Source organism: Triticum dicoccoides, chromosome 4A (genome assembly GCF_002162155.2).
Source record: "Triticum dicoccoides isolate Atlit2015 ecotype Zavitan chromosome 4A, WEW_v2.0, whole genome shotgun sequence".
Taxonomy (NCBI): domain Eukaryota; kingdom Viridiplantae; phylum Streptophyta; class Magnoliopsida; order Poales; family Poaceae; genus Triticum; species Triticum dicoccoides.
In genome coordinates, this window is record NC_041386.1 from 615107383 (window position 1) to 615178891 (window position 71509).

Here is a 71509-nt window from a genome sequence, read left to right on the forward strand (position 1 = left end):
TAGTTACCCTTGTATAATACAACACATTCAGAATAAATCAGACAACGTCACTACAACGACCAAAAGCATCTTTGACATCCTTATGCCGCAGACTGAAAAAAATGTAACATGTTTTACTTTATCACGCAGTTGCTTGATACAGTATTTTTCTTGACGAAATATCAGTAGTGCACCAAAATGTAAAGGGCAAATATGTCCAGTAGCTACATAGAGGTGTACAATTCAAAAACTTAGAATGTAACATGTGGTGCTTAGTGACAAACAGTGGCCCCTGTAATTAGGCTTGGGTATGATTTAGTGACTTCCTCGGGCAAACACAACTATTGCTGCTTTGGAGCAGCCGAAATCTCATTTTGCAGTTTCAAGAGACAATAAAATGGCCAGCAAGATATAGCGTCACTAGAAGATGAAGCATTTGTAATTATTACTATTTTCTTATAATAAAAGTACATGATGAATCTGATAACTACTCCCTCCGTTCCTAAATATTTGTCTTTTTAGAGATTTCAAATGGACTACCACATACGTATGTATATAGACATATTTTAGAGTGTAGATTCACCTATTTTGCTCCGTATGTAGTCACTTATTGAAATCTTAAGAAAGACAAATATTTAGGAACGGAGGGAGTAGTTGTTTATTTCCATGGCATATATATTTGAAGTTTTTAACTAAGATTGATGAAGCAAGGATATCGCAGAATTGCAAAACATCTGGTTGCATCACATATATATAGATCAGCTAGTAACTTACCTTGAGCTATACATCAGCACTGGCTACAGCTCCAGAGACAGCAAACTAAGTTGCGCGCCAAAGACATGATAACCACTGGCTTCATTTCCTTAAAGAAGAAATGCTAGCTACTCCAAGATTTAACTTCCAAGAATGGCATTCCTGAATTGGTAAACGGTGGAAACACGTTAGTTCCATGAAAAAAGGTCCTATCAGGCATATACGTTGCGGCACCTTCCATTTAAGCAATAAATTAACTAGTACAGAAGCAAGACAAACAAACAATGTAGGACAACGTAACACGTGAGCAATGTTACTGATGATGGCATAGATCAAGATTCACATGCATAAGTGCAGGAGTTGATCATTCAATTATCCCTTAGGTGAGTAGCATTACTCAGCACATACACCTCTAATCTGGACCTAATTACCAGGCCAGTTAATTGTACTAAAAAAATCAGAATCCAATACTTGGACAACTCATGTGTACTCAAAGCAATCTGAAACAAATACCAGGGCAATTCATGTAGTCAAAACAATCAGAATCCAATACCAGGCCAGTTCATGTACTCGAAACAATCTGAATCCAATACCAGGCCAATTAATGTGCTCAAAACAATATGAAACCAAATATCCAATACCAGGCTAATCTGAGTCCAAGCAGAGCCAGACATCAAATTCATACTTATTGACGAACCCCTCCTCATATATACGAGAGGAAGAAGAGTGCATACATGGAACACATGGACAAGATGACCAAAACTTGTTTACTTTTCTGCAGACCGGGGACAGCATCGTGGGCACGCAGACTCACATCCGCCAACACAACATATCTACTATTCCCTCTGATTCATATTAGATGTCGCTCAAAAGGATGTATCTAGCACTAGAATACATCTAGATGCATCCATGTGAGCCACAAGTAATATGGATTGAAGGGGGTACCAAAGTATCTAAGACCACTAATGAAAGAACCACTGACAGAAGCAGAAGAAATGAACGGCCGATCGACCGGAGCAATCCCTGCAGATCAGAGCTTAAAGGGGACGAAGCCACCCACCGAGATGACGAGGAGGAGGAGCACGTGAGCACAGGGCAGCAGGTAGGAGGCGAAGGCGAGGAGGCGGCCCTCGCGGCTGTGGCGCAGGCAGAGCGCGGTCAGCAGCTCCACCGGCACGGCGACGAGGAGGACGACCCCGAGAATGGCGTAGTAGGCTGCAGCGCAGCGGCCAAAGACGGGTCCTGCGGGCGGCAGGTGGAACAGGGCGGTCAGGGCCAGGACAAGGGTGGTGGAGCCCAGCACCCACAGCGCAAACGCCAGCTGTGCTACCTCCGGCGGCGAGGCAAACGGAAGCAGGGAGCGCAGCATGTGGCTTATGTTGGTGAGGTCTTCTATGTCGGTCATGTCGAAGCCGTTGACTCCGGACTGGGAGGACACGGCCGCCATGGATGGATGGGTCGATGTTGAGCCTCGCTGAGTCGCTGTGTGCAGGGTGGGAGATCTGAGGGAGGAAGACAAACTTACCAAAACACATCAGGGGCGCACCTACGCATGGCTGGATTATTCCATTCCATGGCTACATAGATACGTACGAGAGCGAGAGAGAGAGATTGCACGTGCCTTGGCCGGTGTGCTCCGCTGCCTGCGTCCCTCTGGTCGGCCGCAGCAATGGAGAGGGATGAGTGAGACCGCGAGAGGAAGAAAGATTTATAATGAGCGGCCCCTGTGCTTTTGGGGACACACAAGGCTGTGGCGCAGGCAAGTCGCGCTTTGAATTCGGGCGCAGGGCCGCTAAGGGATGGTGAGAGGAAGAAAGATTTATAATGAGCGGAGCGGCCCATCCGCTTTTTCCTCCCCCCTCGTGCCTTTCGCCGTTTTGCGTCCCCCTGTGATATTTGCGCTTTGAATGCCGGCGCACGGAGTTTATCCTGGCGGGGGGTCGAAATCGTGGGGCCCGCGCAGGCAAGTCGTCCATCCGCTTCAATGGCAATGAAAAGCACAAAGTGCAGAGTGCCTGGCTCTTCTGAACTACACTCCTAGTTTATCTCTCGAATTTCATGATCTGAACTACTGGATGCAGCTATGAGGCATTGACAAAGCCACATACTCTTTGAGACAACTTCACCGCGCGACCCCAATCGGACGTCCGTTTTGTTTTGTTTTTCTCCCTTTGGGTAGAGATTTGGGGTCGTGTCCGGGCCTGTCCTGAGATGCGGTGGCCGTGCGCCCAGCACGCGGACGCATCCTTTTGCCCCATCCTGTCCGTCAGGGCCAAGAAATGCCCAAATTTGCATTAAAACTAGTTTCGAACCCAAATATTTGTCTGAAAATTAAAATAGTTTTACAACTCAATTGAAATTGTTTTTAATAAAATAGTTTTACAACCAAATCGAAATTGTCTGGACTGAACATAAAATGGATAAATACATCTATTGGTTGCCAACGTGATCCCACACGTGCTCAACCAAGTCATTTTGAAGATTCACATGAGTGTGCCAATCACGCATCTCACGGTGGAATTGGGCAAACTGTTCAAATGTGGCCGGGTCTTGGTGCAGGGGCTCAATATTTTCACCTTGGTAATCAAATCCTTGGTCGAAGATACTCTCATCACGCTCGTCCTCGACGATCATGTTGTGCATGATCACACAAGCAGTCATCACCTCCCAAAGCTTCCCTTCATCCCATGACAGTGCAAGGTTTCGAACGATACCCCACCGGGATTGAAGCACACCAAAAGCACGTTCCACATCCTTTCTAACACTCTCTTGCATTTGGGCAAATATCTTTCTCTTCTCACCTTGGAGTTTCGAGATTGTCTTCACAAAAGTTGACCACTGAGGATATATATACCATCTGCTAGATAGTATCCCTTGTTGTAATAGTGGCCGTTGATCTCAAAGTTGACAGGTGGGGAGTGGCCTTCTGCAAGCCTCGCGAAGACTGGAGAACGCTGCAGCACGTTGATATCATTGTGAGAACCTGCCATGCCGAAGAAAGAATGACATATCCAAAGATCTTTCGATGCCACCGCTTCTAATATGACAGTGCACCCGTTAACATGCCCCTTGTACTGGCCCTGCCAAGCAAATGGATAGTTCTTCCACTCCCAGTGCATACAATCTATGCTGCCAAGCATACCTGGAAATCCTCTAGCTGCGTTGGTCGCCAACAATCTCTCTGTATCAGCGGCAGTTGGCTGCCTCAAGTACTCTGGCCCAAAGACCTCGATCACAGCCTGGTAAAACTTGTACATTGACATCAGACATGTTGTCTCACTCATACGCACATACTCATCCACCAGATCGCCTGGAATTCCATATGCAAGCATGCGGATGGCCGCGGTGCATTTCTGGTAGGAGGAGAATCCAAGCTTGCCAAGGGCATCCGTCTTGCACTCGAAATATGGGTCATGAGCAACCACTCCCTCTCGGATACGATTGAACACATGCTTTGCCATACGAAAACGGCGACGAAATTTATCCGACCTGAAGAGCGGGGTGTTGGCAAAGTAATCTGCATAGAGCAGGGCGTGGCCTCTCTCCCTGTTGCGGTTCAGGTTGGGAGCACGGCCAGGGACTGACCCCCTGTACCGAGGAAGCTGCCATTGAATATGGTCGTGAACGACCAGTGCAGCCACCACAAGATCGTCATCATCCGACGACGAATCGTCCGATGAACAAAGGAAGTGATGGAAGAAAAACTCATCTCCACTGTCCATACCTTTGTTGGCAAAAGGTCGAACACCTTGCGCTCGTGGTGGCGAAGAGGCCGCGATGATCACCTCGACGCAGCAGGGTGGTTGCCGGCCGGCTACAGTCCGCTCTGGAGCTCTCGTCGAAATCTGCCTCGGCCGCCGTGGTACGTCGCCGGCAGTCGTGTCCGCTCTGCCACCGGCAAGGACGGCCACGGCCAAACCTCCTCCGATCGACGACCAAAACTACGGCGGAAGCGCAGGCGTGGTGGCGGCCATGTCGAGACGTGGTTTCGTATGAACGGCGGGGGGGCTGCGCAGTGACGAGGCGGCCAGAGAATAGCGGCGGCGCCGGCGGCGGGGCGGGGCGGGGAGAGAGGGTGAAGCGTTGGGAGCGGAGGAACTGCTAGTGTCCCCGACAGGCGGGCCAGGGAAGGACAAGCGCGCGCGTCCCGCCCGTCCGCGTGGTGTCCTTTTCACCCCAAAACCGGCGCAAGTTTGAGCCATGAATGGGTCGAAAGCGGACACAAAGCGGACAAAAGTTCGTTTGCTCCCGCGCGCTGGGCCGCTTTTTTTATCCCTTTTACCCCAAACGGACGGGGCCGGACAGGACAGGGTCGCGCGGTGGAGTTGGCCTCATGTGTGCCGTCTGTTCCTATATCAGTGAGTACCTGACGGGCACGCATCCTTTTCACAAGTTTGACCACTGCCTCGTCGAGAGGGAAGAACCGCGTGGGTATCGGCCATCTGTGGGAAGCTGCCTCCCTCCACTGCTCCCTAGCTGCCCGTTGCTCTTTCCACTGCAACCCCCCTACCATGCATCATTCATCCACCTCAAATACCCACAGGAGTTTAACCCCTGTACATTTCAAATTACAGAAACACATCTAGTCAAAATTATCATACAGTGCAAAAGTCAGTGAAACAAATAAATAACCTTATCTCATACCTCGTATGTACAACTCAGAAATCTTAGGCCTTCATTGCAAACCCTAATAACTGGCGTTTTGCACGCACATTAAGCCGCATCAAATCCTTCATTGGAAACTCTAATTCCGCATGCCCCCTAAAATTTCAAAGTAAAATCAAAAACAAGAAATACAGCAAAGAAATCGAGGAAAGAACATATCTTCATCGCTTTTTTGGAGCCAAAACTAAGCTCTGATGTGACTCTCCACTCGCCATCCATGTCGCATCCGGTGCCAGAGCCGCCGCCGCCGCCTTGGTTGACAGAGCCGCCGCCGCCTTGGTTGACAGAGCCGCCGTTGGTTTGATAGAAGCCGCCGTTGACAGAGCCGCCGGCTTGGTTGAAGCCGTTGTTCCCAACGCCTCTCCATGGCGCACGACCGCGTCGTCTCTCCATGGTGCACGACAGCCGGCCGGCCGCGTCGCCTTCGCAGCTAGGGATTTGAAGAAGGGGATTGGGATACAGAGAGAATGGTCATGGGTTAAATCTCGATAAACTGAGGGGGGTAACTGTAAAGATACAAATGCATACACATCTGTGGCAGCCCATCTGTCCACTTTGCATGCGTTTTGTAGCTAAACGAATCCGCATCAGAGTTAATGTATGACTTTTATGGATTTTTTTGTTTGTGTATGGATTCGTTACCACCGCGGAAGTTTATGTACCCCAGGTGTAATTAACTCAATAAAGAATATGGACAAGAAAAAGAGAGGATGGACAGCTTACCCCTTGTGGCCGTAGTCGTGTTGGTATGCAGCACAGCACACCACTGCAGCGAACAGAGAAGGATCAGAGGAGGTGGGCCGCGCTTTAGGAACGGTAGATGAAAATGGATCCTCTAACTTCCCTCCTTCACTTCCATATGATTAAGGCTAAAATAATTTAAATTAATTTACAAATTACAAATCTACTTTATACATTTAAAAAAATTACATACAAACAAAATTGTGGTGCAATAAAATTAATTTCAAATTTATTTATATCAACAGTAACTGTGTACAATACCTACTTAGATAGGTAATACATTGTTCGTTATAGTACCCTTGATTTTCCTTCTTTCTTTTACACTAGTTTGCACTATAGTTTACGTGACTTTATTCCTTCAGGATCCACTTCGGCGGTGGAAATGGATAGGGGGGCGCCGAATGGTGGTTTATGTAGGGGAGCACTTTGTGCAGACTGGAGTCGGCCGGTCGGGAGGTCAACCATGCAGGACTGCCCACCATGCACACAAGTTTGCAGAAAAGCCATCCAGGACTTTGATATGTACGCACAAGTCCAGGACCTCGACCTGTGACCCTTGGATCTCATATCGAACGGCTTGTGGGAGCTTGTATTTGCAATTATTCGATCACTGTAAGGGCGCATCGTTCCGACCAGTGCGCATCCATGGAAAACCAGTTCAGTGAACATATAAAGCCTGCTACGCTACCCGCCATCCCGAGCCTCCCGCGTGCGCTATGCCCGTTGGGCCGCTCGATCTATTTCCTGTAGCTGCGTTTTGGCTGCTGGCAGCAGGCCCGCCGTCAGTTTTTTTTTTTACCTTAATCGCTGCTTCAAGAGTCGATGGCCTTACATTTTGCATCGAAAGAACGAGGCGGTTTCAATTGGACGGTGAAGACAGATGAAAATATCAGAGGAAAAAATCTCCTCTCTCTCCCTCGTCTCTTCCCATCCCCCTCTTCCCCATGCCGCCGCCGCCACTTTCCCCTCGCTCTCAGCCGCCTCGTCTCCTCCACCTCCGCCTGCACCACCTCCTCCTCCCCTGCCTCCACACCCAGCAAGCACGACCCGACCACGAGGAGGCCTTGGTCCCCCAGCCAATCGCCGCTCGCCTCTTCCTCTCCTCTAACTGTCGCCTCTTTCTCTCCTCTTCCTTGTTCTCAGATCGGGGGAAGGTCGTCACCATGGAAGGCGGGATGGGTGGAGGAGTAAGGGAGGCTGCCGATGGGGGGAGGAGCAGTGAGGCTGGAGGTCGTCACGGATGGCCTCCACCAACGGCAGGTCCGTCCACCCCCTGCGCCATCTCCTGCTCTACCTCCACCAATGGTGGTTCTCCTTCCTTTTCAGATTCGAGCACATGTTGTCTCTTGCTATGCCTGTTTTTGGCTTTGGAGGTCGGCATGGGTGTCTATCTTCGTGTTTTGCTCCACTCCCTTGCCTGCCCCTTTCCCTCTCTCCTGTCCAATACCTATCCCCCTCTCTCTTTAATTGATCTGGTCAGTTCTTGCAGGAGTATGACACTGGTGCTCGGCTACAACTAGCATCAAAAGGAGTAGCATCAATTAGTATAGACTTTCCATTTTACGCAAATATTGTTAAGGTAAATATTTTATCTCCTATGACATATGCATGTAGCACTTTAATTTTACACAGTTCAGAGTATTTGAATCAAATGGTGCTAAAAGGAATCTTCCTTTGTAGTGGTTCTGTGTCTAAGAAAGTCGCAGGGAAGAGGCTCTGGGAGAGGGGTTTGATTTCCCTTTTCGAGTTCTGCAGAACGAATGCACGAATTCCTACTGCAGGTATGACTTCATTCCTCGTCTTTCTCAGTCACTAATAACTTAAGAAACTACTTAATGTTGAAAGCTACCAATTTTGTGAAAAGAGTAGAGATAGAGAGAGATGTGAATCAATAAGCATGGACAAAAAAAGAGCGAAGCTCCATGTTCTGAAATAGAGGCAGAGCAGCAGCTACCCCTCGAGAGATTGCGTTGATTGATTCCCACCGTATATACAACTGAACAACTAATTTTTTCTCGATACACTGAAATTAAGCTCATAAAATTTCCTTTTATCATGTGCTTTTCCTGCTGCAGATCGCGTTTTGTTTTTGTGTATGGTTGCTGCAGTAGCCATTGAATAATGATTCTGTCCATGAATAGTCCCACACTTTTTAAAATTTTATCTTGTCATTATGAAGGTTTGTGTATTTTGTTTGCACTTATGAAGGTTTGTATATTTTTTTCATCGGCGATGTTGCATATACATTCGAGGAAATTGATGATATGGTCCAGAGAGACAATTTAATCATATTCCACTCTGGTCCTTTCAGAATAATTTGCTTTGGGAAAGCAGGTCGGCCTGCTTCACCCACGAGATCCCAGAGGTAACTCAATTCCTGCTTAGGTCGTGGTTTGTAGCATCCGCTCTACATTCGTTGTTCTTGCTCTTGGAGGACCTCTGAGATAAGTATCTATTTCTGCAGGACAAACTACGCCACAGACGAATCTGGTTTGACAACCATGAACACCGAAGAAATCCATCAGCCCGGGTTGCCAGGTTCTCAACCATTGACCAACAATTAATTATGGGCTCTTGCTCTGGTCAGCTGTTATCATTGTACAATCCTCACCTTATTACATATCAAAGAATTATAAAAAAAAACAAGGTGAGTCATTATTCGACGTTGAATCTTTGTGTGCATATCTTCCATAGTGTTATACATCCATACTGTGAATATGCAGGACAAAAAAAAAGACCCTTACATCTCAGGCCATTTCCATTGCAGCTCTGTCGCTAGATCACTTTGTGCCGCTTCCATTTTATTTCTTTCTAGGAGGATAGTGTGCTTTTTCAGTTTGTTCACCACAAGGAGGGTGTTCACCAGGGAATAACAAAAACATTTTGTAGCCACTTTGTAACACAATTTGCTTAGTAGGAACCTTCTAGCCTAATTTTGTCACTGTACTGCACTTTCACTCAGTTTTAATTGTACTGCTCCATTTTTTAATTGTTGAGGCAAAAAAGAATAACCTTATGTGATGTATGTTTCTTTGACTGCAGTTTGCTAAATGTCATGTTTAAAGTTTCTAATTTTCTATTTCATATATTCATATAAACAGGCAATGGCTTCATCTCAGAAGATTGCATGCTATATATATACTAAAGGCGCAAGGGTCATGGTTGATGGATATAGGGACTGCTACAACCCACAGGTATTACATTTTAGATGGAGTATATGATTATTTTCTTCACATTTTGTATGAATGTTGGACGTATCCAACTCCATTTTCTACAAACTAAAATCTTTGACTGCACCCTTTATTGAGAATTCAGATTCTATAGTTGCTTAGAAAAAGCATATGCATCACTAATTCATTATTATATAGATAGACTGCAGGAACACAAGGAGGGCATTATTTGTTACAACAAACAAGAATTACCACACCAACAATGTGCCTTTTTCTTGATGACAAGCACTTTAACCAACATTTTCTCACAACCAGTTAAAGGAAGGACCTCGCCTTCTCTTCTCCCCTCCTCCTCTCCAATCTAGGCTGCCCATATGCGTCCTCGTTGATTACTCATGCCCTGTTGTTTCTATCACTCAGAAAATCTGGGCAGAGGAAGGGGAAAGAGATGGTGAGAAGAGCAAGGTCTTATCAGAGATAGAAATAGAATGCTTGGAGGTGTACTGCAAGAAGGTGGACGATGCCAATCGGACTAGGGTCCAGCTGCACCAGTCTGTGGCCACTAAAGAAGCTGATGTTGCATTGCTAATGGCTACTCTAGGGGAGCACAAGCTGTATCTCAAGGTATGCATACTAATGATCATCATGATGATTCGCTAATTTGGTTGGTTGTCTATTGACTTCATGAGTGGTTGCTTGGTTCCCTCGAGATGATGGCATTTGGCTGTTGTTGGTAACATGCATGATCCAAGTTGTGGATTGCTGATAAATAGAACTTGGCGATGCCTGTTTTTCTTTCAAAAGTAGCTACTGGCTTATACTAGATCTCTAGGCAATACCGCCTTACTTTAATCTTTTTACTAGGATGCTTATGTTAATTTCTCAGCGCTTGCGCAGAAAGACAAGAGCTACGTGTCGCTTAAGGAACAACTTGCTGCTGTCGTTCTTGTGCTCGATGACCTGACATGCAAGACAGAAGAAAGGATCAAGCAGTATTATGATATTTGACCACAGATTGAGAAGATATGCTCTGAGTTAAGTGAGCATAATGATATTGCAGCTGACACCATTTTGTTATGTGTATTTTTGCTGCTTCCCTTCCCCATGTATGAGGTGAGTACTAATTTCACTTCCTTTTCCCTCCTATGATTAATCCTCTTTGTAACCCCAATAAGGTTCTTATTTACTGTCTATATGTATTTACAATGTTTGATTACGACCCCAATGTTTGGTTAATCTCTATACATTATATCGTGTTAGATTTTTAGTTGTATTGACCAAGCCACTATTTTTTGGCCTTTCTAGGTTATTTTAATTGATGTCGCTATTTGAATGGATTCTGAATGTGTAGTGAGAGAAATAAAATATTGGTGTCGCTCGTAGAGAACAGAGGTGTTCTAGAGAAAAAACGGGCAATGCTCCATCGGCTATCCGATTGTATATACAATTGCTCCCAGTACATTTCAGTTCATACAATCAATGAATCTACTTTCTTCTGTGTAATGGTAGGGTACACTTTTATATTTTCTCTTCTGCTCTCAGTTAGGTTCTATTTCGAACTACTAAAACTTGTATGTCATTTTCATTTAGATTTGGTTATTATTTGCATTAGATGGTACATTTAATATGAGAATGGTGTTAAATACTGCGGCGATCTATGTTCTATTGAGTTTTCACCAGTCCTCAATGCTTAATGTTGATCCATTTGCAGCTTCACAAATATTAGGTATAATAATGTTATTTTGATGAATGAATAACAAGGTAGTCCAATAGAATTGTAACTTTAGAGCCCTGCAAATTGGCTGTGCAAATTATGATGCTGGTTTATAGAACTAATTTGTGGTGTGCCTGTATTTTGTCTTTAGTTGTAGGTTTCTCGGAAGCTTTATTATGGGCTGTGTTACTTGCCAAACAAGTTCTAAGCACAAGTCAGATCCTTTCATGGCTTCCCTTATAAGATGATATACAAGGAATCTTATTGCTTAGTGTAATTAGACAAGTGCTTGGATTATTCTGTAGTGAAAATAATGTGATTTTCCATCTTCTTTTTGTTCTTAGATCAGCTCACCTTAGGCCTTAGCCATACAAAGTAATTTGTGAAGATATATGTTCCTTAACTTGATCCCACCTTCCCTGATTAAACATATGTCATTACTCGATTTGATTATTGTATTGGTGTCTCAGTTCGCCGGAATCGCTTGATGTTTCCTTTGAATTTAAAAGAGATTCCAGCCATAAGATTCTTAGGTTCATTGAATCTGCGGCCGCGTCATGGCAAGACGGCCACAAGGCTGTTGTTGCTTCCAGGCGCACAAAGGCCACCGATCGGACCAGCGCGAAGAAACCCGTTCCGATCGCCGCCGCAAGCCTCGCCTCAGCAACAGATCAACCTTTGCACCTACATCCACTTCAACGGGCCGTCTGTCAAAGCAGGTCCATTTTACCCTCCTTCATGCGGATGAATCTGATCAAGTTTATTTCAAATTCCAATCTAGAGTAGTTACAATTTTTGCCTCTGCCTGATTGCTTCTTCTAGCAGAGTTGCATTTCTCTGATTTTCACAGCATCAAATAACTACCTACGAATTGCGTATGCGATTCATCATCGTTCATTTACCTTGTACCCTATGTGAATTATATTCTAAAGTACAAGTTGACAACAACCTACTAGCTGTACATACTTTTCTAGCTGGTACACAGTAAAAAGAAAGGGCATGATTAAACCAAATAACAACATGGCATTTCCTTGCAGAAAATGCATGGTGTTATCTGCATCAATGGTGATAGCGGATCTTCTGAATCACTTCCTCAGCTTAACAATGCAAGCTCACTCCAGCAACACAGGTAATACAAACCAGCTGTTATCAACATCAGTGACGACAGTAATGATGGCGGGTCTTCTGAATCGCCTCCTCGGCTTAACAATGTAATCTCACTCCAGCGACAAAGCAAATGCAAACCAGCTGTTATCAACATCGGTGATGGTAGTGGTAAGTGCAACATGCTAATTTTCCCATTTTAACCCCCTACTTATATTCACCTTTTAGGCATCTTACTGTCCATAATTACACAGGCCCTTCACATCATCGCAAGAAAGCCAGCAAAGACAAGCAAAAGAAGCACACATTCGATGGTACAGGACCATCTACCTGTGCCACTGTAATACCATTATGCCTTATTTAATTTGTCTTCCTATAGATGCTAATCTTTCAAAAACCTCCTACTAATTATAAACATCAGCACCTGCAATTAAGCCCATAATCCGTACGCTCAAACAATGTTTTCATTTGATCTTCTAATACCAGTACTTATGCTTACACCAGCCATTTTAAAAACCATTCATAGGGGACCCGGCTGGAAGCTTTGATGATCATTGCACATTGAACATATAAACCGCTCTAGACTACCCGCCAAACCGAGGCATCTGCGTCGTGAAATCATCCTTGTTCACTCGATCTGCCTCGCTGGAGCTTTTTTACCGCGCTGGCAGAGATCCCACCGCTTGTTTTTTTCACGTTATCATTTCTTACTCATCTGGATGATGGGTGGGCCACATCTCTCACGGGTCCGGCTTGGCGGGGTAGGTACTGTGGGTGCGTCGCTTGTGCCTGGGTGAAGAAAAACAATTACAGACCAACGAGGCGTCGTGGGGCTGCCAGGCGGGTGGGTGGATTGGCGCTGGTATACCCTCACCGTCCTTCCATGCACCCAGTTTTAGAGAGAATCAGCACAGATTTGGGGATTCTCCTTATAACAATGAAAGAAAGCATCAGATTTTAAGATTGAGGCAATATTTCTGTTCAGTTAGGACTTAGTATTGTGTTCTGATGGCTAGAGAACAGAGAACAATTCTCCTTCGCTTCCTGATAGCTGAAACTGGTTCGCACGATTAACTTGTTGTAGATATTATATTTGTTCTTCACAAAAGAGATTGCCGTGGACTATGTGATGCACATGGCTGATTGACTGAATATTTTGTTAAGGGTGAAAATACTGCAGGGCCTTCTTCTGAAGAATACTATAGCATCAGCAACAATTTCTTTTTGTTTTCTACTAGCAACACCGACCAAACACCTGCACCTCTTAATCCCAGGTTTTCTTGTTACTTGACCAAAACTACAAGCAGAGCAATTTTAAGGTCATGTTGTTCTCTTTGCAGATAGGTACACATCACATATAATTTGGTTACTCTGATAATTGTATGTCTTTCAAGAGATTTATACACACACAAGCAGATACAAAATCATAGACTACAGTTGCTGATAGTATATTCTTCCTTATATCATTTAACAGCTCCAAAGACAACAATGTCAATCATGTTTTATCACAGGTAACATATATTGCTGATCGGTCTTAGCGATACAACAACAGTCTGAATATGATCTCCAGCAAACAAACCACTATTATTGGAGCCTGGACGATGATATCGAAGGAATTTCTGCTCTGAGCAATGCAGGCTACGAAGAATAGCAGTTATGAATAGCTGCCTCAAAGAAGTCGTTCTAAACATCCAGCGATACATCTGTCTAATGTATCTCTGCCTATCTACATGCCTTGCTCATAACATTGTTAATGATTAGAAAACATGTATCATCAGCAACCATCTATCTATCATCAATCCATACTTACTTCCATATGTTTCATTCAGTGTCTACATATTTTGATGCACACACTTTAAATAGTTGGCTTGCTCTCGGCAACAATAATATGTTAGAGCATACTCTCGCACTGATTAGCTTTCATTCGGCCTTTGCGCCATTGGCGCAACGGGTCATCTAGTTCCATTAAACCAAGCAACCATCACCTGCACAAACTCGGGCGCCCTTCCGCGTGCATTCCAATTGAGAGCTTAACATCTACAACTATGTTGGGCAAATCCGGTCTTTCAAAAGCCCGCGGACAGGCTCGTCGTGTTTGCGGACACCAACCGATCACACTTCAAATAATGCAATTCATATCCGGACATCTCAATTATCATATCTTAAATTCATACAAACTCATATAACTATATCGATGCACACATATCGTTTGGCTACTACTCCCTCCGTTCCTAAATACTTGTCTTTCTAGGCATTTCAATAAGTGACTACATACGGAGCAAAATGAGTGAATCTACACTCTAAAATATGTCTACATACATCCGTATGTAGTAGTCATTTGAAATGTCTAAAAAGACAAGTATTTAGGAACGGAGGGAGTACATCACTACTAACAAGACATGCCATCAGACTACCAAAATTTTGGCATGTTTGGCTATGGTGCAGATCGTCCATGCCCGCCCTTGCCCTTCCCAGTGCCCTTGGCGTCCTTCTCGCGGAAGTACCAGTCGAAGACGTGGTAGGGATCAAGCTGGATCTGCTCGTCGCCGGACCTGTCCTCCATCAATGGTAGTCTGGCCATGGCACGGAACGCCCGATTCTGCTCTCGGGCGAGGGCACGCGTGCTCCTCCGCTGACGTTTCTTCACAATGCGGACGTAGGTGGTTTTGTCCTCTGTGACCGCCTCCGTCGCTGTCATTTCCTCCGTGATACGATCCTTAGCGGCCCTTATCTTCTCCTTCCCACAGCGGGCCGCCGTTCCTGATGGGACTCATAGTATGCCCGACCGGTCACATCGGGCCGTCCATTCCTGATGGGACTCATAGTTTGCCCGCCGGTGATGGGGAAGGAGAGATTTTCTGACTGCTAGGACCACGATGATCCAACCCCAGAGGACCCGAGCGCCCGTTGAGCCGATGCTATGGAGTCGCGCCGGACAGATCCATTCGTTGGCTGGGCACCGTCCTTCCGGGAGCGGTGGAGTGCAATGTGGACCACCATTGCCTCCTCCAACCCAAATGGGATGACACCCTAGTCAACGGATCCGGACTGGTCGGAGTCAGATCCGCTGCTCGCCATGCCGGAGACGACCAAAAATCGCCGAAGGTGAGCTCGGATGGTTGAGGAAGTGGAGGGGGAGGAGTGTGAAGTGGTTAGGGTTTGGTCCGGCGAGCAGATAGGGACGAATATATGTGGGGTCAAGTGGGCCGGGTCCGACGTGGCAGGCATGTCCGGGCGCCCCATATCCATGGATCCGCCTCATATTTGGGCTGGATAAGGGAGGTGCCGGTCAGCGCGGACGTTTAAGGCGCCCGTTTGGGTCAGATTTTCGTGACTGGCCAATAACCGGGCGGACTACCCGAGCGTTTGAGGAGTGTTTGGTACCCAGTTGTAGATGCTTTTTAGCCGCCTGAAAGGAAACTTCTACATCAACAAATCGCCCAACCGCCTGCCAGTGTTTCAGAACCGCCCATCTCAACATCAACGGCCCAAACGTATGCCCTCTCTTTTGCGAAGTGAATATGCATGTCCGCCTTCCCCATCAAAATCGGCAATTGCGTACGGCCGTCGGCCGGAGAGACGCGCGATGCAGTGCGTGCAGCCATCTAATTCGACACGCTTTTCTGACATATTAGGGGATTTTTATCCATAAATTATATTTCTTGCGGTCAAAGAAGGGCAACAACCGCCTTAATTACGAGGTGCTTACTACCCATTAGGGCGTGCCGTCCCCCTGGCGCGCCCTGGTGCCTAGTGGGCCCCTTGAGCACCGTCTCGTGTTGATTCTTCTTCCGAAAATTCACATATATTTCAAAAAATCTTTGTAAATTTTATCGCGTTTGGACTTCGTTGATATGGATATTCTGGGGAATAAAAAACATGCAACAAACAGGAACTGGCAGTAAGCACTGGATCAATGTGTTAGTCTAATAAATCATATAAATTGTTGCCAAAAGTATGTCAAAGTTATATAATATCGGCATGGAACAATAAAAAATTATAAATACCACGGAGACATATCAAGGGCAGAAATATAATTGACTGCAAGTGAGTTTATAAGGTAAAAAGAAAATCTGATAGCACCATTGACACGTACAAGACATGTTTGGTTACTAAAGAATTCAAACGGAGGTATGATATTGATAATGAGGACACGTTAAGTTCGGTAGTAAATGTTGCTACTATTAGATGGATCCTTTCAGTTGCAGTATCTAGAAACTGGTGCATAAGACAACTAGATGTGAAAAATGCATTTTTGCTTGGTGTTCTGGAAGAGAAAGTGTTTATGAGAAAACCTCCTGGCTATGAGAATTCAAATGCATCACATCATATTTGCAAACTTGATAAGGCATTGTATGGACTAAAACAAGAACCTAAAGCTTGGTACTTGATACGTTCGCAATGTATCTATAATTTTTTGTTCTTCCATGCTATTATAGTATCAACCTCGTATGTTTATTATGCAATTATATATCATTTTTTAGAACTACCTATTAAGTTAGTGCCAAGTACTAGTTACAGTTTTTGATTTTCCACAAAATCAATACCAAACGAAGTCCAAATGCCACGAAACCTTTTGATGATTTTTTTCTGGACATAAGAGACACTAGAAGGTTCGGGAGGAGACCAGAAGGTGAAGGAGTGGGCCACGAGCCACCGGGGCGCGGTCGACGCGCCGTGGTGCCTCGTCGGCCACTCGTTCCTCTGTTTGACCTAATTCCAGCTCTATAAATTCTTTAAAATCAAAAAATCAACAAAGAGCCACCCAAAATACCTTTTCCACCGCTGCAAGTTCCTGTTCTCGCGAGATGCCATCTGGAGGCCTTTTCCGGCACTCTGCCGTAGGGGGATTCGATCATGGAGGGCTTCTACATCAACCTTGCTGCCCCTCCGATGATATGTGAGTAGTTTACCACAGACCTACGGGTCAATAGTTAGTAGCTAGATGGCTTCTCCTCTCTGTTTGATCTTCAATACAATGTTCTCCTCGAAGTTCTTCTAGATCTATTCGATGTATCCTTTTTTGTGGTGTGTTTGTTGGGATGCGATGAATTGTGGGTTTATGATCAGATTATCCGAGAATATTATTTGAGTCTTTTCTGAACTCTTTTATCCATGGTTGTTATAGCTTTGTATTTCTCTCCGATCTATCTGTTTGGTCTGGCCAACTAGATTGATTGATTTTGCAATGGGAGAGGTGATTTGTGATGGGTTCGAACTTGCGGTGCTCAATCCCAGTGATAGAAGGGGACATGGCACATATTTGTATCATTACTGTTAAGCATAAACAATGGGGTTTATTCATATTAATTGGATTTACTTTGTCTACATCATGTCATCTTGCTTAAGGCGTTACTCCGTTCTTTATGAATTTTACTCTAGATGTATGCTAGATAGCGGTCGATGTGTGGAGCAATAGTAATAGATGCAGACAGGAGTCGGTGTATTTGTACCGGACGTGATGCATATATACATGATTATTGTGTTGGATATTGTCATAATTATTCGCTTTTCTATCCATTGTCCAATAGTAATTTATTTACCCACCGTATGCTATGTTCAAGAGAGAAGTCTCTAGTGAAAACTATTGCCCCGTGGTCTTATCTTTATCATATATTAAAATCCAAAAATTGCTAAAATTTTATTTAGTTTATTTTATTTTGTGTTTTTGTTAATCTATCTGGCACATTCCAACAATTTTGTCTGGTTATAGAAAAGACAATTGTTTTTTGGTTATAAAATCGGCATGAGACTAATATTTGGTATGCATACATACTGCGACACCAATATTTCTTGATAGCTACATATAATTCAGTACAAAGACATCGCACTCACACACTTTTATAATAGACCTGAATCCTTTTTTGCAAAATATAAAAGAGCCCATATACGTTCAGCAATATGAAGATACCTAAAATCTTGTTTGCCGGCCTGCATCGACTTGGTTTAATTAGCAGAGATAGACCCACCAGCCCTCTGCACGTCACGATGGGAAGCGATGAAACACTCCCAACACGCGCCCTTTTGGGCTGGCCTATGTGCGGTGCGGGGCAAGGTGCCCCTTTTTTCGCATTCATTTTCTTTGTTTTTGTCTTTCCTTCTTTAAATCAAGTTAGAAATTAAAAAATTGTTCATGATTTCAAAAAAAATTCACAAAATTATAAAAACTGGAATTAACATGTTCATAAATTTAATTTTTTTTGAAATTTCTAAGAAATGTTCATTAATTTGAAAAATGTTCGTAAATTAAAAACAATGTTCATGAATTTTAAGCTATGCTTACATATTCAAAAATGTGCATGAATTTCTAAAATTAAACATTCTTTTAATTTTGATGAAGACTTTTGAAATTTGATGAACAATTTTTGAATCGATGGACTTTTTTCAATTTGATGAACTAATTTTAAATTGATGAACATTTTTTAATATATGATGAACGCTTGATGATAAATTTTGAATTTGTGGAACACATTCTGAATTAGATTAACAGTTTTTGAAATTGGTTAACATTTTTTGAATTCAATGAGTAAATTTTTAATTTGATTAAATATTTTTGTAATTGATGAACATTTTCTGAATTAGATAAATTTGCTTTTGAATTTGGATGAACAAAAAATGTTCATGATTTAAAATAATGTTCCCAACTTTGGTAAATGTTGCAGTGGTAAAAAATTTAAAAGAGAAAGAACAAAATAAGAAAAACCAAAATGAAAAATAAAATAATAAATAAAAGTAAAACAATAACAGAAACAACTATTGATTAAGTGCTCTACCATTTGAGCTACAGCACCATTTCATATCCATAACACTAATCAAGGTAAGTAATAGGAGTAACATATTATATTAACTGAGCTAGCTAGTTTTGGGAGGTCTAATCCGCCGATGTGGTGGTTGGATACAGTTCCGAGTTATTTTTTCTTTATTAGCAGACGATGTAAGTGTGACTTAAGTTAATAAAGCTAGCCATGAATGCCTTTTCCTAAAAAAACAGATTATATCAACTGTATTCATCAAGAAATCATGAGTTGTTCAGATAGTGAATTGTGCTAGCTTCGTGTTTTTTTCTTGACAAGGCTGATGTTCTAAAGGAATAGCAAACTAATTAAGACGTTTGTCACATTTGGGCAACAATCTAACTAACAAATATGAACCTACGCCCAGCGGAAGACTGTACAAGCCAGCAGTAGCAGTTTTGGAAGCCTGAACTAAACTTACAATGATATATACCATTCATGAATGGCTCTAATTAAGATTTGCCATCTTGAATGCCGGACTTCTCATAGAAATGATATACATTTACGGCTCAAAATATGCACACCAGGCAATTCCTTGATGTTCGTGTCGCGAAGACAATCAATCTAAACCATTTCTCGTGTCTTGGGTGTTGCATTAATCAATACATTTACCATCTACACCACGAATCATCATCGCGCCTTCTTTTACAGGGAAGATGATTATTTGCATCCATGTCTATCAAGTCATTCATCCAACAGCTGCACAGCACATCAGGGCGTGCATTAGCAATTCAGTGTTGTTAGTCCCAAATAGCAGCAGCAATGTGGGCCCAGGCAGTGCCGGAGTCAGAAGATGGAGAGGTTGACGACAGAGTAGGTGGAGCATTAGAGGATGCGGCTAGCGGGTGGGTGCACCAAAGGCTCAGGGCATGGTGGACATCCAAGATGAAGCAGTTGCTAAAGTACAATGTCACTGGCACTGAACCATAAATATGAGCTCTATTTTCGAGGATTTCAATGATATTTATCTTGTTCTATCATGTTCACAACTCCTCCGCATCCCCACTTTCCTAAAAGCTTATCATGCTCACAAGTATTTGAAAATTGATTAAGTACTAAAAATATTAAACAAGTATTTGAAAAAAATGTTCAATAATTATTAAAATGTTGTAAAAGTATTTGAATTTTTTTTGAAAAATCATTGGGACAATGTTGAATGTGTATACAAAAAATGTTGATCATTTGTTACAAAAAGTATTTTTGACATGTACGAAAATGTAGAGTGAAAACGAAAACAAACATAAGAGAACACAAAAGAAAAACAAAAAATGGAGAAGAAAAAAGAAAACCAAACAAAAAATGGAGAAAAAAGAAACGAAAAAGAATGAAAAAACGGAGAAGAAAAAAGAAATGAAACAAAAGAAAACAAAAAAAGAAAAAGAAAAAATGGAGAAGACCGGCTCGGTCACCTCTAGTAGATCTTGATCCTACTACTAACCAATAACATAAGTGGGCGGAGTGGTTAGCTGCGCTCCAGGGTTCGATTCCATGCTCCGTTTATTCCCGAATTTTTGAATCTACACGCGCTAAATGGGCCGGCCCGACACTTTACATCGACGCTAGATATCCTTGTGGACTCGCTTAATGCGATAAATAGTCCCTGCAAAGAAATGCGCCCCCAAAAAAAAATCCCCGGTGCGTCCATTTGGACCGGCCCATGTGCTGTGCAGGGCAGGGTGCCCCACTTTTATCATAATTTGTTTTTTTTTGCGTCTTTGAATAAAATTCGGAATTTCAAAAATTGTTCATGATTTCAAAAATATGTTCACAAAATTATTGAAAACATAATTTTAGAAATGTTCAAAAATTCGAATTGGTTTACCAAATTAAAAAAATGTTCACTAATTTGAAAAATTGTTCATGAATTCAAAAGAATGTTCATGAATTTTAAAGAAAATGCTTACCTATTCAAAAAGTGTGCACGAATTTCTAAAAATGAACATTATTTGACAACGGGACATGAAGCAGTTGCAAAAGTACATTATTATTTTGCATCTTGGATGTGCACTCCCCCATATTTTTTCCTCATCTTTTTGTTCATTATTATTCCGCATCCCAGTTGTCTGATTGTCTCCTGTGACCACATGATAGCCCTACATGTCAGCTTGGCGGGTCCTGCATGTCACTTGCAGGAGGTTGATTCGTGGATTCCATATTCGTAATACACCTAAGATAAAATTAACACATGGACATGACATATACACGTGGATCTACACATGGACACGTCACGTAGGCGAAATTGGTGAGGTGTTCGATCAGTCGTTTTGAAGCATTGTGAATTAGTAGTCATGACCATTTAAATTGCTCGTAATCGGCTTGGCGGGTACCACATGTCAGGTCTGAGGCAATGTTGAGGTGGCTTGACACATGGACACGCCACATCAGCAAAACTGCTGATGTGTCTGACCAATCATTTTGAAGCATTGTGAATCAGTAGTCATGACCATTTAAATCGGTCAAGATAGACTAAAATGAGAGGTGTAGATCAGTGTTGTCTATGTTATGACCATTTTAGATAAGAAAATTACGATCTTCTTGACGAAAATGGTCATGACGATTTAGAGTTTGGACCCCCTCCCCCTCCCCCCCCAAACGGCTTACGACCATCTGCCGCACAATGGTCATAGATTTATGACCAATTCACCCACGGTCACTACGAAAAGGTCACAATTAAGCATATTTCTTGTAGTTCGGGGAACGCCTCCTCCTCTCCTCTCTCTGGCAGTTGTGCAAAAGAGGGGTTGATTGCTTTTTCTTTTTAGATCTAAGGGCGTGTATGCAAATGTTATGCCACGTCAGCTCCTTACAATTTGGTCCCACTTGTCAGAAAGTGATCAAATGAGCCAAATCACCCGATTAGTGCGATTTGCAAAATGTTTACCGAATCCGCGGTGATTTTTGCAAAAAGTTAGTGACCTGGTGATTTTCCGCAGATGAAGCCCCAAATGTGGTGGTTTTTTGCAATTCACTCCCACCTTCCTAAAAGCTTATCATAGTTTCCAAAAATTGTTATCCCCTCCGTCCTCACCACATCCCCAAAAGAAAAGTTCACCAACAAAGAAAGGGAAGCAGAAAGTGTTCCGCTGCAACAGAGGGCCGAGTGCAACCCAATCCTAGTTTATCTCTTGAATGTGAAGAACTCAACTACTATGAAACAATGCCACTCCCCCATATGTCAAATCTACCAATGTTGCCCTCATCTAAAAGTACATCCAATCATCGAATGAATTAGTATGCTCTGATGCAAAGAACAGGTTTCTCACGGAACAATTCATAACGAACATCGGCGTGTACTACTACAGCAGAGTCAAATTTTGAACCGTAATCATAATCATGGGAGAAGGAAAGGCAGAGAGCATATATTCCACCGGTACAGAGTGCCATGTGCACTCCAATCCTACTGAATGTGAAGAAATAAACCATTAAACATTTGAGACTGCCATAATCGTGGGAGAAGGGAAGGCAGAGCCAGAGAGCAAACCTCATATTTACATACCAACTGTGATGTCACACCCTCTGAAGAACTCGAATTCGATGTAGAGCTGCGGGGAGGTGTGCCAGCTTGAGTACTCCTTGAGCCACTGCTGGAGCGCCTCGTCAGCGAGCACATTGAGCGTTTCGAAGGGCACAACAAGCAACCACAGAACCTGCACCACCATGTGGGAGAAGCCACACTGCGGGTAGCCGACCAGAAACGTTGAGCGCTGCTTTGGCAAGACGTCAATGCAGACCACTTGGAAATTGTGGCCGCGGTAAACAAGAAAGCAGAGTACACCTTTTGCTGTTCGTATTATGTGAGACACCTGCAGAGGAGGACACTGCAATTCAGAATATAAGGTTTGTGTAATCAATGGCCAACTGCTAATGACAACTCAGAATGTAATCACCAAATTTATCAACAGGGTGTGGGTGTCAGCATTTTAACTTTAGGAACATAGTTACTCTTGTGTATAATATAGCAGTCAGAATAAACGGACAACGACACTACAGTTACCAAAAGCATTCTTGACATCCTTGTCCCGCAGGCCACAGAGTGAGAGCATAACACGCAGTAGCTTGATGTTTTTCTTGATGAAATATCAGCAGTACAACAAAATATAAGGGGCACGCATGTCTAGTAGATAGACAGAGGCGTACAGTTCAAAAACTTGGGCAGTAGCATGTGGTGCTTAGTGACAAAAGGTGACCGCTGCAATTAGGCCTGGGGAAGAGATTCAGTGACTTGTCAGACAAGCGCAACTATTCCTGCTTCCATCTCATATCCTCAGGGACCACTATTTTTGCTTGGAGCAACCCGAACTCATTTTGCAATTTCAAGAGACAAGAGCAGCAAGATCTAGCATCACAAGAGTATGAAACATTTGTAATTATACTGTTTTCTTGTAATAAAAGCACATGATGAATCTGATAGCTAGTCAACTATTTCCATAGCATTTTTTTTTTGATAAAAAGGGATTTCCCCCCGCCCCTTTTCTATAGCATATATATTTAAACTAAGTTTAATGTAGCAAGGATATCACAAAATATTGGCCAATAACATACCTTGAGCTATACATCAGCACTTGTTATGCAGAGGCCGGGGGTCATCCTCCTTTTCTAAAAAAAAAAACATCAGCACTTGTTACAGCTCCAGAGACAATAAATTAAGTTGTGCGCCAAAGATATGATATCCACTGGCTTCATTTCCTTGAGTTAGAAATGCTACAAGATTTAACTTCCAAGAATAGAAATTCCTGAATTAGCAAAACAATGAGAGCACGTTAATCCACAAAAATGCCCTATGAGTTCCCTACTCCCCCATATTCATCAACAGACTTAGCACTCAAGTCCCAACAGTTTTGGCTGAGTTCTTGGGCATGGACTACTCAAGAAACCCACATCAAGTCCCATCCCAACACACAGACTATGGGTCGAGTAGTTTATTTGACAAATAAATTGTGGAGCAACAAACTTAACTCTCTGTTGGCTTTTAACTTGATAAAACATCTCATCTTGACCCTGTTCCATCATGTTCATAATTCTTTCCGTCTCCTCTTTACTAATAGTCTACCACAGATTCTCAAACAATATTTCCAGTTTCCCTATCTAGTTTGAGCCGGCCGGTTGTGGCATCTTGTCTTGGCTAGTGGGTGTTTCTAGCCTTTTTTTGGCTCTGTGTGAGCTTTATGTGCTTTTTATTACTTTTGGAGACTTTGGAGACCATGTAACTTCTTTTTTGGTTAATAAGATGGCTGTATGCATCGTTCTGATGCAAAGGCCGGGGAATCCCCCTTTTCGAAAAAGAAAAAAAAATACATACCGAGAGTGATGTCGCCCCGCAGAAGAACTCACCGTCAATGCAATGCTGCGGCCAGGTGGGCCAGCTGGAGTACTCATTGAACCCCTGCCGGAGCGCCTCGGCCTCACTCACGAGCACGTCGAGCGAGCACAGGAACTGCACCACCGTGTGGAAGAAGCCGCGCTGCGGGAAGCCGACCTGACACATCGAGCGAGCACACGAACTGCACCACCGTGTGGAAGAAGCCGCGCTGCGGGAAGCCGACCTGACACATCGAGCGAGCACACGAACTGCACCACCGTGTGGAAGAAGCCGCGCTGCGGGAAGCCGACCTTACACGTCGAGTGCTGCTTTGGCAAGACGTCGGTGCTGATCATCTGGAAATTGTGACTGCGCTGAGCAAAAATGCAGAGCAAATCTTTCAGAAAAAAAACAGAGCATGTCTTGCTCTGCATATTCTGTGAGACATCCGCAGAAGAAGACAATGAAGATTCAGAATATAAGTGTATGATTTAGTGACTTCCTCAGGCAAACACAACTATTCCTGCTTTGGAGCAGCCCAACACTCATATTGCAGTTTCAAGAGACAATAAAATAGCCAGCAAGATATAGCGTTACTAGAATATGAAACATTGTAACTGTACTATTTTATTGTATAAAAGCACATGATGAATCTGATAACTAGTCATTTATTTCCATAGTATATACTCCCTCTGCCCCATAATATAAGAACGTTTTTGACACTAAAACGTTCTTATATTATGGGACGGAGGGAGTATATTTTAACAAAGATTGATGAAGCAAGGATATCACAAATTATGAAAATTTTGGCTACATCATATATAAATATTGGCCAGTAACATACCTTGAGCATTAAATCAGCACTGGCTACAGCCCCATAGATAACAAATTACGGTGTGCGACAAAGAGATCGTAAGTTCGTAACCACTGGCTTCATTTCCTTGAGGTACAAGACTAACTTCCAAGAATAGCAACCCTGAATTTGTAAACAATGAAAGCATGTTAATTCCATGTAAACTGCCACGCCTGCCATTTAAGCAATAAATAAACTGTCATACAAAATTAATAGAAACAGAGCATAACACATGAGCAGCTTTACTAACGATGGCATAGGTCAAAATTCACATGCATAAGAGCATGAATTGCTCGTTCTGTTATCCTTTAGATGCACGGTGTTACCCAGCATATGAACCTGAGATCTGGATCTAATTAGTATTAGACAAATCTGAATCCGATACCAGGCTATTGTGTAGTCTTTCACCGTTCTTCGAATAATTAATAATTCCCAGCTTCGATCAAAGACCGGCACACTCATTCAATTGCAAAACTGAAACACAAAAAAGCGAAACGTATGTACTTAAAACGAAGCTGTCTGATGAGAAGTCAGCCTAATTTGTGCCCAATAATTCTACTTCCCATTCAAACATTAACAAGCATCCATACAAAAGTTGCAGTGTTTATTAAGACTGAGGGCCTGCTTGGATTGGGGAATTTATTGTGTGCTCCTCAATATTTAAGTCATTTCACAGAAAACCTGCTCAATTCAAGCAGAGTCGGGCATATGAAATTCATCTTGACGACCCCCTCCTCATATGCGAGTGAGAAGAGTGCATACATGTAACAACACATGGACACATGAAAAAAAAATATTTACTTGTGTGCAGGTCGAGGACAACACCGTGACATACAGACTCACATTCCCTAACACAACGTACTTGGAAAGTATCTAGAAACAGACTATCTAGTGCATGCATATGTACCCAGAACAATAAGAAAGCAGATAACCACTGACAGCACGGACAAATTTTGACAGAATACAAATGAACCGCCGATCAACCAGACCAATCGACTTACCCTGCAGCACGTAGATCAGAGCTTAAAGGGGACGAATCCACCGACGGAGATGACGACGAGGAAGAGCAGCACGTAGATCAAAGCTTAAAGGGGACGAATCCACCGGCAGAGATGACGACGAGGAGCAGCAGGTAGTTCAGAGCTTAAAGGGGACGAATCCACCGACGGAGATGACGACGAGGAGCAGCAGGTAAGCGCAGGGGACGAGAACCCTGGCAAAATGATGGATCCGGCGCCCGTGGCTGCAGCGGGGCAGGCAGAAGGCGATCCCCAGCTCCACCGGCACGGCGACGAAGAGGACGAAGGCAAGGACGGTATAGTATGCGGCCTTGTAGTGGGCGAAGACAGGTCCGGCGGCCGGCTGGTGGAGCACGGTGGTGAGGGCCAGCACAAGGGTGAGGGAGCCCAGCCCCCACAGCGCGCGCCCCAGCTGCTCTACCGCCGGCGGCGAGGCGAACGGCACCACCCACTGCAGCATGTGGGTTATGCTCTCTAGGTCGGTCATGTCGGCGGCGGCGGAGGCGGCGACGCCGCTGCCTTGGGATAAGACCGAGATTGAAGTTGAAGTTGAACTCATGGAGGATGGAATCGATCTACAGTTTTGTTTGTGGGATACTGAGCTGTGGTGTGGACGCATTTGACCGTCCTGATGGCATCTGCCTCCACGTGTCCGATCTCAGCGCCCGACGGCCTCCGCCCAGGCTCGACGACTCTTTTTTCTGTTTTCATAAAAAAAAAAAAACAGGCGCGCCTGATTTTTCATCCTTGGCAGTGAGGAGCTAGAATCATGGGCTCATCCTTGGCGCTGAAACATGACATCTTAAGCTTCTGTCTCTAAAGCTGACCAGAACCTCTAACTAAGAAAGTGCTGCATGACTGTATCACCATATGAGTTCGTGACCGAAACTGCTCTGCATATGATGATTTTCTCGTCCGACTAGTACGACCAGAGACCAAATCATCTCTAAATGCTATGACCCACAAACTAGCATCAAGTCCCATCAGTTTTGGCTGAGTTCTTGGGCATGGACTACTCAAGAAAACCAACATCAAGTCCCAACTCCCAACACATAGACTATGTGCTGAGTAGTTTATTTCACAAGTAAATTGTGAAACAATGGGCTTAACTCTCTGTTGGCTTATAACTTGATAAGCCATTTCATGCTTTTAGGTTCCTTTCCATCTCGACCTGTCCCATCATGTTGAGAATTCTTTCCATCTCGACCTTACTGACGATAGTCGATCGTAGTTTCTCAAACAATGTTTCCATTTTTTCTTTTCAAAAAAGAAGAGAAAGAACATAGCCTTCAACGACAAAGGAAAGCAGAATGCAACAGGGTGCCTGACTCTGACTGCACTCCACTCCTAGTTTATCACTTGACTTTCAAGATCTGGACTAATTTACCAGTTGCAGTTATGACACATCCAAACTGACACATACCCTTTAAGCCGCAAGCAACACTGATGTGTCCTTCCTTAAACCTGATAAAATCTTATGCCTGAAACAGCTACGTGTTTCCATTTGCCAAATCTACCATTATTGTCCTCAGAAATTCAGAACATGCCAGAGTAATAATTATATTCCGATGCCCAGATACTAGACAAAACAGATTTCTCATAGAACAGTTCATACTCCACGTGTACAGTGTACTGTAACAGAGAGTCAAAATTTTGAACCATACTCCTGGGAGAAGGAAACCAAAGTGCATACATACCGACAGTGATGTCACATCCGCTGAAGAACTCGCCATCAATGTAGTGCTGCCGGAGGGTGGGCCGGCCGGAGCGCCTCACTGGAGAGCATGTTGAGTGAGCGCAGGATCTGCAACACCGTGTGGAAGAAGCTGCGCGACCGACTGCTGCTTCGGCAAGACGTTGGTGCTGACCACGTGGAGCAAAAATGCAGAGCACACCTTTCCAAAAAAAAAGAACAGAATACGTCTTGCTCTGCATATTTTGGGAGACGTCTGCAGAAGAAGGCACTGACGATTCAGAATATAAGGGTTGTCTATTCACTATTCAGAGGACGACTGCTAATGACAGTTCAGAATGTAACCAACAGATTTAACAACAGGGTGCCACCATTTACCTTTAGGAAAAAAAATCAGTTTATCAATCCTTGAAATCCTTATGCCACGAAAAATCAGCCTACATCATAAAAACTGTGCAGTAACATACCTTGAGCAGTACATCAGCACTAGCTACAGCACCAGCGATAACAAATTAAGTTGCGCGCCAAAGAAATCATACCACTGGCTTCATTTCCTTGAATTAGAATTGATAGAAGACTAACTTCCAAGGATAGCATTCCTGGACTGGTAAACAATGGAAGCACGTTAATTCCATGAAAAAGGCCCTATCAGGCATATACATTGCCACAACTTCCATTTAAGCAATAAATTAACTGTCATACAAGAGCAAGACAAACAGACAGTAGACTGTAGCGTAACACATGAGCAACGTTACTGATGATGGCATAGGTCCAAACTCACATGCATAAGGGCAGAAACTGCGTGGTCTGTTTATCCCTTAGATGAGTAGCATTACTCAGCACATATAACTGAGATCTGCATCTAATTACCAGGCCAATTAATGTGTACTCAAACGATCTGAATCCAATAACAGGCTATTTTCTAATTGTCCACAGTTCTGCTAATAATTAATAACCAGCTTCTATTTTCTAATTTACCAGGCCAATTAATGTCTACTTCTACTCATTCGATTTGCCAAGTCAAAACACCAAAAGGCAAAATGTATGTACTCAGAGATAATGAAAAGTCCACCTAACATGTGCCCAGTTCGTTTTATTTCCCAGTCAAACACTAATAAACAAGCATACAGCAGATTCGGGAACTTTTTAGTTATCCCCAGTATTTAGCTCAGTTCACACAAAATACACTCAATTCAAGCAGAGCCAGGCATAAAATCCATCTTGACAGACACCTCCTCGTATGAGAGGAAGAAGAATGCATACATGGAACACATGGACAACATGACCAGAACTTTTTGTTTTGTTTTCAGACCGAGGACAGCGCTGCCGCATACATACTTATATTCGCTAACACATCTTCCAGTATCTTGAGACAAAACCTACATACTCCATACGTATAACACATATCTTCCAGGATCTAGAACAAAACATACATGCTCCATATGTATAACACATGTCCTCAGTATCTAGAGACAAAAACCTATATACTGCGTATGTATAACACATATCCTCCAGTATCTAGAGATAAAACCTATATACTGCATATGTATAACACATATCCTCCAATATCTAGAGACAAAACCTATGTACTGCATATCTGCCCAGAAATAACCAACCAAATAATCACTGACACCACCGAGAAACTTCCACCAAATACAAAATTAACCTCCGAATCAACCGGACCAATCAACAGAATACATCCAGGCATCTGTGCAGCTAGTAGTTTTGACCTTGCATAAGATCAGAGCTTAAAGGGGACGGCGAAACCACCAACCGAGATGACGACGAGGAGCAGCACGAATGCGCAGGGCAATAGCCCTGTGGCAAAGCTGAGGAGCCGGCCCCTGTTGTTGCAGCGTGGCAAGAAAAAGGCGGTCCCCAGCTCCACCGGCACAACGACAAGGAGGACGGTCGCGAGAATGGTGTAATAGGCTTCCCTGTAGTGCCCGAAGACGGGCCCTGCAGCTGGCAGGTGGAGCACAGTGGTCAAGGACAAAACAAGGGTGAGGGAGCCCAGCCCCCACAGCGAACGCACGAGCTGCGCTACCGATGGCGGGGAAGCAAACGGTAGAACTGACTGCAGAATGTTGCTTATGGTGGATCGACCGATCTCCAGGTCGGGCATGGCGTTGTCCTCGACGCCGTTGCCCTCAGGTTGGGACAGTGCGGCCCCCATGGATGAATCGATCTCGAGTCTCGTTGAGTTGTTCTGTCTGGGCAGGAAGATCTGAGAAGGAAGAGAACAGGGGATGTACATACAGTCAGCAGCAGCCAAATAAGCTTACCTGATAGTCGGACGAGACTTGCCTGCTCCCCTCCCGTGTGCCCATCCGTGCTCCCATATACGTGGATTGATTTGATTGGAACAAAATAAGACCCGGCCCCACCCCTTTAAAATCAGGGGGGGAGATGATTAGATTAGAAAGAAAAAAGAAAAAAAGACAGCCGTTGGATGAGGTGGGAGCACGGATGGGAGCACGGGAAGGGAGCAGGCAAGCCGGATCCCTGATAGTCTTGTGCAATCCAAATACTACATGCGGAAATAATTTTATATGAAGTAGTATAACTTACTGCAAGTCTAACTAGCAATGTTTAGAGGAAACTATACCGATGTATAGCTAGCAACAAACTCAGAGTGTTATCTTGGTGTGAAATATGTACAGATGGGCTAAATACCAGGAAGCAGGCAAAAATTGCACCCAGTCTAAAGCAGCAGCTAAAATGTTTCTGGCTGGATATAAATCATCTCAGATCTACCATGAAAGGATTCCAACTAGAACAGGTAAACAGTTATTTCTAGACAGGCAAGAAATGTGTACAACAATCAGTTTTCTGAAAACAAAAACCTCCTATGAATATGACTATGATGCGTCATACGAATGGACACAACACTGCTAGTTATTGCATATGGCTTTGAACTAGGATGGGAAATCCCCGAAATGGTCTTCCCCAACAGTAGGAGTAGAGCGATAGATGCAGAGAAGAAAAGAACAGGAAATGGGTATTAACGATAATCCAATTTAGGCAGCTATACCACAGTTGTGCAGCGTGAACAGTTACTCACGGTAATTTAATTCGAGGCAGCTATTCGACAGTCCAGTCAACCACAGATACGAAGCATGGACAGATATTCAAAATCAACAGCGTATGAAGCATATGCGTCACAGCAAAAAAATTATGTAAAAAGGGGATTTTATAGGGGATGCTCCGCGGGAAAATGGAGACTAGCAGACTGAAATGAAAATGCAACGGGGACACCGGAGGATGGCGACAGGGATTTGACCTCTGGGCTCTGGGGGATGGCGACGGGGGGATCGGAGGATGGCGCCGGACCCGAGACGCGATTGGAGGATGGCGACGGAGATTTGACCGAGGGATAGCGGGACTATAGGCCAATATTTTAACATTCACTTTATTTCATAATAAATATAGTGCACTGCGTTTTTTGAAATTTAAGTTTGATCATAATTTTAACCAACGTGATGGCTAAGGCTGGAACAAAAATTATACCATTTAATTCGTATTAGAAAGAAGTTTTTAATGATATAATTTTTCTATTGAATTCGTATTCGAAAGAAGTTTCTAATGACACAAATTTAGTCGCCCATGTTGGTTTAATTTATAGTCAAACTTAAATCTCGAAAAACACGGACGCACTATATTATAAAATAGAGAAAGTAACACATAGCCGATAACTGATTTTAACTTGTTAAACTTAACAAGTTTTTTTTTCAGGAGCTAACGAGTTTTGCGAGCACCCCGTTAATATAACACAACACCTATTTTATGCTAAATGGCAATATTTCTTAGCATCTCAATCCATCTATTCCATTTAATCCGTCCAACCTAACTCATGAGAGACAAATAACTAGTGCTGAAATTTAGTCTATTTTTGGACCAACCCAATAACAATTTTAAGATTCCTAATAGATCCTAGAGACCCACTTAGCCCATTCATGCAAGATAAGAGATGGATTAAAGTTTATTAGTCTCATACTGCTCACCTAGTAAGAGTTATACCTTGTTATAAGGAAGGTTGTTTCTTCACATGTATAAGGATGAGAATAAGACAGACATTCATGTGCGCTCCTCCGCCGCCGCCCACCTGGTCAAGACGCGTCGCGGGTTGCGGAAATGAGCCGAGCCGCTCTTCAGATAGGCACATCAGAACTTCGTCTGCCTCTCGCCACCAAGTTCCAAACTTTGAGCTGCTGCTATGTTCGTCCACATCCCGGCTTGCGGCGTGCACCGCAGGTCGGGATAGTAGGCCTTCAAAATCCCGCCACTTCGAGTTATATACCGGAGAAGGGCGATAAGGTTTTTGAAGAGCGCTATGCGGGACTATTGACTTCTTCATCACGAAAGCCACGGGCGTCGACGACTTCTTCCTCGGCATCGACAACCTCTTCGACGACATGACCGGCGACGACGTCAACGCCAACCCCAATGTTACTGCCACGGCTCAGTACCTCTTCGTGTTCTTTTCTGATTGAGATTCTACCACGGTTTCTTGTTCTAGATATGTTTTGTTCAACTTCACTACTTCAGATGCTATTTGCATACTCTATGTGGGATTGCATGACTTGTCTTATCTCTACTATGATAGTCATGTTTTATCTACTATTTTTATTATTAAAATCATATGGTAAATTGCTCATGAGCCTCCATATGTTCTAGATATGATCATATTTTCAACAATAAAAAAAATCTTATTATAGGCAATTTACCCCGAATGGTTTTGCTGCTTCCATGAGACCTCCTATGTTTGAGGGCGTGCACTATAAGACGCGTGAGAGCCGTTCTATGGTTTCAAACCATTAGCTACTATGACGCCACCCTTCGTAAACCTGAAGGAGTTCTTGATCCTCAACAGGAACAAGCTTTTCAGAAAACGGATACCTTGTTTAAGGCTGTTCTCGTGAGTGTTCTTGGTGAGAACATAGTTGCTGGCTATGCGTCAAATGATAATGGCAAGGATACATGAGATGCACTCGAGGCCAAGTTTGGGGTCTCAGATGCCGGCACTAAGTTGTATATCATGGAACAATTCTATGACTACATGATGACTGATGAGCGCTTCATGGTTGAGCAAGCGGACGAGATAGTCATTTGTTAAAGAACTTGAACACTTCAATTGTATGTTACCGGACAAGTTTTTTGCCGGAGGCATCATCACTAAGCTTCCTCCCTCATGGAGGAACTTTACTACCTTCCTCCCTCATGGAGGAACTTTGCTACCTTTCTGAAGCATGAGAGGCAGGAGTTTTCTGTTCCGGATCTCATTGGGTACTCTTGATGTGAAAAAAAAGGCGAGACCATCATCATTCTTCAGTTCAGGGACATTACAGATATTTCAGCACACAACTCATCTCATAATCTCATACCACAATCTTAGAAAAGAACTCGATGGCTGATTCTGTCGGAAGCTGATTCTGGATAATATAATCAAAAGGTAAAAAGATCATCAAAAAGCTGTTGAGGAAGATCATCAAAAACCTTACCCAGGGTTGCCCTCCATGTCACAGGAAACCATCGTGCAAGCGATTGACCACACATTGCACAAAATTTATCATAGACATTAGACAAAGTGCATTGTACATTTGTAACTCACTGCTTCATAATTTGAATCATCTACAACTTAGCAACTGTATCTCCACTTTTCTGCCGTGGGCTGAAAGAGTGCGTACGATCGACAAGGGCTAGAGCATATATAATGGTTTACTGTATGATGTCGCCCGTCATTCGCTAAGAGCACATTGCTTTCTCCAGCGTCTCCTGCAGTTCCCCACTCTTGTATGCCTCTGCAAAACATACAGCAGCGTAAGCGTTAGAAACTCGGTTCATTCAAGCACTGATTTCAAACACAAACAAGTATACAAGAAACATTAACACTAATCATGGGTATAATGAAGAAGCAGTGATACTAATCCTTCTCGATAACCATAATTTCGATACAAAAAGATCTCACATTTTCGTCAACAAGGTGATCCTTTTGACACCGCAATGTTGTACATTTCTCATCTGTACTTGATAAAACTAAAAAAGTGCTTCCAGTTCATGAGCCTACAACACATACAGTTCATGAGCCTACAATACATAATCTGCTGCTCCTTGACTAGAATGGTGTGGCAGCAATTTAAGCTAAGTGATTGGAATTTTGCACCAGTCCTGGAAATTGGTGTTCCCAAAGGCTGGCATTATTCCATGTCACTGACACTGAAGCATAAATAATAACAATGGATCTGAGCTCGAAGCTGTACTAGGAAGTGTCTGGTCAGAATGTTACTTGAACTTGGAACGGGAGCAGAACAAATGAGATCGCTCATGCTGCAATGTTGGCCGGTTTGATGTTGGCAGCCGCGAAAAGAAGGTTACCAACTTACATTATGATGGTCCTTCCTGATAATGTTGAAATCACAGATGGGATAAACGCATAGTACAGAGGGAATCTTACAGCAAGAAACAAAGCAATATTCCAGGGGGGAAAAAGCAATTTTTCCATCTTAAGAGTTGAGATTTTGTGATTACTATTTCAACTGCTACTAGTACTTCGGAGTTTAGACTTTAGAGCATGGAAAGAAACACTATGAATGATTGAAGTCGCTATATTTGTTTGGGGGATTTGGAGCAAGTCACATCACCAGATGTGATCCGTACTGTCTGACAACCATCACCAGACTTTAACAGTCCCAACAGTCCCAGCACATCCTGGGATGAAATGAACTTACTAGGCGGTTTCAGACTAGAAAAGAAAAAAGTATGCCTATCTGAAGTGCTGCAAATAGTGGGCATGAAACTATTGATGATGGTAATGATGGTGAGCAGGTGGGGGAGCAAGCATCTTTTGTTACTCATAATAAATATGGATTGTTTGTCATCAAGTTAACTTGTAGAAAAGGAACACTGAACCCGTCCTGGAAAACTTGTGGAAGCTACAAAACAGCTTCTTAGTTTACAACAAAGCTGTTGATCAGAACTCAGCTAGTCTGAGTATTGATGTACCATGATAATTTCTGATCCAAGAAATTGGCACCATCTAATATGGGAAAACTTGTGGAAGCTACAAAACAGCTTCTTAGTTTACAACAAAGCTGTTGATCAGAACTCAGCTAGTCTGAGTATTGATGTACCATGATAATTTCTGATCCAAGAAATTGGCACCATCTAATATGGGAAAACTTGTGGAAGCTACAAAACAGCTTCTTAGTTTACAACAAAGCTGTTGATCAGAACTCAGCTAGTCTGAGTACTGATGTACCATGATAATTTCTGATCCAAGAAATTGGCACCATCTAATATGGGAAAACTTGTGGAAGCTACAAAACAGCTTCTTAGTTTACAACAAAGCTGTTGGGTTAATTTGATAAATGCCACTCCAAATTTGGCGATTCCGAGAAATGCCACTGCAATTTGCAAACTTTGAAAAATGCCATTTCATGCCATTTCTTTCGAAGTCTGTAGTGGCGTTTTTCAAAGTTTGCAAAAATTGCAGTGGCATTCTTCAAAGTTTGGAAATTGCAGTGGCATTTTTATGAATCACCATAATTGGAGTGGCATTTATCTAATTAACCCCTCTAATATTGGCAAGAGCCATGGCATTCTCAATATATTTTTCTCTCTAAAGTTGACTACAAACTCTACTAGGCAAGTGCCACATCATCATACGTGTCCCCTACTCTCCAAAGTCCCAGCAGTTTGGCTAAGTTAGAGCATGGAACCCTGAGGCAGACTACTGAATAAACCAGTCCATAGACCAAGTGTGACACTAATCTTTCTTGATAATCATAATTTCGATGCAAAAAATCTCACATTTTCTTCAACACCGAATTCAGATGTTCTAGATTATATAAAGGTAGAGATCTGCAAGCTGATCTTTTTCAAGCTTGAATGCCACACATTCATAGCATGGAATGGTCTAATAAAGCTTTCGAGTAGGTGACTCAGCAATGCATAGTCTGCTGCTTGATTGGAATGGCTTACCACAAATTTAAGCCATGTGGCTGGAATTTTGCACCAGTCTGGAAATTGGTGTTCCCAAAGGCTGGCACTATTCCATGTATTTGACACCGAAGCATAAATAAAAATAATGGTTGAGCTTTCATGTATACTAGGAAGTATCCGGCCATGAATGCTAATCGAGCTTGAAACAGGAGCAGAACAAATGAGATCCTCGCCTGCTGCAATGTTGGCCGGTTTGATGTTGGCAACCGCGAAAAGAAGGGTACCAACTTACATTATGATGGTCCTTCCTGATAATGTTGCCGCCATAGATAGATAATGTCATAGCACAGAGGGGGATCTTACAGTAAGAAAGAAAGCAATGCTCCTATTTTGTAGCACAGAGGGGATCTTACAGCAAGAAACAAAGCATTGTTCCCATTTTGAGATTTGAGATTTCGGGCTCTATTTCAATTGCTTCTACTTCAGAGGTTTCGGGCAACGCTGGGAATGATCAAAGTCACGAGACAAAATTACGATTATAGGAAGCCATATTTATTCGCAGGACTTGCAGCAAGCCACATCGCTTCCGTACTGTCTGACACTATCACCAGACTTTAACACTACCACAGTCCAACTCATCCTGGCATGAAATGGACTTGTTATGCAAGATTTCTGCCTAGAAAAGAAAACTTTGCACCTACCCAAGGTGGTGCAAATAGTGGGGATACAACTATTTTTGATTATGATAATGATGGTGAGCATGTCTGGGAGCACACCATGGATTCTAATTAGCAACAGGAATATCCATGCGTCTTTTGTTGCTCATACAGTAAAGATGGATTGTTTGTCATCAAGTTAAGTCATAGGAAAGGAATACTAAACCCATGCTGAAAAACTTCAGGGAGGTACAAAGCTGGTTCTTAGTTTACAACAAAGCTGCTGATCAGAACTCAGCTAGTCTTGATAATTCTGATCCCATAGGTTGGCATAATCAAATTCTGATATTGGCACCAAGCCATGTCAACTCGATCTTTGTTTTCTCTCTAAAGCTAACTGCAGACTATAACTAAGCAAGTGCAACATCACCATGCGTGTTCCTACTCTCCCAAGTCCCAACAGTTTGGCTAAGTTATAGAGCATCGAATCCCTGAGGCATTCCCGCACACATAAGCACTGCATCAGGTAGACTACGGAAGAAAGCAGTGCGGCTACTTCGTCCGTCACATTTCTACACTAATATGGAGATTACAAAGAAACAGAGGGACGAGTGCAATCCAATCCTAGTTTATCTCTTGAATGTGAAGAACCCAACTACTCCTATTTAAAACTGACACTGCCCCAAAACTCTTTCAGTTACAAGAAGCAGCATGAATGTAGTGTGCCTTGAACATGAGCAAATTATATGCCTGAAACAGCTACACAGACATAGAGTTTTCCACATGCCAGATCTACCACTATCGCCCTCAACTGAAAGTATTTCAGGTTAATGACGCATTGCTACGCCCCGATACTAGAGAGAAGAAAATAGGTTCGTCACAGAACAATTCACACCATAACATCAGGCGTGTAGTAGCACAGCAATAATTCTCAAATTTTGAACTCGCCGTCGATGTAGAGCTGCGGGAGAAGGAAAAGGCAGAGGGCTCATATGTATACATACCGAGGGTGATGTCGCATCCGCCGAAGAACTCGCCGTCGATGTAGAGCTGCGGGAAGGTGGGCCAGCTGGAGTAGTCCTTGAGCCCCTGGCGGAGGGCGTCGTTAGCAAGCACGTCGAGCGTCTCGAAGGGCACGTCGAGGGAGCGCAGGATCTGCACCACGGTGTGGGAGAAGCCGCACTGCGGGAAGTCCTTGGTCCCCTTCATGAACAGCACCACCTTGTGCGCCGACACCACCTTGTCCAGCGTCTCCTTCATGCCCGCCGGGGGCCCCTCGGCCGCCGCCAGGCGCCGCACCGACCGGAGCCGCAGGGCCGGGGGAGGAGGGGCCGTCCGGGGGAGCGCCACGGAGAACCGAGCGGGTTGAGGTCGCGCGGAGAGGGGGAGCGGGAGGGCTGCGCCGGCGAGCGCCGTGGCGGAGGGGGCGGCGGCGGCCATCGCGGCGGGCGGCGGGTGGCGTGTGGAGGTCGAGCGCCGGCGGCGACGGATGCAGAGGACGGATGAGTCGTGGCTGTGGTTGACTGGATGGCAGAACCGTCATTTGCTTCTTCCTCGCGACCTTTTGTGGCCCGCCGAGATTCGAGAAGGCCGGCGAAGGTTTCTTGGGCCTGCCAGACAGGAGTATGAGAAACAACCACAACTGAGCTCGTGGTCCCATTAACTGCAACTTTCAAAATTTTGACCAAAAACTACCGTATTTTCTACTTTTGTGCCTAAAAACTATCAAAAACGATTGATGACCGTTTTAGACGATTTAAACATGTTTATGACAACCGGACCATTAGGTTGACGTGGCAGGAAAGTCAACTATGTTAGGTTTGACCATCAGATTGGCCGTTATGATAGGTGGGGCCATATTCATCATCAACCCTCTTCTCCCTGCAAATGTTTTCTCTCTGGGACATCTAGTCAAGCATCTTGGATGCCTGCCGGAGCTTTGGTTGGATGAGTTGTGAGGGTTGCAGAGGCGCCCAGCCCTACCATCGCCGTCCGCCACCATGCCGGTGCTTGGCATCGCAGGTGCGAGCTGGGGTGCAAGCAAGCAGGACCAGCCGGGAGCTCAGTCTCGCAGGAGCAACCGAGCAAGGCGGGATGTGTCCAGCTCTATCCTCTGCTGCTGTACCGCATGAACCTATCCAGTCGCCGGGGATGGGTGAGATGGCCTAGTCCTGAGTGGTGTGTCTGACGTGGGCCAGAGATGGCGGTGCACGATGCGGCCATAGTTTTAAGCGCAGACGAGGAGCGAACGAGCTACAACACTGGACGCCTCCCTCGTGGTGCAGCTCGAGCATCAACAATGACAACCACGCGCCACTTGACCCGACACCAACGCAGTTCGGCGGCTGGAGGGGAAGACGCTGATGACAACCTTCACCTCGTCGCCCGTGTTCTCCTATGCGCCGGCAACGCCTCTCTACCGCGTAGGCCGCTGCTGAGCCCTATGTCGTGTAGGACAACGTGGTCGACCACCATGGCCGGAGGCTCCACGCCTCTAGCTTCTTGAGATATCCCCGCATGGTGATGGCGCCGGAGGCCATGGCCTTCACGCCCGAGGACGCTTTTTGGGCTCGACCTGCAGCTCAGCTTGTAGCTCAATGAGCGAGAGTTGCATAATGTACTGCTTCCCTACTCCGGCTGCGCCACCCCGGTCAAGCGAGATACCCCGGAACTCCCATGCTTCCCATCCACAAGATGTGTTCGAGAAAATGCGAAATAGAGCAGGAGGAACAAGGAGAAGGTAGATGTTGATGTGTGGGCCCCACCTATCATAACAACAAATATAACGGTCAAAATAAACAGAGTTGACTTTGCGGCATGTCAGCCCTGACAAGTGGGCCCCATATGTCATAAACGCGTTTAAAATCTCTAAAACGGTCATCAATCGTTTTTGGTAGTTTTTAGGCACAAAATTAGAAAAAAAAAGTGGTAGTTTTTGTTCAAAATTTTGAAAGGTGTAGTTCAGTAGGACGACGACCCCAATTGTGGTGGTTTTTTGTCAAATACTACAGTTTTGCCCTGGTTTGTTCTTCTATAAGTGGACTAGCGGGTGGAAGCGCGGTGACACGCTGCGCCAGTCGGGAAGCATGTGTGTGCACCTCTTTGTTGCTTGTGTTTGCATGAGAGAAAAAAAATACACGGTGTGTTTTAAAGGGAACTAGCAGAGTGATACTTTTTGTTGCGGATTCATGCAAGCCATTGTTTTCTTTTTGTGTGGTACATATAGGTCCTTCTTGCCATTTTGGCTGTTTTTAGTATGTCTAGCTTATTGTCTTGTGTTTAGTTTAGACTGATTTGGTGGCCATGTTGCTCCAATAACTGTGACATGCTTGCCTTGCACGTTAGACCGAAAGATTATGGACACTGGCGAGAGGAATTCAAGAGAGAGAAGGGTGGCGCCGATTGGGACCGAGGAGGGAACTGAGAGTAGTTAGAAAGTTTTTTGCGTGGGTTGAGGCTTCTCCAACGTAATTCCCGAGAAGCGGGCGGTGACCCTCCACACATTGCTGGTCTCCATGTTGGCGTCGCAGCACCACATAACATTGACGCCCCACTGCCTTCCTCCCTCACGTGCGCGTGGCAACGATGACAAGGTCTACCAATATGGGAATCAAGCAGCGCTAATTCTTTTTTTAGGGGAAATGACACTATTTTTTTAAACAACGATAAAAGATTTGTCTTATCGATTAATTAAGCAGAAAAGATTGCCCGGTTAATTTATCTTACCAATCGTGCTATTGACTATCATGTATGTTCTCTAAACCTATGTTACTTATTCATGTTTTTGTTTCCAAGATATCTTTCATAGACACTATTCATTTACAAATTAGAGCAATCACTTGCCTAATTCTATTTCCCGAGACAATCGCAATATTACATTTTTATCATTGTCTAATATACGGGTTAGTTCATGCAAGTTTAATTTCTATAGTTTATATTTAAAAAGAATTACATGATAACGGGTTTCTTGAGTTCGCTCTTCTGCATTTCCACATCATGTTTGATTATTTCGGGTGAGAATTTTTTTTTTTGAGGCGAGGATGATAAATTAATAATAAAAACTTAGCACGTTTTAGAAAACACTGGGCCGCCAGAAAAAGCGCACCGAGCAATGTGAGCCCGGAAGCCCGTGTCGAGCGCGGCCCACGGGTCGTACCGTGACGTAGAAGTAACGGGAGCCGCTCGCATCTCCCATTTCCTCTTCGTGGGCGCCGCCTCCTCCTCCTCCCCCATTCTCCTCCTAAAGCCCTAACTAAACCCATCCCCCCTCCTCGCGCCGCCGCCGCCGCAATGGCCGCCGCCGCAGTGCTCCGGGGCGGCTCCCGCCGCGTCCTCGCCTACCCGGCCCTCCGCGCCGCCGTGATCTCCGGCCCCGCCGCGCTCCCCGACGTGCCCGCGGCCGCCGGGCCCCAGCCGCCGCCGCCCTCGCCGCTGGCCGCTGGCCTATGGGCGAGGTCCATGGCCACCTTCACCCGCACGTGAGCACCCCCTTCCCTCAGATCCGCTCTTCCTTCCCCGCCCCCCTTCCGTTTCCCGTGTCCTAGTTCGGAATTTGAGTGGTCTCCCGGCTGAATCTGTGCCGCAGGAAGCCCCACGTCAACGTCGGCACCATCGGCCACGTCGACCACGGCAAGACCACGCTCACCGCCGCCATCACCAAGGTCAGTCAGATCAGTCCCGCTCTGGCTCGAAGCAGTGCGAGCTGGTCCGAATTTGAGTGGCTCCCCGTGTGTAGGCGTGATCTGAATTCTGAACCGAGTCTTGTGGCAGGTGCTGGCGGAGGCTGGGAGCGCCAAGGCGGTGGCGTTCGACGAGATCGACAAGGCTCCCGAGGAGAAAGCCAGAGGAATCACCATCTCCACGGTCCGGCCTTAGCGCTTGCTGCTGACATTTTTGGCATACTATTGTTCTGTGTTCATTTCCATTTGCAGATCAAGTGCTGATTCTATGAGCATTTGTGTTTTGCACAGGCTCATGTCGAGTATGAGACCGCTAAGAGGCACTATGCTCACGTGGACTGTCCAGGGCACGCCGATTATGTCAAGGTAACTGCTATGGGTTGAGGGATCTAGAGAAATTTTACTTTATAAAGCGTAAAGGAATGCCCTGTATGCTGAATTCAGAATCTGGGTGACTGACCTTCATGAACTTCCAGCATAATCCCTCGTATCTGAATGAACACTTATGACATCTGAACTTTGCATTCTAGAGCTTTCATATTCCTAAACTGTCTGTCACACACTTCTCTGATGCTTGTGTGCTTTTAATTTGCTGTGGATTACTTAGAACATGATCACTGGTGCTGCTCAAATGGATGGTGGTATTCTTGTTGTGTCAGCTCCTGATGGCCCCATGCCACAAACTAAGGAGCATATTCTTCTAGCTCGACAGGTTCAAAATTCTCAGTATTCTCCGCGGCAGTTTGTCTCTTCAGCATGTTCGCTTTGCAGTTCTGAGCAGATGGACATTTCTCCCTTCTGTTTTTCTAGGTTGGTGTGCCATCACTTGTTTGTTTCTTAAACAAAGTTGATGCTGTTGAAGATGAAGAGCTACTAGAACTTGTGGAGATGGAGCTTCGAGGTATTCTAGCATTTTTCAGCTGTCCATGTTGTTTTTGGTTGCTTGGTTATATTCCTGCTGTAATGGAAATTTGTTGTCTCCCTTCTATCTGCAGAGCTCCTCAGTTTCTACAAGTTCCCAGGCGATGATATTCCTATCATCCGTGGATCTGCCTTGTCAGCCTTGAATGGAACAAATGAGGAGATTGGAAAGAATGCTATTTTGAAACTGATGGATGCCGTCGATTCTTACATCCCCGATCCTGTGAGGGTGCTTGATAAGTCTTTCTTGATGCCAATTGAAGGCATTTTCTCAATCCAGGTGATTATATTTTCAGATTGCTGCACTAACCACTGTGATATACAGTTATTTGTGTTACATTTTCATTGCGATGTTTGATTGTTAGAAAGCCTAGCAAACTATTATGTACAAGAATTAAGACATCTCCATCGTTTGGTAGTAAGCAATGTGATGTTAGGATACTTATGACGGTTGCACAGCAATCTATTCCCTATGTTCTATGATATTATCTCTTGTGCCATAGACGATTTATTCGCAAGGTGGCATTTGCACTAAATTATGCATGATCAGACTATCGTAATTTTCCTTCTCTAGTATACTTTTATCCCGGCTATTCTATTTTCCTTCTTAATCAGGGAATCTTTGATTGTTATTCTGTTTAACTTAATCAGGCCCTGCAGCACTAGACCATGAAACTCTGAAACACAAATCTCAGGCAATATTTCTGTGTACTCAATTTTCAAACTTAAAAGTTGTCCCTCCGCACTCCGCAGTCATTATTTCTGAATTATCTATCAGTATAGTCAGGAATATCAGCATCCTTGAGAAGTTAAAAGTCATCAGCTCCATAAATCATAACGACAAATTCATACATTTGTCTTGCCTAATCTTATCATTGTCAGCTAATTATGATAGCGATTAATTTGTTTCAATTTGCAGGGTCGTGGTACTGTTGTGACTGGACGTATTGAACAGGGGGTAATTAAAACTGGTGAGGATGTTGAGGTCATAGGTTTGACGGAGGTGAGTTAAAGCCTGATAATGTCCCTGACCCATGGCTGGCCCATAATCATTTTTTTTGCATGAATTTGGCTATCTTATGCAACTGTTGAGTATTGAAAAATAATCAGCTATGTATTATAATGCTTAATCCTAGTGAAGTTGTACATGAGATTATTACTTTTAGTTGTAATATATCTTTTCTCCTATGTCTGCTATGCACACATGAGCCTAGATGCAACACTAAGCAAAGACTGGTGGCACTAGTTTCCTAGTTGTCCTCACAAGTTTATTACCCATTACATTGCTACCTTGATGTATCATGATGGAACATATTCTTGGTCACAGAGTGGTCCTGTGAAGACTACAGTTACTGGTGTTGAGATGTTCAAAAAGATGATGGATCATGGAGAGGTAATGATTATGAAAGTAGGCCGTGCATTGTTCTTCATTGATGATGGGTCTCATGCTGACAACTCTTTGTTTGTAGGCTGGTGACAATGTTGGTCTTCTTCTCCGTGGTCTTAAGCGTGGTGATGTCGAGCGTGGCCAGGTCAGTAAGCCTGATTCTTAGTTGAACATGTAGATGTTGGATCTAAATATACTTCTGCTCTTAGCCATAGAGGTCTTTGGGCAAACAGATGGAGTACCAAGTAATTGCCTCTGTTGTCACCAAATAATATTTGTTATGCACATTGCCTTTTCAAATTTCTTTTTTGCTGCCGCATACCTATCTCTATCTGGTGCCTTTTTCAGTGTTACTTGCTGCTTCTTTTTATCGATTTTCACCTGCTAACATTTGCTACTATTTCAGGTGGTTTGCAAACCCGGTACTGTGAAGACCTACAAAAAGTTTGAGGCGGAAATTTACGTCCTTACCAAGGATGAAGGTGGTCGCCACACTGCATTCTTCTCGAATTACAGCCCACAATTCTACTTCAGGACAGCTGATATCTGTGGGAAAATCGAGTTGCCTCCGGACGTGAAGATGGTTATGCCTGGTGACAACGTAACCGCAATCTTTGAGTTGATGTTGCCTGTTCCGCTCGAACCAGGTACGATTGCATTTTGTTCTTTGAACTTTTCTGCATCTGATACGCTTTAGTAGTATCCGAAGACTTCATCTCTCTGTTTTGTGCTATCCAGGTCTAAGATTCGCGCTGAGGGAAGGAGGGAGGACCGTCGGCGCCGGAGTTGTCGCCAAAGTCATGAGCTAATAACAATAATATGTTCCAGACCTTTCTCTTTTTTTGGCGTAGTGAATTTTAGCGAACAAATGAATGTTGATATGAAGGATTTGTCCGACCGGAAACACGAGATAAACGAGAGTCGAGAGCAAGGGGACTGGCATGGATGCATCTTGTGTGGATGCATTCAGCCAACCAACTTCCTACGGATAATGGTTTGTTACCATTCCGAAGAATTGCTATTTTTTCTTCTCATGTTGGGTAGTTTGCTGTATCATACCGCAGCTTGTTACCTAGACACGCTTCTCTGGCATATATTAGCTCGGTGATTCAATAAGACCGTCTTGTTTCCTGATGCTTTTTTAGTCGATCTACTACAAGAATTCTTGATGTTTTGTGGAGTTTGAGAAGTTTTGATTTGTACCATTGGAAGGAGGTGACACGTGTTTGTTGTTCTTTGCTGTGTTGTGTGCTGTGTAGTCCCATTATTCGATTGAAACATTGGGATTGTGTGCTGTTTAGTCCCATTATTTGGTTGAAACATTGTGTGCTGTTTTCAGAAACGCTGGCTAGCTTCATTCACCCGGGATCTCCTTTTAGTGTCGATGTCATAGCAGTACAAGCATGGGCTGCGTTCACCCCATAACTCAATATTCAACCCCTTAGCTCACTCCATGACAACCCTTATGTAGTTGGTCACCTTGTCTTCCTCTTTAAACCTGGGCAGCGTCAGCAACTTCAAAGGCTCATTCGGTTTGGAGGAAATCAAACCGTATTTAGGAGTAGTATAGAAATTTGATGGGATAACACTTGCCGTCCTAAGAAATTTGACTTGTCTTGTTCCTATGCCCAAAATGAGTTTTGAGTGGATGCGTAGTTTCCTCCAAAAAAACTGGAAATGAGTAGTGTTCCTATGAAATTCCTGTACAAATTTCCTACAAACCGAATGCACATATACGACATTTTTCTTTGAAATTCTTATTCTTATGTTTTTCTTATGAAAATCCTCCAAACCGAATGAGGCCCAAGTCCATGCTTCAAATCCTTGTATGGTTCCCAGACAACGTTAGTCTTCTTGGCACCGTCCTCAAGCATTTTGTCAGAAAGCAATATAAGTTAAGGTTAAACTCCACCAAACGCATGCTTGAAAGCGTAGCAACAATTGCAGTTACACATCTTTTCCATTAAATTTTCTGCGACAAGCTCAATTCTTACATTTGATGTAAGTTTAGGCCTTGTGCGGAGCCTTGGAAGAATTTGCGTGAACTAAATCCTACATAATGTAACACACATGAATATGCTTTGAGGATCCGTATGAAATTATAATCCTCTCCGCAAAACTCAAATGGAGTATCGTAATTAACTTCCATTTGCATTGCACCATCATTCATATGCAAGCCACGCGTTCCCTAAATCCAATTATAATGCAGGGAGGACTAAATCATCCTGTATGCACTACTTCTAGTATGTGTGATAGATTAAAGTTTGTGAGTGATTGAAAATCAAATCAACTTAATGGTACTCCCTCCGTTCCAAAATATAGTGCTTCCTCTATTCCCGTGCTTCAACTTTGATCATAAATTTAACCAACGAGACCGACTGCGACGGAAGCAAAAGTTATACCAGTGAATTCGTATTCAAAAGAAGTTTAGGCGAGGAGGTTGATGCGCGAGAGCTGGCGGGGAGGTGCCGCCACCGCGTCGAGGCTACGCCGGCGCGGTCCGCCTCCTCCAGGCCGAGGAGCTCAAGGATGTCGAGGAGGAGGTGGCCGGGGAGCGCGCTGATCCTCTCGTCCTCGTGGTCTTGGCCTACTTCGAGCTTGGGAACGCCGGTCGAATACTACTATGTCGCAGCCTTGGCACCGTCGCGAGGAGTGAGCTCCTCTCTTTAAGCCGAGCAGAGCAGAGAGGGAAAGTTGCGGTTGCCTTGCTTTCACAGCCACTACGTGTCGACTAGACACAGGGCAGCTACCACTACTGGTAATGGTCCGCCAACATTTATTTTTTTTCGTAAAAACTAATTCAAACTGTTTTATTTAAATAATTGTGAAAACCAGTTCAGTAATGGAGAAATTTATCTATGAAAATATTTAAAAAATACCGTCATATCGATTCCGCATCGTCCTCTTTCGGGCCCAATTCGCGGACGACCGTGGTCGGCATGGCCGTGCGCCGCCCCCTCTATCTCCTCCCAATAGCCGAGCGTAATAGTTTGACACAGCCAGTTAGGACCCACCTTTTGCCGGGTTTATGTGGTGGGGCCTAGGGATGGCAATGGGGACCCATAGAACATCCCCGTACCCATCTATTCCCCATCACCCCATCCCCATCCCCGTTTGCATGACCGGGGATGAAATTTTCCCATACCCATGCCCCACTGGGGAGCGGGGCCCCATTAGGGTCCCCATCCCCATAAACAAATAATCATATATATAATATGATAAAATACAATCAACATTTATTAAAGTGAAATAACAAATAAAAATGCACTAATAATGGTACATGGCGACAAGATGTTGTATGCACCATGGTTGAACACATAACAAGCCATAATGGGCATGTTTCCAACACAAATATCATAGAAATATTGAATAGCGTGAGCACACGCTTGAAGAGAGTATCAATGCAAACACCACATTTAATAAGGACGAAATTTGTCTGACTCGCTTGACATAATTTATTGACTACAAAATTTGTCTGACTCGCTTGACATAATTTATTGACTCCAACATAAGGTTCCATGTGGCCATAACTAACTTAAGGTAAACATGATCGTGCGCAAAAGTATTGCAGAGGTAGCAAGCTAACAGCTACAGCCTTGGTATGTGTTCGGCATCATTGTTTGTTGAAGTTGAGCTGACTTGTAGGAAGTACAGAAGGAACCCCCTCTATAGTGTGATGCGCTGCAGAAACACATACGACAACCATAAAAAAATGCTTGATGAATAGATAAAAATCTTTGAAGTATGAAAATGGTGCCATGTACAATCTTAGATTGACTCACCTCTAAACCTTCTTGTACATCATCAAGGCAACTCCAGAAACTAGCAGCCTCGGTCTTCTCATCATCTACATGTGACATGTCCAAAAAAACAGAAACATAAATTTAATCATAAAACTAGAAAATAGAAATGGTTAAAGGATCAAATGATAGAGAAATGTGCAAACCTTTAGCTTTGTTTCTCTCCCAGTTTTGTGAACACATTAAAGCCTCTAGCAAATCAGGGGTCAGACGACTGCGGTGCTCACTAAGTACTCTTCCACTTCTACTGAAAGCTGACTCGGAAGCTACTGTAGTTACTGGGATGGCAAATATATCACGCGCAATAGCCCTCAAAGTTGGGTAGCGTGAACCAGCAACATTCCACCATCCCAACACATCAAAATTCTCTTGATTAGCTGGCACATACTCATCATCCAAGTAGCGGTCTAACTCTGTTCTGGATAAACTGGTTGCAGGCCTCTTTCTAGCTACTCGTGCACTGAAGATGGACATCACTTCGTTAGCTTCCATTGCAGAAATGGACACAGACTGGGCTTCTGTATTCTCTTGCTCACTCTCCATTTGATATTCAAGCATCAGGCTAGACACTAACTCACGGATCTCATGAACTTTACTCTCACAATCAATAATGGACTCGTCACCAAGGAGCATTTCAAAGCACACATGCAGCATATCAATCTTAAACCGTGGATCAAGGAGTGTAGCAATACCCATGAGGCCTTGGATATCAGACCAGTACTTGTCAAATTTTGCACTCATAGCATCTGACATAGCTTCTATAATTTCATTCCCACACTTCGACCACTTCCTTATATTCATTTTAATTTCACAGATCTTAGGAAAGTAAATATTAGCAGTCACATACTGAGTCCCAGAAAATATTTCAGTAATGTCAGCAAACAACTTAAGCCTATCACAGACTTCTCCACAAAATATCCAATCATCATCACTAGGAGCACAAGTAAAGGTCTTTTCCCGCTGCCTCAAGCGATTAAATACACTCTTGTAGCGTAAAGCAACACTGAGCATAAAGTACGTAGAGTTCCATCGTGTTTTCACATCAAGGGATAATTTTTTACTTTGGTCTACTTTCAGCATCTTGGCAACCTCTTGAAAATTCTCTATTCTCTTAGGTGTGCTAGTCCAGAATGCAACACTATCACGGATTTTCTCAATCGATTCTTCTAACACATCCAAACCATCCTTGACTATCAGGTTAAGAATATGCGCACAACAACGCATATGTAAAAGCTTGCCACCTAACATAAGCTTACTTGGACCTATCAGATTCTCTAAAATGGGAATGCAAGCATCATTTGTTGTGGCATTATCAACAGTCAATGTAGATACCTTATCTTCCAGATACCATTCGACCAGTGCATCATGAAGTATCTCGGCAATTACACGAGCTGTATGTGGTGCTGGAACATAAATAAATCTGCATATAAAAATGCAAAAGCTTGTTATTAGAGACTATGTTATACAACGGTGGTGCAGTTTGCATAAAAAAATAACACAAAATATATGACCAAAAATACCTCATAATATAGCTCTGAAGCTTCCAGGATTCATCAACGAAATGTGCTGTGATAGCCATGTAGCCTCTTTTCTGATGTTCAGACGTCCACATATCTGTAGTGATAGCCACCCTGCTTTTATTTTTCTCCATGTAGTTGATAGCCCTCTTCTTTTCAATTTTATAGCTATCTAAGATGTCACTCCTAATAGTATTTCTTCTCACCATCTTAAATAATGGCTGGAGTGCAGAAACAAATTTTCTAAACCCAATGTGATCAACAATTGACAGAGGATAGTCATGGAGAAGAATCATGGAACCAAGAGCCTTTCTAGCAACATCCTGGTCAAAAGTATAGTTCTCTACAGCAACTTTCCCACCTTGTACATTCGAACTATACCTCAAAGAAGTTTGCTTCTTGGTGTCCGCAGGCCTCTTGCGATATGGACATATCTTTAAATGGTCAAGGAGATGCTTCGTTCCATTTCTTGTTTCCCCTCCAAGCTTCTTTGAGCACCAGTTACACTTGGCCTTCATCATGTTCTTCACTTTTACTTTCTTAAACTCCTTCCAAACAGGAGATGTCAACTTCCTCCTAGGACGAATGACTACTTCGTCTGCTTCATTTTCTTCCTCTTGTGCTTCATCTTCTTCGCTGTCTTCCTCTATGACAACTGAATCTGTATTCATGGGCTCAGCCTGTGATACTGGTACCTCATCAGCTTCATGTTGAGGGGATGTCAGAGTAGGAGCGGTGACTAGGCTGCTGCTTCCAGCGGTGGAATCCAATGGATCAAGGATCTACAAGATGAAAGAAGTTTAAAACATATGATTTTGTTCATCAGTATAGTACAGTACTGCTACCCCATGTTGAAAATGCTACTTATCTCCCACTACGTGGAAAGAATAAAGGGATATGCATTGATTTGCACACACTAAATTATTATCACGTTAAATGCAAGAATATATATGGTATTGAGTAATATATGTAGTTACCAATTACATAATGATCATGAAAAAAATGATACTACATTTATCATAGGCATGCGTACAAATCAATTCATGTAAATAGACTGTTGTGGTAGTAAAGAAGTGTGAAAAATCATAATCAATCATTATGTGATTATGATTTCTGAAACTACTGACTAATTATTCAGTGCTAGCACGGCACAATTCAGAACTGACTCTCCCCCAAAAATTAGTGGATGATGATTGATGAACAATACTAAAATCAATCTAAAAGTTTGCAAGCCAAGGGTCGACGAAAAACAACTAAATCTTAAAAATTGTGGATGACGACCAGTACTAAATCAATCTAAAATTTCAGCTTCATGACCGAATCTAAAAAGTCTGGACGCCGATCAGTACTACAAGATACTACATGTGAGACATACATGAAAAACAATCTTCACAAATTCCAATCTCCATCATGTATGGGCCAATCTCCATCAGCAGAAGATGTCCACGCTGGAGCATGAGGGCCAATCAACTAGAAGGACGGTGGGCAGGGAGCACGGCTAGGCGTGGCTAAGGACGGCGGGGCACGGCGGCCGGCGAGGAAGGCACCTGCGCCGTCGTCGGACTCTATGGCGGGGAGTGGCTCAGGGGGACGGCGCACCTACGCCGCCGCCGCCGCCGGCGGCCTCTGCTAGGTCGAAGCTGTCGGCTTCTCCTATCCCCTTCTTTTTTCTAGTCGCTCGAAGAGGATAAACACGATTACACAAGAGAGAGAGAGAGAGCACTGTGGAGATGGATGGCTGTAGTAGACGAGGTGATGGCCGTCCGGCTGCTGGTGCCTGGGTCGTGGCTGATGAATTTGATGCATCAGCGTTACCTAGGAACCTTGAGCTACGGCGTTGTGCTTCTCCTGTTGCTGCAGATCTAGTAGGACGTGTTGACTTCATCATGGCGGCGGCTGAGGTGAGCACGATAAGATGAGAGCTAGGGTTATTAATTTTTTAGGGTTGACTTCATCCTGTATATATAGACATATATATGGTCCTACATGCCATATGTAAAATGCGGGTCCCCGTTGGGTAGCGGGTCTGGGGACTAGCATACCATCCCCATCCCCGTTGTACCCTATGGGGAATAAATAAGTTCGGTAAATATCCCCATGGGGAAGATTTTCACCCATCCCCTACCCCTAATGGATGAAATCCCCATGGGTTTGGCGGGTATGGGGCCCCATTGCCGTCCCTAGTGGGGCCTACCACATACCTGTTCACATTGTGTGCACCTCTTATTTGCCGCTTATTGCAGCAAATTGTTTTTTTAGCGGCTTTGCGGCAATTAGCGAGTGAAAATTTTTCGGCCCAATTACCGCTAGTTCGGTTCCGGTTCGGTTTTAGGAGTGTTCTATAACCCTTTTTTGTATTCCTTTTTTTTTGCGTTTTATAGACCATTTTCTTGGGAACTGTTAAAAAATCTATTCATGAAATTCAGGAAAACGACATGTTTTCAAAAAATGTTCACATGTTTCAAGAAATGTTCATAATTTTTATTTTCTTACATATCTAAAAAAATCAGAAATTATAAAATGTACAGGATCGTCATAGAAAATGTTCACACTTAAAAAAACATCGATAACTGTGACATAATACTTCCAAAAAAGTTGGTTATTTTTCCAAAAACCAGAAAAATTAAATTAACTATCCATTAATGCAACTTTTGTTAATTTTAGAAAGTACATATAAATTATACTTGATCTGAGTAGCTTCGACAAAGACAAGAGAATTTTTAAGCGCATGCCAAGCGAGACAAGCCCACTTTGATCGTACTGGACCCATGTCTTCACTATTGGTTGAATAAGTTAATTGAAAATGCATAAGGTCGTTTCCTAGTAATGTTATTTAAGATTTTAAAATTAGATCAGTGTCCATAAATATGTTAATTTTTTGTAGAAAAAAACTACAATACCATTTTGTTAGTTGACACCTGTAGCTAGGCCATATACCCTGCTGGCGTTGACCACACCAAGAGAATTTTCTATGCTATTTTGGGTTTTCTAGACCATTTTTTGGGGAATGTTTTAGTTTTTTTCTTGAAATTCAAAAGAATGGCATGTTTTGAAAAATATTCAACTATTTCCAGAAATGTTCAGAATCCTTTCGAAAGTTTAAATATTTCAAAAGATGTTTAGATTTTTTTAAAAATGTACGACCATTCTAGAAAATGTTCATGTTTTAACAAAAAAAATCATATTTTCAAAAACATCAATAACTTTGAAATAATAGTTACAAACAAGCTATTTATTTTTCGAAAAACTACAACATTAAATTAACTATTCAGCAATGCCACTTTCTGTTAATTTTGGAAGTTATATACTTATTCTGTTAATTCCTGGCGATTTGAGAACGATAGTTTGAGTAGCTTTGAGAAAGGCAAGAGAATTTTCAAGGGCATGCCATGCTAGACAAGCATCCACTTTGATCTTAGTTGGCCCGTATTTGCATTATGGCTATTTAAGTTGATTAAACATGCATAAGACCGTTTCCTAGTAATGCTATTTAACATTTAAAAAATGGATTATTGTCCATAAATAAGTTATTTTTTGTAGACAAAAAAATACAAAACCATATTTTTGGTTGCACATCTATCTAGGTCATATAGCCAGTTGGCGCTGACTACACCAATAGTGGGACTCTAGGAAACTAGCTTTTGGGTCGTGAGTTGCAATGGGGGCAGAAATATTTTAGTGGTTCAACATCAAACATGTCTGACGTATACGTTACACTCATCATATTCTAGATTTTTGATAAGATTTAATTTGATTTAAGTATGGATAGGGGAAGACAAGTAAAGTTCTAATTTAGTTGAGGTTTTGGTAAGATTTGATTTGGTTTGGGTATTAGTAGGGTAAGACAATTTTTTTTGATTAAGTTGAGATTTTGGTAAGAAATAGTTTATTTTATCTGATTGCGTTAACACATGACATGGTTTTGGAAAGTACCGATTTTTTATTATTTCAAGTTATTCCACAGATTTTTTTGTGTTGCATTTGTTGAGATTACCAAAAAACCCAAAAGAAAACCAAAGTGGAGGGGAGGTGTGAGGAGTAAAAAACCGACGGAGAAGGTGGAGACACGACCAACTTCCCTTTAATAGTAGAGATAGTGAGGTTAATTACGCCTGGTCATGCTTGGTAGAATGAAATTCAATAGGAAGTTATAGATCACACTGAAAAAGTGGGGCTTGTTTTTATAAAATCTCTTTTTGAGAGAGTTTTTTATTGCGGAAATTGAATGAGTTCTATTAAACCTTTTTTGCATGGGAGTTCTATTAAACCTTGAAAAATAAATGTTGCCTAAGAATACTTTTTAAAATGAGGTTTGACAAGAGAATAAAAAACCAAAACTTTTCACTCTATTTCACTTTTTAAAAGGCGTAGAACCTCGTAAGCAAATAATCGCGACATATATTCCACCGTAACACTTCCCCGTTACCATTGACATTGACTGTGAATGTTTTTAACTGACAATATCGATCCGTTGATCATCCGTGCCTGGCGCAAATTGAAGAGCACATATACCTATGTAGGACAGATGGATACACACCTTATCTCGATCGTGTCGATCTCCGTCGAAATGAATCTGTTCCTACCCTGCACGTACGAACGTGTCCATAGAGAACGTATCTAGTGCACCGGTGCTCCGGTGCACTGAACGGATTAGCAAATTTTAAATTGTTTTAAAAAATCTGAAAAATCTAGCACATTGGCATAACATCAATGTACGTTGTCATAAAATTCGAAACATTGTTTGAGATGCAAAAATGACAAATTTATATCGATAATGGGCCAAATCTAAACCCAACTTGTGTTATGTACTATCCAGTGTCAAATTTTCCAGTTTTGTATCTCAAGCTATGTTTTGAATTTTGATACGAAATTTTGTAACGACATACATTGATGTTATGCCAATGTGTTAGTTTTTCTCTCAGAATTTTTGGAAAATTTAAAAGTATGCTAAGAAAGTTCGGTGCACCGGTAGGACCAAATGGCCTGGTGCACCAGCTACGTCCTTGTGTCCATATCCTCTCCAGCGGCGTTGAAACATTTGCTCCTCCGGGGTCAAATGAAAAGGCCCAGCGCAAGAGGAGTGCTCCTTTCAGCGCACATTTCTTTAATCTTTTTTCTATTATTTTTACTTATATTTCTAAAATGCAAAATTATAATTATAAATTTTAAAAAGCTTCAGCGGGCATTTAAAAATTGTTTATACATTCGTGTAATTGAAAAATGTTGTTAGAATTAAATACTGCAGGTGACATTTTAAATATGGTCATGTATTTCAGGAAAATGCTCGTGAAATAAAAAAGTAAATTATACAATGAATGTTTTTCACGCAACTCAAATAAAATGTTTCGTACCATTCGATGAAATGTACGTGCCATTTTAAGAAAATGTTCACACGTTTCAGAATAACTTTCAGATATTACAAAAAAAATATGAAAGAAATTGTTTGCGTAATTCAAGAAAAATGTATTTTAACATTCAAATAAATGTGCTTGACATTTTAAAAAAAAGTTTACGTGTTTCAAAAATATGTTTGTGATATTTTAAATATAACATTTAGAAAATATAAAAATATTTTCACTTAGTTTAAAAAAAGTTTCATGCCAGTAAAATCATATTCAACGTGTATTCAGAAAATGTTTAACATGTATTGAAAGAATGTTAAAAAACATGTACATCATGGATTTGAAAAATGTTCAAAATGTAAAAAATGTTGCACATGTATAAGAAATACTAGGAAACATGCCCGTGCGTTGCAACGGGAGAAAAGAAACATCACTGCAAATTAAAATCTCATTATCCACAATATTCTTTGACATGCAGAAGTTGAAAAGCTTATGAAAGCAATAAAATAATTGATTGGCTGCAAATTATAGTTTGCCCCAAAAATTAAAGAAACAACTAAGTATGAAGAACCATATGTTTATATAACAAAGAAAATAGGTAAACACCAGTGTTGGGATCTACCTAAACGATAAAAGAATAAGCATTTACATACTCTAATTTTTTTAAGGAAATGCTTGAAAGACACATGCCTTGCTACCCATATGCCCGAAAATTCTGTATGTTGTGGTAATGGGAGGGGAAACTCGGAGACCTAAACAACTATAGAAGGGCAAACCAGTTTCAAGACAACACATGTCGACACTTAGGTCGAATATACAATAGAAGATTCATATCCGCGATCAATAATACGACCATACCAATATTAGTTCAAAATCAATTAGAAATTACAAATCCTATTTTTGATCCACATAATATTATGATATATCAAGTTTTCTCATATATTTTTTTTGTTTTGAAGAGCTCCTAGTGCATATAGTGGGCATGTTCAAATTCAGTGCGCATAACCAGCGAAAGGAATCCACTCAACGAAGCATTTACAATAATTAGACTTGGGGCCCATATAATATGCAGAGCTGAAAATGCACTAACCATATATGCAGCGTGCAATATCAATTCTCGCAGGATTGAGAACATCGCTTATGTTCAGTAAAGGGGGGAGATGTGGAATAGCAATACCCGTTATGCCACTATATACAATTAAATTAGAGACGAATCACTAAATAACCAAGCCTCTTGCATTGCAGATTGTTGTCTGTGCTCCAACACCAATAAGTAGGAAGAATCGAGTCAAATAATTCTCCAATTATATGTGCAGAAACAATAGTGAAGCAAAACAAAAAAATACAACTGGATGACCAATGGTGCTAGTTTTCAACTCCAGACCAAGGGTGCAGAAAAAAATAGAAGCAGGAGATCGAATAAAAATAAGGGAACATGGCGACCGCGCTGAAAGGATCGATATAATTGACTAGAGGGGGGGGGGGTGAATAGGAAACTAACAATTTTTAACTTTTCTTTACCAAATTAAACTTTGCAACAAAGTAGGTTGTCTAGATATGCAATGAGGTGAGCAACCTATATGATGCAACAACAAAAAGTACACAAGCAAGTTAAGGAAACAACACAAAAGCTTGCACAAGTAAAGGCACGAGATAACCAAGAGTGGAGCCGGTGAAGGCGAGGATGTGTTACCGAAGTTCCTTCCTTTTGAGGGGAAGTACGTCTTCGTTGGAGCGGTGTAGAGGCACAATGCTCCCCAAGAAGCCACTAGGGCCAACGTATTCTCCTCACGCCCTCACACGATGCGAGATGCCGTGATTCCACTATTGATGCCCTTGGAGGCGGCGAACGGACCTTTACAAACAAGGTTGGGGCTCTCTCCACAACCGAATTGGAGGCTCCCAACGAAACCACGGAGCTTCACCACAATGAAATATGGATCCGAGGTGACCTCAACCGTCTAGGGTGCTCAAACACCCAAGAGTAAGAAGATCCGCAAGGGATGAGTGGGGGGAATCAAATTTCTCTTGGTGGAAGTGTAGATCTGGGCCTTCTCAACCAATCCCTAGAAAATCAACAAGTTTGATTGGGTAGGGAGAGAGATCGGTCGAAAATGAGATTTGGAGCAACAATGGAGCTTAGGGAAAGGAGGTGAGTCAACTTGGAGAAGAAGACCTCCTTTTATAAGGGGGGAGGACAAACCAACCGTTACCCCTGCTCAGCCCCGCACAGGGCGGTACTACCGCAGGGGTGGGCGGTACTACCGCAGTGGCCAGCGGTACTACCGTTCCACCTCGCAGTACTGCCGTGCAGTAAGGAGGGAGTGGGGACCAGGACCCAGGGCGGTACTACCGCAGTGGTAGGAACGGTACTACCGCCCCTACTGCCGCAGCTAGTGCCGCAAAACCCGACACGAAAGGAGAGACCTCGAGTCGAGGCGGTAGGAGCACGGAGCCGTAGCGGTACTACGGTTGAGAGCTCTAAGCGGCACTACCGTGCTGATGAGCGATACTGCCGCTTTGTAGCTCTCGAGCGGTACTACCGTTGGGGTTCGCGGTACTACCGCTGGGACCAAACCACAGGGAGAAGGCAGCAAGGGAGCCTTCAACGAAACGGGAAAGCTCAGAGGGTGCACAAGGGATGTGTATGTGTTGATTCCATCCTAGCCTCACCAATGCGGACCCCCTCTTAATAGTAGGGCTTTCCTACGACTCAAATCCACCAAAAAGAAACGTAGACAAACGCCGTCTTCAATAGTCTTCGAGAGGAACAAAAACCGTCTTGTGCCTAGTGATGAAATGTCTGAAATACTCAAGGCACACAATTAGTCCGCAAAAGCATTGTCATCAATCACCAAAACATCTTAGGGATAAATATGCCCTTACAATCTCCCCCTTTTTGGTGGATTGATGACAATACGGTATTTGCACAAAGGGGAAAATATAGGACATAAGCAAATCCCACATCTCTAAAATATGGACGGGCTCCCCTAGATGTGTGCTATCTATATAAGTGCTTTGGACTGCACGGGCACATACTAGGATCAACACTCCTCCTATATTTTATAAGCAATGCATATCTTGCAACAATAAGGCTAACACTAAGCAAGATAGTAAATATGAGCCTAACATAATTAGCACAAGATAACATAAGCTCAATAAGATGCGATAGAGTGCATATGTCTTACACCATATGAAAGATAAGTCTCACGAGCACAACCAAACCAACGCAAGCAAGGTTCAACACGAGAAAAGAGTTTGCAAGAAAGACAGGCAAGGCAAACATGCCACACAAACACACGCTCGCAACTCGACAACGACAAATTCCTAAGCTCTATCCCCCTTTGGCATCGAGACACAAAAAAGGCAAAGAACGCCGCTAAGGCTCCAAGTGATAACAAACTGAGGGGCTCAAACATCACATCCTGGCGGGATTGTCTGCACTGCCATCCTCAGTCGGAAACTGCTCGGTGTCTGAATCGGTCCATGGACAGTGCTGCTGAATCCACTCCTCCTCATCAGTGATCTTGCCCTCAGAACCGCTGGCAACAGTCGTACCCAACTGAAGCATGAGCTCCTTGTGACGACTCCTGGCCTGCTTCTCAGCCACATGAGTCATGTACTGACCGTGAGACTCCATGCAGAAGAGTTTCTTCATCTTGCTCTTGAGCTTCTTTGCCCAAGAGGGCTCTGCTCCAGATGGCTCATAGTCATTGTCATCATCAGCATCAGCCTCGGTCTCCATGTGAGCAGCTCCAGGCGGAACGCCAGAACTCGGAGCTGCGGTGCCCCAGTTCTCCTTCTTCCTCAGACGCTTGATCTCATGAGAAACTAGATCCCCAGTCTCTAGTACCACCTTAGGATACACACGCTCCCAGGCCTTCTCAATGAGCAACATGATAAACGGTCCATAGATAGGGAACTTGCGCTCAGAGATGGCGGAAACCAGCTCAGACCACATGACATGAGAGATATCCAAAGAGTCTCCAATATTTTCTTCCTTCTCATGTTGACAGAAAAGAAGCATGTCCACAAGATAAGAGTGTACCATATCCAAGTTGCCAATGCGAGGGAAGAGGGTCTCCCTAAAGATGCGATGGAGAATACCCAGAAATGCTGGCAGCTCATAGGTCTCCTTCTGAGTCACTAGGTTAATGTTCAAGGTACTGTTTGGCCAGAGAGATTGCTTGTGAGTGGAAGTTACATTGCGGTGAGGGCGAAAGCCAACTGGGTTCTCAAGACCTCGATCCTCAACTTCAAGAAGCTCCATGAAGGCCTTCCACTTGACAGTAAGCAGCCTGCCATTTGTTATCCAAGTCAGAGTCCTGTCCTCATCTGTTTCAAGATGGACGGTGGCATAAAACCGAGCCACCAAATCTGCATCAAAATCCTTGTTGAATTGCATGATCCTGAGGATGTTCAACTGAGAGCACATCTGAAGAGCCTCCCCAAAGTAGTCAGGATCCTTCTCCATAAAGGCAACATCAATGGAGCGAACATCAACAAAAAGATTCTTCTTGGCTTTGATCACATAAAAGTAGATGGCATACTGAAAACGGTTCCAGAACAGGCGGTTGACCAAGGCAGGTTCTTGAGCGACCTCATAGGGGTTGCGCCGACGCTTCTCCCAGAATTTCTTGGTAGACATCTCTGTCACAGACTTGGCCCTTGGCTTGGGCTTGGACGCACTCATCTTCTTCATTTGAGGCGGAACACTTGGCGGAACACTTGATGAGGCCGCCGTTGTCTCAGAGGTGCGGTAGCGCTTGGAAGTGGCACGCCCGGGGTTGACACGGCGCGCATGCTGCTCAGAAGGACCATCACCTAGAACCAAACACCCGGACACACGGAACAACCAGAAAGAACGAGCATAAGCCACAAAACACAACAAAAAGATCAAAAAATGGTAGGAACATGGTGGAATTAGGCAGACATCGGTAGTACCGCGATCCATAAGCGGCAATACCGCCCGAGCGGTAGTACCGCTCCACAGGGAGCAGTAGTACCGCTCAAGACGGGGAAACGGCGGTTCCCTACTGCCGTGGTCAAATTCGGCACTACCGGTTTGCCAAATTCAAAAATACTCCTACCAATTATCAATCAAAATAGTCTAGTTTCCTTCTCCAACCTACTCAAGCCTAGATTTAGCCAAAAATTGAGAGATGCAACCACTATTGCCCCTAAGACACTCGATCTGAAATCTAGACAAAAGGAGAGGAGGAACGGGGGCAATACCGGCATCCATGGCAAGAGGACGGGGTGGGGATCGACTACACCGAAGGAAAAGGAGAGGGATGGCCCAGAGACGGCAGACCGCTGGAGCCCTCCCGCGACGAGGCGACGCTGGAGAGACGAAGAGGAACGAGGGGGCAGTGCGAATGGGTATGGGGGAGACGAACCCCCTGCCCCGACATAACCCCCTGGTCCCGCCCCTCACCGGTAGTACCGCTCGGGTGGGCGGTAGTGCCGCTTGTCAACCTCAGCGGTAGTACGGTGCACCATGAGCGGCAGTACCGTCCAGCAAGACCCAAAAACCAGACACTAAACGACTAGCTCAAAAAGAAGGGAAAAACAAACGACAAGAAGAGGGAAGCAAAACACAGCAACGAGAACACTAGAGAGAGGACAAGAAACACACACCTCTTCAAGAGAGGGCGGTGGCCGAGGCTAGAGTCGAGAGGTATGGCGCCGCGAAGATTTTAACCTTGGGCCCATGACCACAACTCGTCTTTGAAGCACAAGTACCATAAAAAATGGCTAATGTGACAGACTTGATCAATTTATGCATAGTGGGGGGGGGGGAGGAAGAGTTCATTGAGAGAACAACACTCCCCCTATGTCCATGCCTACACCTAAACAAGACAACAAGTTGAGTATGGTGGGGTGTGCAAGGGTTCAAGTCACCTTGCTCGAATCAATGATATTTAGCTCATGCCTTAACTCATGAAATATTGCTTCATCCAAAGGCTTTGTGAAAATATCTGCAAGGTTATCATGAGTGTTGACATAGTTGAGCTCGATCTCCCATCGCCTAATGTGATCCCGGATGAAGTGATACCGAATCTCAATATGCTTCGTCTTGAAATGTTGAACTGGGTTGAGAGAAATCTTGATGGCACTTTCATTGTCACACCAAAGAGGCACTTTGTCACAAATGACACTGTAATCCTTTAAAGTTTGCCTCATCCAAAGAAGTTGTGCACAACAACTACCGGCGGCCACGTACTCCGCCTTGGTGGACGAGAGATACACACAACTTTGCTTCTTGGAAGACCAACTCACCAAAGAGCAACCAAGAAATTGGCACCCTTCGGAAGTGGACTTCCTATCCACTTTGTCTCCCGCCCAATCGGAGTCCGAATAACCTACAAGCTTGAAGTTTGCTCCTGTTGGGTACCATAAGCCAAAGTTTGGGGTATGAGCCAAATATCGAAAGATTCTCTTGACCGCCACAAAGTGGCTTTCCTTAGGTGCGGCTTGAAACCATGCACAAATTCCCACACTCAACATGATATCCGGTCTAGATGCACAAAGGTAAAGCAAGGAGCCAATCATGGAGCGATATACCTTTTGATCCACCGCTTTACCGTTGGGATCTAAGTCAAGTTGGCATTTGATGGGCATTGGAGTGGAAGCCGGCTTGACATAATTGAGCTTGAATCTCTTGAGCATGTCTTGAGTGTATTTGGATTGGTTGATGAAGGTTCCTTCTCTCCGTTGCTTGACTTCGAACCCGAGAAAGAACTTAAATTCTCCCATCATGGACATCTTAAACTTGGAGGTCATGAGTGCGGAAAATTCCTCATTGAAAGCTTTGTTAGGGGAACCAAAGATAATCTCATCAACATATATTTGGCACACAAACAACTCCCCTTTGGCCTTCTTGGTAAAAAGAGTGGGGTCAATTTTCCCAATTTCAAAACCGCGATCTTGCAACAACTCGGTAAGGTGGTCATACCATGCACGTGGGGCTTGCTTAAGGACATAGAGTGCCTTATCGAGTTGGTACACATTATCGGGAAAATAGGGATCCTCAAACCGGGGGGGGGGGTTGCTTGACATACACCAACTCATTAATGGGACCATTAAGAAATGCACTCTTCACATCCATTTGTTGCAACTTAAAGTTGTGATGAGAAGCATAAGAAATCAACATGCGAATGGATTCAAGGCAAGCAATGGGAGCAAAGGTTTCACCGTATTCGATACCCTCGACTTGGGAGTAGCCTTGTGCTACCAACCGGGCCTTGTTGCGAATGATAATTCCATGAGCGTCTTGCTTGTTCTTGAATATCCACTTGGTTCCAATGACATTGTGGTTCCCCGTTGGCCTTGGCACCAATCCCCACACCTTGTTGTACTCGAAGTTGTTGAGTTCTTCATGCATGACATTGAGCCAATCCGGATCTTCGAGTGCCTCATAGACCTTTTGGGGTTCGCGTGATGTTCACAATAGTTTGCCAATTGTCTACAAGTGCTTACCCCCTTTCGGATGCTTCCAAGCACATTTGTCATGAGATGGCCCTTGGTTGTGAGACTGGAAGCGATCTTGGCGGCATGACGCTCAATTCCTCCTCAGGGGTGAGTTGAGGAGCGGTGACTTGATCATCTTGAGCGCCGTCTTGAGCTTGCTCTTGATCTTGAACTTGCTCGGAGGAGAGAACTTGACCTTGGGCATCACTTGGTGATTCAACACCGTCTTGAGATTGATCTTGCCCTTGGTCTTGTTCATGATGTTGAGGGCCTTCACTTTGTTCTTCGGAAGCGTGTGGGCCTTGGGTTGGTGATGGCTCCACTTGAGTGGAGCACTGTCCTTCTCCTTCGGCCACAAGGGGTTCCTCAATGGGTAGGATAAATACAACTCCCATTCTTCTTATGGCTTGGGGAGAAATTTCATCACCTACATCACAAGTGCCACTTTGCTCCACTTGAAAGCCGTTATTCTCATCAAACTCCACGTTACACGTCTCCTCAATGAGTCCCATGGACTTATTGAGGATACGGTACGCATGAGAGTTGGTAGCATAACCAACAAATATGCCCTCATAAGATCTAGCCTCAAATTTAGACAAACGGACACCTTTCTTGAGAATGAAACACTTACACCCGAACACCCGGAAGTACTTGAGGTTGGGCTTATTACCGATGAGTATCTCATAGGGAGTCTTGTTCAAGCCCTTGCGGAGGTAGAGCCGATTGGATGCATGACAAGCGGTGTTGATGGCTTTGGCCCAAAATTTGTATGGAGACTTGAACTACGCCATCATGGTCCTTGCCGCATCCATCAACGTCTAGTTCTTCCTCTCCGCTACACCATTTTGTTGAGGGGTGTATGGTGCGGAATATTGATGCTTGATCCCCTCATTACTAAGGAACTCATCCAAGGTGTAGTTCTTGAACTCGGTGCCGTTGTCGCTTCTTATTGGCAAGATCTTTGCATTGTGTTGTTGTTGGGCTTCATTTGCAAAGTCAATGATGGTTTGTTGGGTCTCGCTCTTCCTCTTGAAGAAGTATACCCAAGTGTATCTTGAATAGTCATCCACAATCACCAAGCAATACTTTCTACCCCCAAGACTATCAAAGGATGGAGGCCCAAAGAGATCCAAGTGATGGACCTCCAAAGACCTCTTAGAGTAGATGATAGTCATGGGAGGGTGAGCCTTTTCATGAAGCTTTCCTTCGATACAAGCACTGCAAGCACGATCTTTAGCAAAACTAACATTTGTTAGTCCACGGACATGGTCCCCCTTGAGAAGAATTTGCAAAGATCTCCTATTGACATGGGCTAAACGGCGATGCCAAAGCCATCCCACGTCAACTTTAGCCATTAGGAATGTTGCGGTCTTAGTGGGTCGCTCCAAAAAGTTAATCACGTAAAGACCATTCTCGACATGCCCAACAAAGGCTACTTTAAGAGTCTTGCTCCACAAGAGGGCCATGGTATCAACATCAAAGAAAGTGGCAAAGCCCATGAGGTGCAAGTTGACGAACGGAAAGTAAATTGTATGCAAGGGTCTCAACAAGCATGACCTTCTCGATCGTGAGATCATGAGAAATGACGACCTTGCCAATCCCCAATACCTTGGAGGACGAGGCATCACCCCACTCGACATTGGTGGGCATAGATGGAATCTTGTGAACATCCACCACCAAGTCCTTGCTTTCGGTCATATGATTAGTGGCTCCACTATCGAGCAACCATGACCCCCCACCGGAAGCAAACACCTACAAGAGATCAATGCTTGGTTTTAGGTACACATTTAGTAATGGGTCCTTTGATGTTAGTAACAAGGGTCTTAGGAACCCCAATAGACCATTCAATGTACTCATAAGGAGAGCCAACAAATTTGGCATAAACATGTCCATCACTAGCACGACACAACACATAAGAAGGGTTAAAGTCGCCGGCTTGGTTGGGAAGGGAAGTGTTTCCCTTCTTGGCATCACCACCCTTCACGGTGTTCTTCTTCTTCTCCTTAGTAGCACCCTCTCCTTCCTTCACAAAGGTTTTCTTGAGAGGGGGAGGTCGTTTGGCCTTGTCATTCTTCTTCTTGTTCTTGGACTCAGGTGCGTACCCAATCCCTTCCTTAGCCACACCTCCCTTTTGATTGCTCAAAAGGTTGTTGAGGTTTTTCTCGCCTTGTATGCAAGAAACAAGGCCTTTCTCAAGTCGCTCCTTCAACTTAGCATTCTCCTCAACAAGATGCACATGCTCACAACATGGGTTAGTAGCATTTGCATTATCAATTAACACCATATGAGGAAATGTGGCTTTCTCCTTGGTTAGCTTTACTTGAAGTTGATCATTAGACTCTTTGAGACTAGCATGAGTACCCTTCAAGACCTTGTGACCTTGTCAAGTAGGTCAAACTCCTCTTTGAGTCTAGCAAGATCAACCCCAAGCTTGTCCTTCTTGGAGTTTATCACACGAGAAACAACAATAGCATGATGAAGATCTTTCTTTAACTTAGCATGATCATCGTTGTGTGACTCCTCAAGAGCCAAACGAAGACCACGCTCTTTCTAAAGAGCATTGGAAAGATCCGAATTCTCATCAGCATAGTCACGACTATGCCCCTACATCTTAGAGATGGTATCTTCGTGAGCCTCGATCATGTCATTGGCTTCACCAAGTTGTTCCAAGAGAGCAATGAAGTGCTTCTTGGATTTACCCTTGAGTTTACCCATAAAGGACTCAAACTCATTCTCCTCCACATTAGATCCATCATGTTCATCAATGCAATCCGTTAAATAAGGATTATTAATGATGGTAGTTTTGATGTTGGGGGTTACCTTGTTGGTGACTTTAGCCATGAGGCACTTGGCGGTGATGCTCTCATTGGGTGAGTCGAAGAGTGACACTCGTGGAGTTGCCGCAATGGCAATGAAGGCCATGGCAACCAACTCACCATCCTCGTCATCATCCTCATCCTCATTGTACTCTTCTTGTACCACCAACGCCTTGGGAGGCGTCTTCTTGGTGAAGTTGCTCTTGTTTGGGAAAGACTTGGCTTTGTCCTTTCGGATGATCTTGCCACCATTGTCTTCCCTCTTCTCATACTGGCACTCCGCAACAAAATGGCTCACATTGCCACAATTATAGCAAGTCCTCACATGTTGCTTGCCCTTCGTGCCACTTGAGTTGTTCTTGTTGAAGTTGGGCCTTGAGTTTTTCTTGCTCCAAAATTGCCTTGAAGCAAGAGACATGTGTTCATGATAGGCATACTTTGTATCTTCGGGGTTGCTCTCCTCTTCTTCTTCTTCGTCCCCTTCTTCCACACTAACCTTGGCCTTTAATGAAATGTTGGGCTTCTTTTCTCTTTGAGAACGTAGCACCGCATTGTCGGCGGTATTGTCCAAGATGCTCATGGCCACAAACTCATCCAACACTTCACTCGAGGACAAGGTGTGGAAGTCCAGCCTTTGACGAATGACGGAGGACATGGCCTTGTGCTAAGGCATCATTACCTTGAGGAATTTGCACTTGATCCAATTGTCATCCGTGTCCTTGCTCCAATGATCTCGGAGTGAGACCGCGAGTTTGGTTACCCTCCGATAAAGCTCATGAGATTCTTCATCTTCTTTCATTGCAAACTCATCGGCTTCATCTTGCACCACTTCATAGTTGGAGCGTTGTATGCTTGCTCTTCCCTTGTAGAGGAAAACAACTTGATGCCATGCATCTTTGGCCATGGCAAAGGGCCGGAGATGAGGAAGATCTTCGGGTGGAATTGCATCTTGGATGATGAAGAGAGCATTCTCGTTGAATTGATTATCCGCGGCTTCTCTAGGAGTGAAGTTGCTTCGGTCATGCGAATAGAAACCTTCTTCAATGATTCTCCAAAGATTAGTATTCACATGATTTAAATGACGCTTAAAGCGATAGACCCAAGAATCAAAGTCCTCATTTTTCACAATCTTGGGGGGAGGACCGACATGATTCAAATGAGTGGAAGTAATCGGTCCACCATAAACAAGTGGAGGCTCCACATGGGCAAAGATGCCGGTACCATTCTTACCACTAGAAGAAGGAACTTGATCACTAGTAGCTCCCCCCTTGTCGGAGTTAGCATCCATCACCTTGTTAGTGGGATCACCCACTCTCAATGGTGCGGTGGATAGTTTAAGCCCTTCTATGAATTTTTTAAACATGCTTTCAACCTCGGTCGTCATGGAGGTCTTCAATGTGTCCAAGACCACACTGAATTCCTCACGAGAGACTGCGGTCCCCCCATCGGCCATAGACGAGATTGGATTCACACCGGAGTGCTCCTCCGCACCGTCTACGGTGTCAACCATACTCTTTGGACGACAAAGTCCTTATTAAATAGACGAGGCTCTCATACCAATTAAAAAGATCGATATAGTTGACTAGAGGGGGGGCTGAATTGGCAACTAACAATTTCGAACTTTTCTTTACCAAATTAAACTTTGCAACAAAGTAGGTTGTCTAGATATGCAACGAGGTGAGCAACCTATATGATGCAACAACAAAAAGTACACAAGCAAGGTAAGGAAACAACACAAAAGCTTGCACAAGTAAAGGCACGAGATAACCAAGAGTGGAGCCGGTGAAGACGAGGATGTGTTACCAAAGTTCCTTCCTTTTGAGGGGAATTACGTCTCCGCTGGAGCGGTGTGGAGGCACAATGCTCCCCAAGAAGCCACTAGGGCCACCGTATTCTCCTCACGCCCTCACACGATGCGAGATGCCGTGATTCCACTATTGGTTTCCTTGGAGGCGGCGAGCGGACCTTTACAAACAAAGTTGGGGCTCTCTCCACAACCGAATTGGAGGCTCCCAACGAAATCACGAAGCTTCACCACAATGGAATATGGCTCCGAGGTGACCTCAACCGTCTAGGGTGCTCAAACACCCAAGAGTAACAAGATCCGCAAGAGATGATTGGGGGGAATCAAATTTCTCCCGGTGGAAGTGTAGATCTGGGCCTTCTTAACCAATCCCTAGAAAATCAACAAGTTTGATTGGGTAGGGAGAGAGATCAGGCGAAAATGAGCTTTGGAGCAACAATGGAGCTTAGGGAAAGGAGGTGAGTCAACTTGGAGAAGAAGACATCCTTTTATAAGGGGGAGGACAAACCAACCGTTACCCTTGCTCAGACCCGCACAGGGCGGTACTACCGCAGGTGTGGGCGGTACTACCGCTGTGGCCAGCGGTACTACCGTTCCACCTCGCGGTACTGCCACGTAGTAAGGTGGGAGTCGGGACCTGGACCCAGGGCGGTACTACCACGGTGGTAGGAACGGTACTACCGCCTAAGAGTGGTACTACCACCCTTACTGCCGCATCTAGTGCCGCAAAACCCGACACGAAAGGAGAGACCTCGAGCCGAGGTGGTAGGAGCACGGAGCCGCAACAGTACTACGGCTGAGAGCTCTAATCAGTACTACCGCGCCGATGAGCGGTACTGCCACTTTGTAGCTGTCGAGCGTTTCTACCGCTAGGGTTCGCGGTACTACCGCTGGGACCAGACCACAGGGAGAAGGCAGCAAGGGAGCCTTCAAGGAAACGGAAAAGCTCAGAGGGTGCACAAGGGATGTGTACGTGTTGATTCCACCCTAGCCTCACCAATGCGGACCCCCTCTTAATAGTACGGCTTTCCTACGACTCAAATCCACCGAAAAGAAACGTAGACAAACGCCATCTTCAATAGTCTTCGAGAGGAACAAAAACCGTCTTGTGCCTAGTGATGAAATGTCTGAAATACTCAGGGCACACGATTAGTCCGCAAAAGCATTGTCATCAATCACCAAAACATCTTAGGGATAAATATGCCCTTACAATCTCCCCCTTTTTGGTGGATTGATGACAATACGGTATTTGCACAAAGGGGAAAATATAGGACATAAGAAAACCCCACATCTCTAAAATATAGACGGGCTCCCCCTAGATGTGTGCTATCTAGATAAGTGCTTTGGACTGCACGGCGCACATACTAGGATCAACACTCCCCCTATATTTTATAGACAATGCATATCTTGCAACAACAAGGCTAACACTAAGCAAGATAGTAAATATGAGCATAACATAATTAGCACAAGATAATATAAGCTCAATAAGATGCGATAGAGTGCATACATCTTACACCATATGAAAGATAAGTCTCACGAGCACAACCAAACCAACGCAAGAAAGGTTCAACACGAGAAAAGAGTTTGCGAGAAAGACAGGCAAGGCAAACACGCCACACAAACACATGCTCGCAACTCGACAATGACAAATCCCTAAGCTCTCTCCCCCTTTGGCATCGAGACACCAAAAGGCAAAGAGCGCTGATACGTCTCCAACGTATCTATAATTTTTGATTGCTCCATGCTACATTATCTACCGTTTTGGACATTATTGGGTTTTATTTTCCACTTTTATATTATTTTTGGGACTAACCTATTAACCGGAGGCCCAGCTCAGAATTGCTATTTTTTTTTGCCTATTTTAGGGTTTCTTGTCTGTTTTAGGGTTTCGAAGAAAATGAATGTCAAACGGAGTCCAAACGGAATGAAACCTTCGGGAACGTGATTTTCTCAACAAACAAGACCCGGGAGACTTGGACCCTAAGTCAAGACACAAAAGAGGAGGCCACGATGTAGGAGGGCGCGCCTACCCCCCAGGCGTGCCCTCCACCCTCGTGGGCCCCCTGTTGCTCCACTGACGTACTCCTTCCTCCTATATATACCTACGTACCCCCGAACGATCAGATGCGGAGCCAAAAACCTAATTCCACCGCCGCAACTTTCTGTATCCACGAGATCCCATCTTGGGGCCTGTTCCGTAGCTCCGTCGGAGGGGGCATCGATCACGGAGGGCTTCTACATCATCACCATAGCCTCTCCGATGAAGTGTGAGTAGTTTACCTCAGACCTACGGGTCCATAGTTATTAGCTAGATGGCTTCTTCTCTCTTTTTGGATCTCAATACAATGTTCTCCCCCTCTCTTGTGGAGAACTACTCGATGTAATCTTCTTTTTGTGGTGTGTTTGTTGAGACCGATGAATTATGGGTTTATGATCAAGTCTATCCATGAACAATATTTGAATCTTCTCTGAATTCTTTTATGTATGATTGGTTATCTTTGCAAGTCTCTTCGAATTATCAGTTTGGTTTGGCCTACTAGATTGATCTTTCTTGCAATGGGAGAAGTGCTTAGCTTTGGGTTCAATCTTGCGGTGTCCTTTCCCAGTGACAGTAGGGGCAGCAAGGCACGTATTGTATTGTTGCCATCGAGGATAACAAGATGGGGTTTTCATCATATTGCTTGAGTTTATCCCTCTACATCATGTCATCTTGCTTAAGACGTTACTCTGTTTTTAACTTAATACTCTAGATGCATGCTGGATAGCGGTCGATGAGTGGAGTAATAGTAGTAGATGCGGGCAGGAGTCGGTCTACTTGTCTCGGACGTGATGCTTATATACATGATCATACCTAGATATTCTCATAACCATGCTCAATTCTGTCAATTGCTCAACAGTAATTTGTTCACCCACCGTAAAATACTTATGCTCTCGAGAGAAGCCACTAGTGAAACCTATGGCCCCCGGGTCTATCTTCATCATATTAATCTCCTACTACCTAGTTATTTCCTTTGCTTTTTTACTTTGCCTTTATTTTACTTTGCATCTTTATCACAAAAATACCAAAAATATTATCTTATCATATCTATCAGATCTCACTCTCATAAGTGGCCGTGTAGGGATTGACAACCCCTATTCGCATTGGTTGCGAGGATTTATTTGTTTTGTGTAGGTACGAGGGACTCGCGCATAGCCTCCTACTGGATTGATACCTTGGTTCTCAAAAACTGAGGGAAATGCTTACGCTACTTTGCTGCATCATCCCTTCCTCTTCGGGGAAAACCAACGCAGTGCTCAAGAGGTAGCAAGAAGGATTTCTGGCGCCGTTGCCGGGGAGTCTACGCAAAAGTCAACATACCAAGTACCCATCACATACCCTTATCTCCCGCATTACATTATTTGCCATTTGCCTCTCGTTTTCCTCTCCCCCACTTCACCCTTGCCGTTTTATTCGCCCTCTCTCTCTATCCTCCCTCTCTTTCTCTATTTGCCTCTTTTTGCCCGCTTGCTTTTTTTTGCTTGTGTGTTAGTTCGTTTGCTTATCACGATGGCTCAATATAATACTAAATTATGTGACTTCACCAATACCAACAACAATGATTTTATTAGCACTCCGATTGCTCCTCTCACCGATGCTGAATCTTGTGAAATTAATACTGCTTTGCTGAATCTTGTCATGAAAGATCCGTTTTCCGGCCTTCCTAGTGAAGATACCGCTACCCATCTAAATAGCTTCGTTGATTCGTGTGATATGCAAAAGAAGAAAGATGTGGATAATGATATTGTTAAATTGAAGCTATTTCCTTTTTTGCTTAGGGATCGTGCTAAATCTTGGTTTTCGTCTTTGCCTAAAATTAGTATTGATTCATGGAACAAGTGCAAAGATGCTTTTATCTCTAACTATTTTCCTCCCGCTAAGATCATCTCTCTTAGAAACGATATTATGAATTTTAAGCAACTTGATCATGAACATGTTGCACAAGCTTGGGAGAGAATGAAACTAATGACACGTAATTGCCCTACTCATGGTTTAAATTTGTGGATGATTATTCAAAATTTTTATGCCGGATTGAATTTTGCTTCTAGAAATCTTTTAGATTCGGCCGTGGGAGGCACTTTTATGGAAATCACTTTAGGAGAAGCTACGAAACTCCTAGATAATATTATGGTTAATTATTCTCAATGGCATACTGAAAGATCTACTAATAAAAAGGTGCATGCGATAGAAGAAATTAATGTTTTGAGTGGAAAGATGGATGAACTTATGAAATTATTTGCTAGTAAGAGTGTTTCTTCCAATCCTAATGATATGCCCTTTTCTACTTTGATTGAGAATAATAATTAATCTATGGATGTGAATTTTGTTGGTAGGAACAATTTTGGTAACAACGCGTATAGAGGAAATTTCAACCCTAGGACTTATCCTAGTAATCCCTCTAATAATTATGGTAATTCCTACAACAATTCTTATGTAAATTATAATAAGATGCCCTCTGATTTTGAATCTAATATTAAAGAATTTATTACTTTGCAAAAGAATTTTAATGCTTTGATTGAAGAAAAATTGCTTAACATTGATGAGTTGGCTAGGAACGTTGATAGAATTTCTCTTGATGTTGATTCTTTGAAACTTAGATCTATTCCACCTAAGCCATGAGAATTTCCATTGATGAGTGCAAGGAAAAAACCGCTAGGATGCGTGCTAAGAAAGATGCCTTTATAAGAGCGTGTTCTCCTAGTTCCTATGAAAATAATGATGACGATCTAAAAGTTATTGATGTGTCCCCTATTAAATCTTTGTTTTGCAATATGAATCTTGATAATGATGGGGCTGAATATGATCCACCTTTACCTAGAAGGTGTTCCAGGAATTCAGAATTTTTTGATCTTGATGCTAAAATTGATAAAAGTGGGATTGAAGAAATTAAAACCCTAGATGTTGCTAAACCCACTATTATGGATTTCAAGGAATTTAACTATGAAAATTGCTCTTTGATTGATTATATTTCCTTATTGCAATCCGTGCTAAATTCTCCTCATGCTTATAGTCAAAATAAAGCGTTTACTAAACATATCGTTGATGCCTTGATGCAATCTTATGAAGAAAAACTTGAATTGGAAGTTTCTATCCCTAGAAAACTTTATGATGAGTGGGAACCAACTATTAAAATTAAAATTAAAGATCATGAATGCTATGCTTTATGTGATTTGGGTGCTTGTGTTTCCACGATTCCAAAGACATTGTGTGATTTGTTAGGTTTCCGTGATTTTGATGATTGCTCTTTAAACTTGCACCTTGCGGATTCCACTATTAAGAAACCTATGGGAAGAATTAATGATGTTCTTATTGTTGCAAATAGGAATTATGTGCCCGTAGATTTTATTGTTC

General features: G+C 43.6%; 5 protein-coding genes and 1 long non-coding RNA gene across 25 annotated transcripts in view; 2 read left to right on the top strand and 4 right to left on the bottom strand.

The window, feature by feature from the left end:
- Positions 1-1921, bottom strand: part of LOC119287361 — a 5946-nt gene extending 4025 nt beyond the window's left edge. For both annotated transcript variants that reach the window (XM_037566900.1, XM_037566899.1), the window contains exons 1-2: positions 1793-1921; positions 754-894 (exon numbers count right to left, since the gene is read on the bottom strand). The gene's annotated coding sequence lies outside the window, so the exon portion shown is untranslated. The remainder of the gene's footprint in view (positions 1-753; positions 895-1792) is intronic.
- A 5124-nt stretch (positions 1922-7045) lies between these two features.
- LOC119287363 lies at positions 7046-13954 on the top strand. Of its 14 annotated transcripts, none has more exons than XR_005140833.1 (12): positions 7046-7398; positions 7628-7717; positions 7819-7919; positions 8450-8503; positions 8603-8785; positions 9240-9332; positions 9507-9932; positions 10206-11741; positions 12060-12151; positions 12249-12297; positions 12381-12440; positions 13638-13954. It is a non-coding gene; the product is annotated as an uncharacterized LOC119287363 (long non-coding RNA). The 14 variants fall into 14 exon arrangements; XR_005140828.1 differs by having other exon boundaries at positions 10206-10421; positions 10614-11741; positions 12060-12297; XR_005140829.1 differs by having other exon boundaries at positions 7047-7398; positions 10206-10421; positions 11174-11741; positions 12060-12297.
- An 8185-nt stretch (positions 13955-22139) lies between these two features.
- LOC119287362 lies at positions 22140-27960 on the bottom strand. Of its 6 annotated transcripts, none has more exons than XR_005140822.1 (6): positions 27789-27960; positions 26074-26792; positions 25064-25195; positions 24252-24575; positions 23463-23516; positions 22140-22723 (listed from the first exon to the last, which is right to left on the bottom strand). XR_005140822.1 is itself a non-coding variant. In XM_037566901.1 (2 exons), the coding sequence occupies exon 2, from the start codon at positions 26708-26710 to the stop codon at positions 26210-26212; it is 501 nt and encodes a 166-aa protein (XP_037422798.1). In that variant the 5' UTR covers positions 26711-26792; positions 27789-27960; the 3' UTR covers positions 25207-26209. The 6 variants fall into 6 exon arrangements, 1 of the variants encoding a protein (XP_037422798.1); XR_005140821.1 differs by having other exon boundaries at positions 24252-24588; XR_005140820.1 differs by having other exon boundaries at positions 24252-24593.
- A 124-nt stretch (positions 27961-28084) lies between these two features.
- Positions 28085-29977, bottom strand: LOC119289391. The gene is made up of 2 exons (XM_037568722.1): positions 29559-29977; positions 28085-28388 (listed from the first exon to the last, which is right to left on the bottom strand). Exons 1-2 carry the CDS (start codon positions 29958-29960, stop codon positions 28362-28364), a joined length of 429 nt encoding a protein of 142 aa, XP_037424619.1. The 5' UTR covers positions 29961-29977; the 3' UTR covers positions 28085-28361.
- Positions 29978-33303: 3326 nt separating this feature from the next.
- On the bottom strand, positions 33304-37898 carry LOC119287365 (monothiol glutaredoxin-S7, chloroplastic-like). The gene is made up of 2 exons (XM_037566903.1): positions 37386-37898; positions 33304-33585 (listed from the first exon to the last, which is right to left on the bottom strand). Exons 1-2 carry the CDS (start codon positions 37819-37821, stop codon positions 33530-33532), a joined length of 492 nt encoding a protein of 163 aa, XP_037422800.1. The 5' UTR covers positions 37822-37898; the 3' UTR covers positions 33304-33529.
- A 2758-nt stretch (positions 37899-40656) lies between these two features.
- LOC119287366 (elongation factor Tu, mitochondrial-like) lies at positions 40657-44537 on the top strand. Its single transcript, XM_037566904.1, has 12 exons — positions 40657-40859; positions 40967-41042; positions 41152-41244; positions 41352-41426; positions 41668-41772; positions 41871-41961; positions 42056-42261; positions 42901-42984; positions 43309-43374; positions 43451-43513; positions 43775-44015; positions 44107-44537. Exons 1-12 carry the CDS (start codon positions 40672-40674, stop codon positions 44175-44177), a joined length of 1359 nt encoding a protein of 452 aa, XP_037422801.1. The 5' UTR covers positions 40657-40671; the 3' UTR covers positions 44178-44537.
- The last annotated feature ends 26972 nt before the right edge of the window (positions 44538-71509 follow it).

Excerpts from the sequence above, each read along its gene's own strand:
- LOC119287362 (XM_037566901.1), bottom strand. The coding sequence starts at position 26,710 with ATGCGTCCACACCACAGCTCAGTATCCCACAAACAAAACTGTAGATCG.
- LOC119289391 (XM_037568722.1), bottom strand. The coding sequence starts at position 29,960 with ATGGGGGCCGCACTGTCCCAACCTGAGGGCAACGGCGTCGAGGACAAC. Across the intron at positions 28,389-29,558 it reads TGCTCCTCGTCGTCATCTCG|TCCAGGAATGCTATCCTTGG; the intron begins GTTGGTGGTTTC and ends ATTGTTTACCAG.
- LOC119287365 (XM_037566903.1), bottom strand. The coding sequence starts at position 37,821 with ATGGCCGCCGCCGCCCCCTCCGCCACGGCGCTCGCCGGCGCAGCCCTC. Across the intron at positions 33,586-37,385 it reads CGGATGCGACATCACCCTCG|AGGCATACAAGAGTGGGGAA; the intron begins GTATGTATACAT and ends TATGTTTTGCAG.
- LOC119287366 (XM_037566904.1), top strand. The coding sequence starts at position 40,672 with ATGGCCGCCGCCGCAGTGCTCCGGGGCGGCTCCCGCCGCGTCCTCGCC. Across the intron at positions 41,245-41,351 it reads GAGGAATCACCATCTCCACG|GCTCATGTCGAGTATGAGAC; the intron begins GTCCGGCCTTAG and ends TGTTTTGCACAG. Across the intron at positions 44,016-44,106 it reads GCCTGTTCCGCTCGAACCAG|GTCTAAGATTCGCGCTGAGG; the intron begins GTACGATTGCAT and ends TGTGCTATCCAG.